The following is a 60,948-nucleotide window of genomic DNA, read 5'->3' as shown; positions in this document are numbered from 1 at the left end:
GTAAATAAGTGTTAAGGTCAGTTCTTTTATATAGTTATTGGATCTGGCAGCCTCCCTGGTGTTGTTGTATCTTGAACAAGAAACTCATATGACCAGTCCATAATTCCTGAACTCATATCAACAGGTTCCTTTTTTCTTACCAATTTCCTTATTCCACCAATTCTTGTTATTTGAATGATTCAGATTATACAGTATGATGATGCCCAGTTTAGCAGGAAACTAGGTGGAAGTATTGGCTATTTAGAACAATGTATTTTGAATTTCCCCAAAAACAGGATGGCTCCCTTACAAAATAAATTGAATTTAAAAGTATTATGTTGAACACAATCAAACAATGTGTCCCTTGCAAAAGAGGTCTCTTTGAAGAGTCTCTTTGTTAAACAAAATTCCACTAAATCCAGAGTGAGTGTGATGTTGTAGTTCTTCTAAAAACAGCTAAATAATAGGAACTCCAAACAATGCACTACATGTTGGGCTGAGATGATGAACACTACTCTCATATCTATTCTTCGAAGTTGACAGTCGCACGCTAGCCTAGCTTAGCATAAACACTAGAAACAAAGGGAAACTGCTAGCCTTGCTCTGTACGAAGGGAATACAATGTACCTACCAGTACCTTTATCTCTTGATCTGTCAAAAGGGATCACAGTGTTACTAACAATGTATGTAACACTCACCAGTGTGGTGGCAGGCCGTGTCTCAGGAAAAACCTATTGTAATCTTTTGATTCAAAAGCTAATACTCCGAAGTGACTGCCACTGTTGTTTTAAACTCGGTAGTACAAATCTTCAAATCTGTCAAAGATCACAAATCTATTGCTTTGACTGTGGTTTAGTACAGAGAAGAAAAAATGCATACACACACTGTAGAGCATCTTAGTATCGTTGCAGTACCAGGAACCGGGTCACATGTTTACGCACACATAACCAGACTTCCCTGAAGAGAGGAACCGCGATAAAAGCAACACGTACAGACCACAAAGATCGCTGAGGGCTCCTGCTGCAGCCACAGCGACACCTTGCAAAGGTAGAAAGTGTCACCCAACGTCATCGCCGTCTCACAAACATGAGGTCAGAAGCGTATACACACTTTTTGAACCTTTGAAAAGGTTTGTTTTTGATCTTTTTCTTCATTGTATTTCAGGGTTTACAGCTTCTGAATCCATTAAACAATCAGCGGAGGCCTACAAACAGTCATTGTGTGTGTCTGTGTGTTTTATTACTCATGTTGGCAGTTCTTTTCTAATATTTCCTGTGGTTTTCTTGTGCAAACACTGGAGAAAAGCTCCTCTGCTGTTACTACCACAGTGTGATTCTGTGAAGAAAGGCGAGCAAGAGAGCAGTGGAAAAACTAAAGCAAAGACTGCGGATCACTGTTGTTAAGTAGAATAATTTATTGCAGTTCTTTATTTATTCCTCTGTTTCAGTTAATTAACAATAATTACAGGGTTTTTTGAAAAGCAAAAAGCATTTACAGAGCATATAAACATATTACATACACACACACACTACAATCAGAGACTCAATAATGGAAGCTTGTCATGAGGTGTGTGGATAGAGGCTGCCAATGGTAACAGGAGACATGCGGCCATGTTTGAAGGCAACACGGCGGCATGAACCATCAGAAGCTGCTTTACAAATTGTGCCAAGCCTCTTCAGCACGCCAGTGATCATCACTATCATCCTTCTGCTATGTACAGCAGCAAGATGGAAATAGAAGGACAACAAAAAGAAAGTATTGCTCTTAATTTCTCCTTTATAATCTTGTCGATGACTGTACAGAGTTAAAAAATAAGAAATGTCGAGCATTAAGACTTTAGCTGCAAGATAACAGCAGAGAAAGTAAAGGGAAATGACACTAACTAAAAGGATTTAAAACTATATTAGAGGAGTTTTATATTCTAGAGAATCTGTGACACTGCTTTTGTTCCTACGATTATTAAATCAAGTGACGAATGAAAGATAAAACACACTGACGCCCGTCAAAATGAAGATTTAACACCGCTGTCTGGAGAGATAAGTCGTCCGTTACATTCATCTCTCGCCTCCTTGGTTAGCTCTTTACATTATTGCAGTAGTAAAGCTTTATGCAGCTGATTAAAGGAAGTGGGGGACACTGACCTCAGAGCAGCTTCTGAAGAAATAAATGCTTATGCTTTTGTGTTGTTGGGTTACTTGATATTTGAGCAGATTTTAAACAAAACTGTGCGAAATTAAGGAAATTCTACTTATATTTTAGAGTTAACCTCTACTTGGATGGGGATTTTCTTATTTGGTTTTTTCCTTTTGTGTGTTTTTCCTGTGTTTATGAACTTAGAAAGGTGTTTCCAACCAGACAATGGAGTTTTTGAGGGAGTTCATCTACTTAAACACACTCATGGAGAGTGAAAGTGAACTCAGGTCAGTGTCTGAGGGGCCGCCAGCAGATACATTCAACCCAGTGTTGTGGTAGAGTGCAGAACTGAAGAAAGGGATGTTACTCCAAACGGTGTCTCTTTTAATTATATCAAAAATACTCATTATTTCAGATGAGTATACCATAAGTTCACCGGTGTTGCGACAGACGGAAATGCCATTTATAGACATGAATGAACGCCTGACTGTGAATCATTTACTACTCCTCAGTAAATTGCTATCCATATTTTATAATGGCTTTACCACTTATTCAGCTCCATTCAGCTGCTTCAAATCAATTATTCTCTCAGTCAGGGTTCTGATTGGTGGAAACCACAATACAGGCTATGACCTTTACAAATTAGACACGGGAAGAGGGTTGGTGATGTAGAAATTGAAAATAAAAGCAAATCCAATGAGGTCAAGGTTGGTTGATTACTGTTGCATATTGGAAAAACAAAAAGCGTTTTACACGGCACTCAAGCAACCCGTGATAAACTGTCAGCCCGAGAGATCCACAAGACGGAAACAGAGTGTGTGCTGGCTGTGATGACATTCAAAAAGCTGCTTTCACACACCTCATCCGGCATCCCGAGATGAACATATCCACGCTTAATAGAGGGGAGGACACTTCACATTTCGAGCTAACATCAAATGAAAAGTTTACAGTATGAAACTCGCTCCCCCCTCTTTAACCACCCTGCAGGAGTAAATGTGGAAGCTAATGGGTAACTTTAAACCTAAAAGTAAAAAACACACACACACACAACCTAGGTAGCTAAATCATTGGAGCCCATACACACACACACCAGGTGGCAGTTCTACGTGGCAGTAACTGCTAACAGGTGTGACAAACAGCAGTTCAAAGGCAAGTGCAGCTGACTGTTGTGTGTACAGCATGTGTGTGTGTTAGCATAGAAGTGACCACCACCACAAATCCTTAGTGGTGAACGTAAGACACAACACTACAGCGGGTTTGTGAAACCTCACAGCGCAGCGTGTGTGTATGTGTGTGTGTCTTTGAGATGACAAACAATCGCTATGAGTACAAAACGTTGCTGGTTGCGCGCCTTTACACACGCTCGCTGAAAACACAACCGCACACACTCGAGTGCTCGGAAACCCAAATGTGCTTTAAGCCTTCCTCCAATAGTTCTCTGGGAGTAAAAAGAGTCTTCCTTCATGTGCAAATGCTGAAGTGCTTTCAAAATCCTCTGACGAATATCTACAGGTCGCAACAGGAAAATATACTGCAGTAGAGCTGGAGTATGTCCTCTGTGTGTGGGAGATATGTTTAAGTGCATGAACATGTGTGTGTCTGTGTGGTTTAATCCAGCTCAGGAGAGTCTGGTGTGTCACTGTGTGTGTCTGTGTCTTCTGATACACACTCTGCAGCTGAGAGTTGGTCTGAATTCACCTCTACAGGAGCGTCTTCATCTCCTCCCTCCGCCTCTTCTGGAGCCTCGTCAGTGGTGTCCTCTTTTACCGCCTCGTCCTCCGGCGACCTGTCTTGCAGCTCCTCCTTTTTCCTCTCTGCCTCTATCCCTTCGTCATTCTCCTCCTCCTCTGCGATGATGGCGTCTGGTCTCTGGAGGGAGTGTTTGGCAGGGGTGTGGCTTGTGCAGGGGTGCAGGTGAGGTGAGTCGGAGGGGGGCAGCAGCGTGAGCGACTCCACGCTGAGTGTCTCTGCGCTGTTGTCGGTGAGGAGGGATATGGTGGGCTGCGACGCCGGGGTGAGGCTCGGGGCCAGAGCTGGGGCAGAGGAGACGAGCGTTACATCTCCACCCTCACCGTCTCCCACTGAGGAGGAGGGGGGGGTGTGCTCCAGAAATGCAGCATCGTCTGAAAGGAGAGTGGAGGGCAGCGTTAGCCGGGAAACCTCAAGGAAGAGAATCATTAACTGTGGCTTTGGTGTAAAATATGTTGCTTTTCTTAACTCTTCTCAACTTTTATTTCATTCTAAATAGGAGCAACTCTCATGAAAGCCAATGTTCCCCTGAAGAAATGAAATACTCAGAGCCTGATTTTAGTGTTTCATTTTGCACAGTGGTAAAGTTCAACTGCGATGAAACAAAGACAATTTCAAGCTAATGAATCTTAGATGATCTCCAAATTAAAATAAATAATTGAAATTCATGAAACCCTTTGCCCATAACATCACACTCGAAATGTCACCATCAATTCTAGTGTTGAAGCTTAGCACCTTTGGGGTTTGCACAGGGACATGGACACACACAGGAAGCTTTATGGAGTTACTACAGGGATCTATGCAGGGAAGAGGTGGCACATGCGTTTGGACAGACGCAGACTGATGAGTGCACAGCGTGTTCACCGAGCACCTCCTTTTTGTTTCCTTTTTAAGAGTTAGGATGAGCAGATGACTTCTAACAAGCCTCTGATGGTTTACAGTGTTATTCATCAGAGCAGAAAGCTCATAGGCGGAACAAAGAGGTACTGGGAGGACACAGTGCACAATAATAGGATATTAGCAGCAGCAGCAGCAGCATTAGTTACTACTGGTTGGACCACAAAATAAGCTTCTACTGTCTAAACTACTGTGTTAGCATACTTACTTTGTTAAAGTGTAATGGTTGCAGTATAAAAGATACAACAAAAGATAGTTCACAATAATCAAAGTCAGGTCTTTACAATTAGAATAAACCACTGTACTTCCGGTTAAGGATTACTGTAACTCTCGATCAATTCATTTGCAGGTTTCAAAGATGTATTGAATGATATCATGCACACTGACTTACAACAAGCAACACGATTTGAAAACACACAGGTCTTGTGGTTAAGTCTCAGTTATAAAGTAAAGCTTTTGGTCTCATTTTACAGTACAGACTTTGAGGGATGAGACTAAAATGAACTACTTCTTTTAATAGTATTATGTAACAAAATGAAAATAATGATGGAACAGTAAGAAACCCTTTTAATTTATCAAGTGAATCAGAGACAGTTTTACATCTCATTGCCCCTGGTGTGCCGTTCACTTGCTCTGGTATCAGTTCACTTGATCGGAGTTGAGTTCAGCTGAAGGCTGCACACAGAGCTTTGTGTATGTACAGCTCCACAGCTCCATAAAGAGTCTGGAAATAGGTCTCCTGTTGTGAACTCTTATTGATTCACATTACTTACAGGACCTGTGTTTCCTCTTCTCTGTTGCTGCTTAAAAACTGGAATTTCCCCACGGAGATTGATAAAGGTACATCTTATCTTATAGAGGGCCTGCTGGGAGGATATCTTTTTGTATGCCACCCTAAGAGGTGACATTGCCCTGGCTCCTTTGAAATAAAAGCCATTCCATTTTGGATTGAAAACCAGATCAGTGAAAAGCGCTTGTGAGCGACTGAGAACAGGCATTAATGTGTCCTAGCTTGGCCAGGGCTCTCTTGTAAAGTGATTCTTTTACAATAGGAAAACAAAGAAGGAAGTAAATACAAACGGCGACAGAAAAGGGAGACATTTGGCTCTATGTGTGTGTGTGTGTGTGTGTGTGGATGTGCTGTGTGAGCTACCTGTGGGGCTCTGAGCCGATACAGTGCTCGCAGTAACAGAGTCACATCGTCCTGTGCTCCCACTCCCACTGGAGGGAGGCGAGGGGGAGGAGAGGGGTGAGGGGCTGTGCGACACACAGTGAGCCACTGCGAAACCTGAACATGGACGGACACACACACACACACACACACACACACACACACACACACACACACACACACACACACACACACACACACACACACACACACACACACACACACACACACACACACACACACACACACACACACACACACACACACACACACACACACACACACACACACACACACACACACACACACACACACACACACACACGTTACTATAGCTTGGAAATTATATCACCTGGCAACCTAAAGATACAAGTGGAGTGTGAGTAATTGTGTGCCACACAGTTCACACACACACACACACACACTTGTGTGAGGTGCGTTTCTGTGTGTTCTTAAATGTGTTTAGATCTGATAGGGATATAAACTTAAAGTGTATATACTTAGGCGTAGAAAATGTTGACTGTTATTGATCTCTAAAGGGGTGATAAACACATTTCTATACTCCAACAGAAGCTATTGTTGCGTAGCTTTAGGAACAGCATCTCCTAAATGGGAGCTGAGCCGAACAAAGAGCCCTTCTCAGAGCCTGCAGCCGGTAACACAAACCCTGTGTAAAGGCTTCAGCAGGAACAGAAAGGGCAACAGAAGTGAACCTGAAATTAAACTAAAGCAAATGGTATTAAACAAAAAATGAATTCAATGAACTTAAAAGAAATGAAAGCAAGCAGAGTTTTCAGATGTTTTCTCAGCAGTGGTTTTTCTTTGCAAAGCCTCGAACAAGATCGACGTGCTGTTAAACTTCCACACTAAAGATCCCATCTCAAACCCAAGGCCACATACGCTTTTTTCATTTTGGTTAAAGGTCATGACACCATTCTGAGAAAAGTGTACTCCAAGAAAAAAGATGTTAATTCATTTTCAAGAATCCAGTGTGTGTCGACCCGGCGCCTGAGTTTACTGCCGTTGTTTAATGACCCATCAGATCTAGATACCTGCTGCTTCTCATCATTCAAGCATCTACTACGTCTAGATATGAAGATGAGTCGGAAAAGGCAGTGTGTGTAGGCAGTGGAATCTGTTTATCTGTGGGTCACCTGGTACTTTATCTACAGAGGCGAAGACGGCTCGGTTTGCTGTTGGGTCGTTGGGCGACCGTCTCGACTGCTCGTAGAATCGGAAAGGCAGACCGCTGGCTGAAGCGTTGGAGGTCTGACCGAAACCCAACACCTCTGACGCACTGGGCTGCACCGGCAGGTCCAACAGAACTGCAGAACAGAGAGGCAGAGAGAGTCAGAGGGATACAAACACAGCGTCTTTATAGTGGGTATCTGGCTTTAAGGCACAAAAAGAGAATAAACTCAAACTACGGGAGAGAATGTCTTTCTCTGGGGAAAAATGTGTTTGGACTATAAATAACTAAGAGTTGTTTTTGTATGCGTTACTGTTTAGTCAATGAGAAAATATGACTCCCTCTGATGACTGCTTCAGCTATTTTACTTTGCAGCACCGGCCAGGCGTGTTTGTAATTTAAAGGAACCACACTATCAGGAGAGGAAGTAACAGTGACTGATGGGTAAATCCATCAGTAATAACAGTACAAAGGAACTGGAGGAACAGGAAGTTCTTTGAAAAACTGTTAATGGATCAATTGGAATTGATATCCAAGAGAAGAAAGACAGTGTCTGATTCAGGGAAATGACTGATCTCACTTCAGTTCAGGAGTAGTTTCACTTAAATCAGTTGTGGAGGAAGTTTGCGCAATAGTTAAATACAAGCTTGAAGCTCATAAGCTGTGGTTATACATTAGTGCAGACTTTATTAGATTGACCATAGCTTTTATTTTCAGTTTCGTGTACTTCTGGTTTTAGGAGTTTTCATTCATTGCTTTCTGGTTAAAATCTCCCGTGATTTCCCCTGTACTGTAGCCCAAAAAAACCCAGCTTCCACTTCATTGTTCTGTGGAAAAAGGAAAGGGACATTTGAACCAATAAGGAGATGCTTCCTGTTCAGTCACCTGCGATCCTCTGCATCTTCATGCGTCGGGCCTGGATGCGGCCCTTGGCCAGCCGCTGCTTGGCGATGATGCAGCGGATGTGGTCGGCGAAGATGAAGTTGGCCTGCAGGATGGGCAGGGGCTTGGCGTGGGGGTTGGCGCTGGGCTTATGGATGACGATGTTTAGCGCTCTGCTGTCGTCCTCCACGCCAGACACCTGCATGTCCTGTTGAGAGAGAGAAAGAGGAGGGAGGAGAGAGGGGGGCACAAAGAGTGGGGGGAGCGTTACAGCGATTTAACAGCAAGAGAGGGAATAAGGTCAGAACTATTTCAATAAAAAAGGGAATGACAATAATGAGAAAACAGTGGAACAAAAAAAAGGGATAAAAAAAAGACTATATTAGAAGAGATTCAAGTGGACGGAAAGTGACTTAAAAGACAGAAAAAGGAATTTAAACAGATAAAGTCGAAAAGGGAAGCAGACATGTTATCGCGTAGATTCAAAATACAGAGGAAAGACATTGTCTCATGAGCTGTTTTACAACATCAGTACACTCATGTATTCCCACTGCAGAATTTCTTTAGAAAAAATGTAACGCAATATCACTTCATCTTATCTGAGCCCACACTGACCAAGCATCTCTGAATATGCTAACATACGAAAGAACCCTCTCCGATTACAAAGGTTTATTTCTACTTTCGCTAAGTGCTAAGGAAACAACATCTGGTGATTGACTGTGTGCACAACTTAGTGGCATGGACAAAGAAAAACAGGATGGGAAATAAAAAATAAGAAGCATGTGTGTGAGGTAGAGGGATAACAAACATGAAATGTATTTTAAGAAGGAGGAAACAGAAACAAGTCAACAGTTTTAAGAAAGCCACATCCAACCATTTGTAATGATTTGGTCTTACTTGCAGAAGGCCGGCGAACTTCACCACACCCCATCCGAGGCGTTTGGTTTCCGGTTCCACCAAACTCATCTGGTACACATCGACAGCGAGGAACCTCTGCGCCTGGCCTCCGTCTTTACTGACCACCATGCAGGCAATAAGGTCACTGTTATCTGAAAAAAAACAACATGCAGGTAAACAACTGCAAGGTTCCTCACGTTGAGGTTCGTTTGCTGTTCCAAACACCTGTTGGGATTAATGTTCTGCATTCAAAACTTAAGAAATGTGCTGACAGATGTGGCCAGATGAAAAGAACACAGGTTTACAGTTATTATCATAAGAGACCCAGGCCTATCCCACAGTGTTACTAATTGGCAACAGAGGGACATTGCCTCTCTTTCCTGAGCCCCTCTGTAGAGGATCATTACGGCTCATTGTCTGGGTGTCTTTTTTTGGGGGTCAGGTGTCTATCCAAAGGACACGGCGACATACTGACGGCAGTTGGTGTCCAGGTGGGATAAAGATATCAATATGTCTGAAGAGGCTTTAGTCCCGACAGACAGTCTGCTGTAAAACACTGTATATACAGTAATATTTAAGAAAAGTCAAAGGATGGATTGAAATGTAGGCATGGAGTGACGATCACTCACAAAGTGTTTTAATGCAAAACTTGCCGAGTTAAACAATAAAAAAAATACCAGACACAAACACAGTTAATCATTGTTACCGTCAAAAAAACCACACGCCACATAAAATGAGGAAACTATTTGTTACAGCTACTTTTGTTGTAATGTGACACATGAAATTCAGACAACAAAGATAAATCTGCTTTGGAAAAACAAAAATACATGGCAGCTTTGAAAGCGGAACTACAGCCCTGCCGTCAAGTTGACTTATTTCAAAAATGTCCATCACTCTTGTCATTATCCTATTAGACATTTTTGGAATGTCATAGTTAGCATGTTAATCATTGAGAAGTCAGCGACATTTGACCTAAATATACTCAGCTTATCCTTCAGTCCAAGTTATATTTGCGAGAATGGGATTGACGCCGCCTTCTACTCCTAAAACAATGACTGTGTTGTTATTTTAACAAACATGGTAGCAATGAATTGTTTTAAAGAATAGTTGTCTGTTTTACTGTTAAACCTGCTTTGACTAGTGTGCTTCTTCTGTCTCCACATTCCTCTACAGCACAGACAGACAGACGCTCAGTCCGTCCCCACAGAGAAACAGCTACACACTTTAAAAGGAAAGACAGGAGTTTCCTCCCACACATCAAAGGGAGGATGATGCCCACACCTACAGGTCACCACAAAACCTTCTCCGAGTCACAGGAAATGTGGCAATAATGATCGGATTTGAGACCACTGGTTTTGGTACTCGTTTTTCCCACTGTTGTCTCTGAATATAAACTGGTATCAACAGAGTGACGCACGGATCCCAGTGAACTTCTCTTGATTTTCAATAGTTTGACTCACGTCTCTTCCCCTTTATAATGTTGATGCTCTTTGAGTTCCTTCTTAGGAATCCTGACAAATCCATCTTTAATAGTGTGAATTTGAGTGGATCCTTACTTACACTTGGGATTTTCTCGTTTATTGAAGTAGCCGCTTACTGTACAGCACTGTGTTCCTCTGGAGGAACTATTTTTTTGCACCATTTTAACATCGGTTGATGATGTAATTGTGGCTTGTCATATAAAGCATACATGTTGCCTTCTGTTATTCACAACTTTCTGTCTAACCAGTTTAGAAATAGCAGCGTGGTTTACCAGGAACTTGGGTACACCCACTGAAACAGAGAGCAGGGTAAAGCACCTGCAGCTGGAGAGGTAGTCCCCGATTTACTGTGTCAGCACAATGATGCTCAAGGCAAAGAGGTGAAAGACCTTAGGGGAAGTTTGATAGCTTCAATCCCCTGACCAGCTGGGGAAAAAACCCTCCTACCACTGAACATTTACTTGACTTCTGACTTTATAAGCGAGTGGTGGGTCAACCTGGTCCAAATAGCAAAATTATTTTAGACATTTAAAATCGACAAATTGCATCTGTTTAGTGGATTAGTTTAGAAAGTACTTACCCCCCCAGACCTATTTTAGGGAATCCTATTTCAATTTAAGATTTGGTTTTGAGTATGTTTCCAACTCTTAGTCAATTCTTGATTACAGAAGTTAAGGGCTAAAGGAATTTTGATGTTTTAGTAAAAGAAGTTGGGACTGACTTTTACTCATCAAGTCTTTGCTGCTAGGTTTACATCAATAACAATTAAGCTAATGCTCTCAATTGCATACTTATTGTAACCCAAACTAAACTAGACTACCATCAGGAAAGATATGACTTAAGCTGAAGAGAGCTGCTGCCAGCTCTGCCACACACTGTCCCGTGGTGTATTCTCCCGAGTGTTCCACTTGGCAACTTTCACAAACGTTGTTAAAAAGGTAGACAATGGAGTGACTGTATTCACTGGTGTGAGAAAAAAGCCTGTGGTGGATTTTAGCTGCAAGCTTCATGTCTCGTGGCATATTAACTTGAAATACACATCCAATTTTCACTCATCTGTAACTTAGGGTCAATTCCAAACCGCCCCCTACACCATACACATTCCCCCTCCGTTTGCGCGGAGGATCCGCCACATTAAGTGCCGTTCAAAACCAACGAGTGTGGAGGGGGAATGGGTTATCAAGCCCTCCAACAGCGAGTCTGCATCGCACCCGACTTTACCTGCTGCACTCCCTGACCGGACTCATCAATGTGCATGTCCGTCAGGGACAACATGCTGTGTACAAACAGTTCCTGCAAACATTTGGACTGGTGAACTGCGTAAACAATATACACATTAAATATCATACAGATGTTACCTCGTTTTCTGGGTTTTACTCCGGAATATATACAGTACCCATGTCTCGAAAACTATCATAAAGTTGTGTATATTTACAGACTATTGCGAAAACCAAGCAATTTATCAACATCATATTTTAAAAATAAAAGAGGTTTGCAAATAAAGAAATGCCATTAAAGATTTGGGGAGATTTATTTCAGTAATTATTTTATTTTTTGACCAAGAGGTGCTGATTTGAAACCATTGTTACGAAATTACGGTATTTCCTGTTTCTGCCGGAGAGAAGGGAGTTCGTCCCAAAGCTTGCCGCTGTATCTACACCCTCCACCGGAAAGAAGGGAGCCTCATTCAGCTGCGAGGGAGACTACAGACGGAGTTCACTCCATCATGGAGTGGGAGTCGGTAGGATGTGATTTGGAATTGAGCCTTAGTGCCCGCATGCTCCTGGGTCTGATACATGTAGGCAACCAAGAGTTTGTACCAGTTTGTACTAAGGATGCAATATTTGGAAAACAATAACTCTTATCATTTCCATTATATTGACTCATATTGCATTTAAATATGGTTGGGGACATTATACTGTAGTAACATGATTTTTGGGTAGATTTTCTAAGCAGATCTTTACCAAACAAGGATTTCATTCTTCAGATATGTTCTAGTATTCACTATACTGCACTATTCAATATTGGGATTTAGCTAACTCTGTAATTGGTGCACTTCCTGAAGCACATATTTGAAGCTCCTGATGGTGGTAGAGCAACATAACACTCTCTGAAACCAGAAGGCTTTTTTTTCCACTGACACAACGTACAGGTGGTGTTATCTGATTCAACGACTGCCTGAGATGGTGTGAAATGTAATGGTCAGAAAAAGGAGTTTGTGGGTGGAAAGGTTGCTTGTTTTAGTCCCCTAACCCACGAGGAAAAAAACCCTTCCTTTCCTCACAGTTATTCTGTAAAGAGTGTTCTTAGTCAACCACCTTGATTAAATGAAAGTGACAGTGACTTAGTGAAACAACAAACAGTGGTTAGAGTTAAACACAAGCCAGAGACTGTTTATCATTTTTCTTCTCAATTAACAGAAAAGGACTGAAAGATATTTCACATCTGATATGACAGCTGCTATATCTTCCACAGACTCTTTCAACAGGCATTCGGATAAACAGTCACAGTTTCAACCACTGAATAAGACTTGAAAGTAAAACTGCAAGGAGACATTTGCTTTCAAAAATGCTGTTTCCATCCGTATGTCAAGTGATTTTTTTTAGATTCCACTAAAAATAATAGATGATTATGCTTAATTAGAAGTATTTGTTAAAGTAGAGCTACAACAAAAATATCAATCACAGAAGTGGAAAGTCTTTGATGAATAAAAACTAGGTCAGTAATAATGGCTGTTTGGTGCAGTCTGACAGCAAATGGCTACAGAGAGCATCTCCGCATCTAATCTGGAGGAGCTTTACCGTGTCATTAATCTGTTCCTTTCATCTGGCCACATCTGTCAGGTTTAAATCTTTAATCGTTCAACTAGTGGCGTTTCCAAACGGTTCTGAAACTGCAGCTCAGTCATCACGGATGGTAAGATAAGACTTAAAAAGGACTACCCAAATTAGCCACAGATGGTACAGTCATCACTGCTGCGTAAATACGCCGGTGGAATTTACAATGAACTCTTTTCTACGGGTACATTTCTAAGAAGCGATATTATTAATATTCCTACCACCATTTTTTATAATTTGACAAATAAAATAAATATATACAATTTACTTGCACAGTGTCTCCAATAACGTCACCTTTTACCAAGCGTATGTGACACTACCAGTTGTTCATCGTCACTGTCTGGCTCCGGTTCAAATACAGAGTAAAAGGAATGGCGCAAAGAAAGTGAAAAAGAGGAAAAGAGACTTTCTTTTTTTGCATCACTAAATAAACCTAATATCGACCTGTTATGACATACTGGGAATTTTGTGGTAAACCTCAAGTTCTTTCTGAGATGTTCTACTAATTAAAATAAACCTGAAATAAATATAATGAGGAAACTCGTTTCAAAGAAGAGGGGTGGCCTTCCTGTCTGCACTCAAACTGAGAGTCATGAGTAATACGGCCTTTTAATTAGTGCAGAAGTTATAAAGTTCAACAGGGCAGTAATAAAGATGCTATAAAAAGGGGATGTAAATGTTTAAAACACGTCACCTAACTCTGGGGTCACTAGCAGACGTATGGAGGGAGTCATGCTGACAGATATACTGGTGATTAAGGATTTAACGGTAGGAGATCTTTAAAAGGACAAGCTTTTAAAATGTACTGTGATCAGACACAATTAACATACCTCGAACAGGTTCTGTGTACCTAACCTGAATAAGATAAGGAGAGACATCGGGAAACAAAAGGTCCCTATGAGAGTTGGAGTTTAAACACGCGGTATACAGTACGACTCATATGTAACCATACTGCTTAGTGTTTTGGTCGTGTCGGTAAATTTGGTCCAAGCTTCAGTTCCGCAAACACATGCAGTTACATGTCAGCACAAAAGAAGATTTGCAAACTCTGTGCATCCCATAACTGTGACATCCTTCACAGCAGAGCCAACCGTTCTATAGTAGGAGAGTGTACAGGCCAACTCAGTGTGTGTGTGTGTGTGTGTGTGTGTGTGTGTGTGTGTGTGTGTGTGTGTGTGTAACTGTCTCTGTTGTTGTGGTTGTTCATCTTTTTAAGGTATTATTAAGACTGCACTCACACAGTGTTGTTCACCTACTGCTGTCTGATGAGAGTGAGTGTCAGACAGAAGGAGAGAGGGTTAGTGATATCGGTCAGGGTGTTTACTCACGCTTTGGTTGTAAGACAAGCATGGCTCTGTTATTGTCTCCCCTTGAATTCTTAGATTATACTTTGAACTGGAATTACTCAATAATGGTATGCATCCCATCCTGAAGTGACTGATGATTTATAAATAATCATGTCTGCTGTCCTGTAGCTTTCTGTTTGGGATTTGTTAAGCATGTTTGTGTGTGCGTGTGTGTGTGTGTGTGTGTGTGTGTCTTACTGAGGTCTAAGACATCGTCGGTCTTGATGAGGTCTTCCGGTCGGGTCAGAGGCAGCTGCGTCTCAGGTTCTCCCTGGAGCTGAAGCGATAAGGACCGCAGCATGAAGAAGACACGGATCGCCTGTGCAGAGAGGTGCCACAGAAACACAAACAGTTAGAGACGTTACATTAAATCCACCTGACCATCTGAAGCTGACCATTAATAACCAATACAGAGACAAAATACTCCCATTAGAATGCACAGGTGAGATTTGACATCACCTATGTTTTAATCATGACTTGAGGGAAATCTTTCGACCTACTCAGCCATTGGTTTTAAGTGCAAGTGTTATGCAACATGTGGGCTCAGCCGAGGTGAGTGTGTGGACGTACCCTGCGCGTCTTCTCCACGTCTCCACAGGGAAGTCTTTTGACAAAGTCGATGCCGGTCAGAGGGGTCCCGGTGGGTGGCAGCAGCACCGAGGCGTCCATCATTAGATACTCCACATTCAGAGGTTTACTCTGCAACACAAATATGTGCAATATTGGTGACAATCCTACATGTAGTGATATCTTTTATAAGGAGCAAACACAAGTGATATCAAATGAAGCCTTACTCACCGTCATGCTCCTGTATTCATCCTCAAACATGTCCAGAAAGATCTCCTCGCCCTGGGATGAAACAGGAAGCCAGTTAAAAATAAGGCAGAGTTTTTACAGTGTTTTGGATGGACAGTTTCACCCGTTTAAAATAAAGCAAAACCCAGCAGCTGTGAACGCTTCAGATGCATTCCTTCTAAATAAAGTAAAACTAAGCAAAGGAATATTTTGTGACAAGTTGAACAGCTCTGTGTAGTTTATTATTTGCCCTGTTCCACTATTTCAGGGGTGGCCAACCCGCGGCTCTCGAGCCGCATGCGGCTCTTTGCCCAGTCTCCTGCGGCTCCTCAGTACATATGGAATTTTAATTGTGTGGTTTTTTTTGCGCATATGTATCCAGGTTCAAATAGGGTTAACGACACACAAGTTCCAGGCCAATCGTTACACAGAGTTTTTGACACAGAAGTGCTTTAGCCAATCAGAATGCAGATCCTGCAGTACAGGAGACGGGTTCTACTGCACTCGCGATGTGACAGGGAAGGGAGAGATCTGCTTCTGAGCAGCGAAAAATAAAACTCAGATAAAACCGTAATAACTCAATACAAAGTTATCAGATCAAAACGGTAATAACACAGAAGGACTCCTGAGTTGCTGAATCGCGATAACGAAATAAGAGAGAGAGAAAGTGCATCTCTGTCAGCAGAGCTTCTGCCAGTCTTAGGGTTATGTAAAAGTCGAGATAGTTATCATGAGAGGATAATTAACTAAAATACACTTCATTTATTTTTTAAATAACTGTCATGAAGCAGTATTTGAACCAACCTTAGTCATGGGTTTGTTTTAAATACCAACATTTAAATATTGTAAGCCAGATTTGTAAAGGAGTGTTCAACGCAATGAATGCCAACTTAGTTCAAAAAACCAGCATGCATAGTAATACAGAAATAGTTTTCACATGATGAAGTGAGAGTGTGTGTGAGGCAGTAAACACAATCTTAATGGCTGAAAATAACTGGCCTCGTCTTAATACTGATTTCTGTCAATATCATGGTGTGTGACATTTACAAGAAGTCTGGCTGAGCAGAGGTATGTGTGTCTGTCTGTGTGACAGAGTGTGACTCTATTGGAGTGTGTGTCTTTGAGTGTGTGTGTCCGTGTGTCAATTATTGTACATTTTTAGATTTTCATTTTCTATACATAGAGGAATAGAGTGAGGGAGCACACCAGTGGCGTAGCTATACCTATTTTAGGTGAACTTCAGCCCACCTAAAAAAAAAAAATCCCACCCAAATGAACATTTTGAAATTGAAAAGAAAAATGTATATATTTATTTTATGTCTCACATTAGTGTTGAGAGTTGTGCCCCCCCCCCCCATTACCAAGACCACACAGTTCTATTGTGTAGCCTCTTAATTTTGCTCTCAAAGTGCACCAGAAGCATGCAATTCACTTTAAAATGTTTTTAAAAATCTGCCCGGGGAAGCATGCCCCCGGACCCCCCTAGAGGATGTAAAGTCCACCCCACTCAAACTTCAAAACTAGCTATGCCCCTGGAGCACACAGAAAGGGTGACAGCAAAAGAGAAAGGGCAAGAGAGAAGTGGGCGGACATACATCCACGATGTGTGTATGATGTGGCTCTTTGCAGTAACACAGTCAAATAATTGTCTCTTCGTCTCGGACTGGTTGGCCACCCCTTCCCTATTTTATGTTGTCGTTCTCTGTACCACTTGGTCAAAGGCTATGAGTCATCGTGTATCATGTCAGGATCATGGAATGAGCTGACTCGTGTGTCAATGCAGGTCTGTGCATGCAGAGTGTAAAGCAGCAGTGTATAGAAGTGTTTGCTCTCTCACGACACTCTGGTAATTATCCCTTTCAGAGGGGATAATGATGTAGGTGTTCTTTGCGTTCATGCTCATATTTCTGGACGTACAACATTCCTCTCCCATGGCATGCACTAGACAAGGGACTTTTGAAATAAGGGTGTTTATCGCAGGACGATTCTTCTTCACTGGACACTAGCAGCACTATGCACACATCCTACTCATGTGTGGGAGAGGAATTCCCAAAGGACGTCCCATCAACAGTATGGTGTTTTGAATCCAAACAGGAAATACTGGACAGATAAGACGAGTTGCTTTGCAGTGCATTGTTTAGCATTGGGAGGAAAAGGACAGTTTGTTTCTTTCTTTGTATGATATGTTTATCCTGATCATCCGCTCCTCTTGTTGTTTAAAGTGAACATTTAAACTACAAGCTAGAAGCAACAGACTTATTCATTACATTTAAATGCCAAAGATGTTAATCCTGTTGAAATTAAACCAAGTAACAAATAAATAAAAACAGCAGATCGGTCGTTTCATATTAAAATAATATTTGAGTCGATTCCTTCTTTTCCTTTACAGATTCATTAACAGCTACTACATTTTCTTTGTTTGACACAACTAAACGGACCCTTTCATAGTCAGTGACTGCAGGGCTAATGGAATAACATTTTGACATTAAAACGACTAACTCAATCCGCCAAGATCAACATTTACAATAGAAAGCACTTATTTTTGATTAATTCAAAAGTAAAAAACATCCAATGTTTCTTTGAATTCATGACGGATGAATGTTCATTTTATTAAATAATTATTCATTCAAATACACATTTAATGGCATCATTCCACCTGTTTCGTCTACGCTGTAAATATTAAAGGAAATATAAGTTAAATAAGGATCTTAAAATGATTTAAATCCAGCTGAGAGCAACCACTATTTCTAAGAAATCCTTTTCGAGAAGAATCAGGAAGCCTTCAGGTAGGAGTCAGCAGACTGAATGCAGAAATAACTCCCTGACACTGAAACTGAACTTTGCTCTCTGAGAATCCAAGTGTTTCAGTTGTATAAGAGGGGTGCCAGATGTAGCTATTGTGACTAATTCCAAAAGTGATAGATCCACAGAGACTCAAAGAGAAACAGAAAGGGGTGTTGCCCAGGTTAAATCTGATCCTATGGACTAAACACAGAGGTTGCTTTCAGTTTTACCCATGACACCTTCAGGGAAATGAATCCAGTTATAATAAGTGGATCTGATAACAAACATACAGACAAAAGCAACTTGTGATTCAGCTTTTGTTACGCCCCGCAGGGATAACTGGTCCTAACAGCAGATCATCCGCTCACCTGTCTCACTATAAATCTTTGGTTTTTTTCCTCATTGTTCTCTCTGCTTCAGTATAATTGGTTAGGCGGTCCCAGTCTACTTGTCTGAGTGTGTCTGGAGTCGGCAGTTACCGTTCAACATGCCTCACTTTGTGCTTTGTGTTTATATACATAGTAGCTCTGGGTGTGTGTACATACTCACCTTGTAGAATCTCCTCAGTAAATCCAGACTTTCTTCTCTACCACCCTAAAATACACAAACATTAAGTTTAAACAGTATGAAATAATTCATCATTAATGGGAAAAATGGAGACTCTGGGAACAAATTGCCACTTCGTTTTAAAATACATATTTCTAAAATCAACCATGGCCTTTAGTTTTTATTTTAACAGCTTACAACATTTTCTAGTCCTCTCAGAAAAGGTGTGGATTTTATTTTCTGTTGCCCTTCCATATTATGGAGCTGTTCTAGCCAGATATCAAATACATTTGTAAAACCACCAATTAAAGTTATTTAATTACCAATTAATTCCTTATTTATGAATTAAATGCATGTGAAGCGTTTCTAAGGAGCTTTTGTGATTTTTTAAATGTTCATTTATACACTGCAAGCTGAAGTATCCTCAAATTTCCAAAACACTTTAGACATGATGCGGCAAATTCTGATATTTTTTTGGGCGGAATAATCAGGAAATAAATCCAGAGATAATTATTCAAATAATTTTTAAAAGAGGAATACAATAATCACAATTCATCCCCACTCCGTTTAGTAGTATTTTACATTATAACATATCTTATGTCTACTGGCTGTTCCTGAGAGAGGGTGAAAAAAAGGCCAACGATATTCACATAAACTGGGAGGGATTCCCACAGAACTGTTGAATCATGACGTCATTCCTGTGCTGTGTCGTGTCATTTCCTTTAACGGCAAGGTTCACATCAAGAGCGAGGAAGAGGAGTCAGCAGCCAATGCTGCTCTTCGTTTCAGGACAATGCTCTTCAATGGGATGCTGTGTGTATTTAACAGTGAACAAACTGAACCTGGAAATGCTGCCCCTGACTCGTCAGCTGTTTCCTCATGAAGAGGCAGAGTGAGCTGGGTTGTGGCGATCACTACTTAACATCAGACATATTAGTTGAAGGTCAGTTCTTTGGTATTGTGAAGCCGGAAGCCACAAGATAACACATGACAACAAAAAAAAACTAAATAGCTTAGTCATTATTCCTGGAAAAACCCACATTACTATTTCAGCCAAAGCAGCAACTCTGGGTTAATGTAAAACTCAGTCAGAGGTGGGAAATTCATCAAACAGAAACCCCCGATTAAAAATGTCTGTAGTAAGAACATTGGTCAGATTTCAAGCTGACTTTCTACTCAGATCAGAGCAGTTTCTGATGTTTATTCAAAAATGAAGTCCACCAAAAGCACATCCACTTCCTGTCAGTCCTGTACAGACAGAAAAGAGTGTTGCACAGAAAGAGAAGGTGTTAAAGATTCCCTCAAGAGAGAAAAGAGGAAATAAAAACATTCTCAGAAGGACGAGGAAGAAAACTGATTTCTGCGCAAGCGGGGAGTGTAGTGAGAGAGAAGAGGAGGAGTCAATAAGGAGGAGGCAACCGTTAATGACACGACAAGTGAGGATGAGGAATATCTTCGAAGAACAGGAAACATCTGAGGTCATAATCATGAAGCTGCACTCATTTAAAAGCTGTGCAGATAAAGGTTACGAGGCTTTACTTAGATCCAACTTCTACCTGGAAGCTCTTGCGTGTGTGTGTGTGTGTGTGTGTGTGTGTGTGTGTGTGTGTGTGTGTGTATACTCCAGAGTGTCCTCTACCTCATTAAACACACCCCTCCCATTCTCTTTCTCACTTCTTGAAAATCATTAAATGCCTTTTGTAATCAGCAAATACTGGCAGGTATTCTTTACTGGGAACCGACCATCACTGATAGAAATCAAGAAGCAGAGTCCCAGAACAGCTGCTGATCCATTGTTTAATTAACAAAGCACCTCTCCTGTTGGCAATGTTTAATGAGTTTTGGATCAGTTTAAAAGGGGGCAAGACTATATAAACATATTACTTTTTCCTACTCCTTTTCAGACATGAATGTTAATTTATGTCGCTTATTGAACATCTCTTGTGTACGGTCACCGCATTTATCTATTATTATGATTTGAGACGCGTATTTAATTCGGACAGGACCATACGTATGAGGGTCGCATACCTCCAGGCAGGCCAGGTGAACATCCTTGATGATGCACTGGTTTCCAGACAGCACCGACTGCTTTAACAACAGGCAGCTCAGCTCCAGCGTAGCCAGACGCACTTTACCATCTACACACACACAGGAGACAAATATGAGAATGTGACCACAGGTTTCAACAGAAATAAAATATGAAATCCACTTGCCGCAACATATTTCTGTGATTGTATTTCATAACCAGACTTTCAGAGGGAGACCAGCTTTGTCAGGTTTCAAGTTTGTGTTACACAATTCCTGAGTAAGGCTTTCTGATTTAGGAATTTACTTGGGAACAATCTAAAAAGACACAAAGATAACAACTACCATAAACAAAATCAAACACAGTTGCAGTACAAGTTGTCAAGAGGAAAGTGAACCCACTCAAATGACCACATGGGGCCGCTTACATTAAAAACCTGTCAACTGTTGGCACTTCAGCTCAACATAAGATAATAAAACAATCAAAGGCTGGTCAGTGTGTGTGTGTGTGTGTGTGTGTGTTACCTGGCTGTGCTGCCTGGCTCATCACTCTGATCAGTCTCTCTACCAGCACCTGGCTGTAGCAGCTCTTTTCCTGTTCAGGGACCGGCAGCTGCAGACGCTCCAGAAGATCTCGGTTTATACCTGCAGACGGATGGGCACGCAGGTCAGGTCAGGAGAAAAAGAGGCATTGCATTTGGTGGCATAAACTTTGCTACTGGGATGTTTGTTTTACAGACTTGTCTTCAGTCATGTGTTCTACTTCTGCAGCTTTGATAAACACATGATTTTAAATCTGCTAGTGTTCCCAATAAAACTGTGACGGTGACTCCATGGATCATGCTCACTTCATGCTCACCTTTCTTTCAGAGATCTGTTAAGATGAGGACTGTTTTAGAGAGCTGGTGTAGGTTCACAGTTCTGTGTTGCATTAAACAAGGTTTTTAATATAAGTTGATGTAAATGTGTTGGTAATGGATCTGATAGAAACACCGGTCACTAGAATGAGCCACTATAACCAACACAACGAATGAGTGGAATGTAAAGGGAGTCGCACCTTTGCTGTGAGAGACAGCATAGAGCAGGCAGAGGACGAACAGGGCGTGGTAGTCGTCAGTGGTGCAGTCCAGAGCGCTGTACACCATGTCTAAGAATGGTCTGCAGCAGGAAGATAAGCGTCAGTAAACCCTCAAACTGTCAGTTTTTTTTTTTGTTCTTCTTTCCACATCTATATGAAGCTCACAGTTGTGTGTGTATGTGTGTGTGGAGATATGTGACTACCTGCTCCTCTGTGTGTGTGTGCGGGTGGCTGCGGCCGTCTTCTCCTCATCAGTGATGTTCTGCTCCGTCAGCTCCGACACCTTGCACTTCTCCATCACCACCATCTCGATCTCTGTGAGAACACACACAAACACACACTTTGTAGTCGCTTGCATAAATGTGCACCATTGTAAAGTAGTTGTAAATTCATGCGTATCACACACACACACACACACACACACACACACACACACACACACATCACACCTCCTCAACAACACACACATCAAAGCTATGACGACAGAAATGGGCTGTTGAGTGTGAATGTGGAGCCTGGACTGTTTCCTTCTCACCCTTCAAAAAATATGAAATATGGCAACAAAAAGAGCCAATCATGCCTCAGTATGTGCTCATTAGTGATTAAGGAGCAAAATAATAATTTAGATGGATACACATGTAATATTTAAGAGCATAAACATGTTAGAATATTACAATAAATGATACAGCATGTCATCTAAGTTACAATTTGTCCTCCAAAAATGTTCCTGATGTGATCTCTTTTCTTATTAATCAGATATTTAGGGTGGGTGTAGATCTTCCTCTGCTAAATGGTAAACGTCTCATTTTGAAACTCTCCATCTCTCTGCAGCCCACGGTGTTGTTTGTGTGTCAAAACACTGTGCACCTGCAGAAGGGATGAAGGTGGCTGAAGGACTCGAGGTGTCTGTGCAGTCAAAGCTAAGAAGGAATCATTTCGGATGCTTGGAACTGTCACCTGTTTAAAGCACACACACACACACACATACACGGTGAAGGAGTGAAAGACAGGCGGAGAGGTGAGGAGCACAGGATGGATGGTGTGTCACCGTGGAAATGGTTGATGGAGATTGTGTTGGACACGTGGTAGCCCTGGTGACTGGGGGGGGGGAATAAAGGGTGCCAAAGAGCTGAGGAGTGAAGGCCTCATCTCAAAACTAACCAAAGAGAATGTTTAGGATATACTGCTTTTCTTCAGTTTTTGTTTTGAGTCAGCCTATTCCAATTGTAACACTTGTTGATCCTTCGTGTTTTTACACTTCCTTTTTTTAGGAATCAGGCATTTCATTTACTGGAAATCTGTCCTGATGCTTGACAACAGGAAGCACCGTGTCATATCAATTTTTTGCAAACAGTTAGTCATGAGCACATCGACTGAAGCACTCAACATGAAAAGCACATTTAGAGCAACAGTTTTAGTTCTTTTAAAGAGTTAATTTCTCTCTCTTTCTTTTTGTTTGGAGACGAGGGCTGCTGCTGTGGTGGCTTTTTGGGTAACCCGGGGTGCATTATGGGAGACTGTGTCTCATTGATGGGAGTAAAGACACACTGACAAACACACTCCTGTACTGCTGTGTCAAACGCGACACACACTCACCTTCCGCTGTCTCCCCACTCGCTCTGCTTCCCTTAGAGCTCCTATCACCTCCTCCTCCTACTCCCTCTGTACCTTTGCCCTTCTCCCTGCCTCCCTCTCTCTCTCCTCCTCTGCCGTCATCGTCCCAGCCCTCCTCCGCACCGCCTCCCCCGCCGCTGCCTCCTCCTCCTCCTCCCCCTCCCCCGGCCCTTTCATCATCCTCCTCCTCGCCCAGGTTCTTGTAATTTGGCCTCTTCTGAGTTCTCTTTCGGCCGCGGTGTCGTGACAGCTCCAAGGATCGCTCCAGAGACTCCGAGGGCTTCGTGAAGCGACGCACAGCTCCTGCACTGGCCTGGGGGGGGGGGAGAGGACAGAGAGGTACGTGTGTCAGTAGGTAGGAATACATAACAAGCTTGGACGTGACTATCAAAAGAGTTATTTTATAGATATATTTCGAGCCAGCTTAGCATGTATAGAAGGATGACAGTGTTGAACGGGTGAGGTAACGGGGAAGACACAAGCCGGATTCTAACCTACTTCCACCGGGACAGGGACTGAGCCACTTCATTGAGCTACTCTATATTGCCAACATTTGCAATATTTTCTTGGAATCCTGTGTGATCAATAAATCATAAATATATTGTTCTGATAACTGACTGAAAGGTGGTGGCTGTGGCTCCGAAGGAGGTCCGATCAAACGGTCTAAGGTTTGATCCCTAACCCCTGCAGTCAACATGTCAAAGTGACCTCGGGCAAGATAATGAACTCAGTGTTGCTCCTGTTAGAATTGCCAGTGTTGGGGGTAACGAGTTACAAAGTAACTGATTACAGAAACGACATTACTTTTTTGGGCACCGAAGTAAAGTAAGGCATTACACTAAAGATATCGGTAAATACACTACTTTACTAGACTATAGGAACGCAACTTCCTGCGTTACCCAAACCGTGTTTGCCTATGTGTAAACTTCTGATCTGTTTAAGTGGTGCGTGCATGCGGGCTGTCTGTGTGTGTGCTGCTTGCCTTGGCGTGTTGCCATAGCGATCGTTTCGAGTGACGGAGAAAAGCACCGCCTGCTGACCAATCAGAGTTTAAGGGTATGAAGTTATATTCTAAATGAAAAGCTGTTTAAACTGCCAAAAGCAGGAAAGAAGCTTTTTTCAACTGTTGGAGCGCAGAAGCAGGCAACACGGAAAGACATTAACAGGCTGGTTGCAGGGATCATTGAAGAAGACATGCTTCCCCCGTCGACTATTGAATCGCCCAGGTTTAAAAAAATACTAGATAAAGTAAAGTAATAAGTAGTGAAGTTACTTTTCAAATGCAGTAACTAGTAAAGTAATCTCGTTACAATTTACAGAAGTAACTAGTAATAAGTAGCTAATGACTTTTTTTGAGTAACTGCCAGAGGTGCTTTGTTAATTAAACAATGAATCAGCAGCTGTTCTGGGACTCTGCTTCTTGGTTTCTATCAGTGATGGTCGGTTCCCAGTAAAGAATACTTGCCAGTATTTGCTGATTACAAAAGGCATTTAATGATTTTCAAGAAGTGAGAAAGAGAATGGGAGGGGTGTGTTTAATCAGGTAGATGACACTCTGGAGTACACACACACACACACACACACACACACACACCAGTAAATCTTTCATCTTGTTGATCAAAGTGTGTTACCACACAAAAGCCTCTTCCTCTGATAAACTTTCAGAGAAAATGACCACTTGACACACGCACACCCAAGTAGGTGCACACACACAGTTGATGAGAGCTTTGAGGAAACATCAGTGAGGATATACTGGAACTAGAAGTCACCACTTCTCAGATATAGCTCTCAAACTTGCACCCATCGCAGATAGGCGCACAGGAAGCAGCTGGTAGATGATAAGATGCCGAGCAGAGATCTGCACGCTGACTGACAGTAACACTGTGTAAACTGAGCGACAATACCAACCCACTCTGAGGATTTAAAATAGCTACAGTAGAATGACCATATTTCGGAGTTATAACCCAAGCTCATCATGCTGAGCCATCAGACAGACCCTCTCAAAGCTCTCTTTCTTTAATGAATGAGCAGCAACGATACATCAGGGCCGCCTTTACGGAGGTTTATTAAAGCTGACCGCACGGTGCGACTGATCGGACTGGGGGTTGTATTCAGTGATGACCTCAGACAAATTCCACTGAATAGCATCCTTCACAAGTTCTGTATTTTAGTTTTATTCCTGATTTATTATGTAGTCCAAAATCTGTGTTACTGTATATGTGGATGCAATTTACTTGGGATGCACCTATTCAATTCCTTTCAGCCCAATGTCTTTCTCACAGCCTGAAGGCAGTCCCTTAAGATTCAGTAACTTCACTACTGACCAACTTCATTTACACACAGAGCACTTCCAGACTTACTGGAGTGAGGAAAGTTTATATCAGGCTCAGTTCAAACCGTTGAGCATGGTGTGCGGAGCTCAGGCGAGGGAGTGAGGTCAGAGTGGTAATGCAGTGGATAGCATGTCTCAAAACATGGCAACGAGCGCATAATACTCAACTCAAGTCAGGGAAGTTTGCCCATTGGAGAGACTGGCTGTGCTAACGGGAGAGACAACATACGAGCCAATCATTAGTGCCCATTTAACTACCTATTCACGGTAACCTGAAAGGTACACTTAGAAACCATGGGCTGTTGAGGCGTCAGCAGGCAACACACACAAAAAAAACTTGATTAACCATTTAGAGGCCTACTGAAGTGCAGCACTACACACCACGCAGTCTAACAGTACATATACAACTGAATAACATATATCATTGCAACCCATGTCATTGTGGTCGAATTAACGGAGTAATTAATAATTTAAAATTGCGCGCCAGGAAATCCCTGAAAACGTTATTGTTTGAGACCCTTTGGGGCGGAGCGCCGTCGTGATGTCACAAGTGTAACCACAACTTTGCTGTCCGTTGTTGCTAAACAACGGACTGCTTCTAGGCTAAAATGACGAAAATCGCGAGTGGGAAGCCATGCATTGCGGCCTTCTGCAGCTAATATAAATATAATCCACATGTGTCTAATCTATACACATTATCATAAGTGCTTTGAAGACCATGCATCCCAGTGATGCAGTCCTTATGTACTATGAACTGTGAAATAGTAGGGCCAGGGCAGCTTTTTAATGGATCTCTTGTGTGCAGTGTGGCAGTGGCCACCTGTAATGTTACGTACATGTATCTAGTATTGACTTTTGTATTGGTCATTGACATTATTATTACCATTTATTAATTAATTGTCTCCTTTCAGTTTCACAATGCCAATGGCACGATTGTCTACTGGTTGTGCATTATCATGGGTCCCAAAGGGTATAACAACTTAGCAATACATATTTGATTGGTTTAAACAACGCTTCTACACACAATGCTGTTTGGTCGCTGTATGTCGCCCCGGGCAGGCTGTAATGCTTAGGACTCTGGCGCTATACGACGCCCAGGGCTGGGAGGCAGTTTAGAATCTTGGCGACAGATGTCGCCCAAGGCGAAAGACGGGTTAAAGAAAACAATAACAATAACAGGCCAGGGTCAAAAGGAATACTAATTACCATTCTGTATTTTGTAGGCGATCTATATCATGGTCTATCCCTCCACCGGCTCCGTCATCCTCTCCACTGTCACTCCCAGCGTCTGACACGGCTGGCTCAAACATATATGGTTGGACTCCCAGTGGCCCAGAAATCACTCTCACTAGTACTGCTAGCCATGGTGGCAACACTGGTACAGTTACACTCGTGACGTCACACGAAAGTCGTCTGCTACTGCCGGTGCAGGCAGACTGTTTTGAGAAGGTCCTCGCCGGCTGATAAAAATCGTTTTTTCTTGAAAAATTTTTCTGCTTGTACATGCTCCCAAAAAATGCAAGAATTTCACCAAACGATCAAGTAATATACATAGAACTGAACTGCTATCCCCATTTAAGAACAACGTTTCAGTAGGCCTTTAGGGGCATGTATGCGTGTGCGTGTGTGCGTGTGTGCATATGGGACTAAACACCAAGGTCATATGACGTCTGTGGTTTCAGTGGTAGAAAAAAAGATTCAACTTTGTTAAGAGGAAAATAAAAAAGGTATCTTTATGAAACTAGGTTGGCCCTGTTTTGCTTTCCTTGTCAGGCGAACACAAACCACCAAACACACACATTCACAGGTGAACTCAAAAGGCAGACACAACTGCACTAAGTGTGTAAGGCCAGCAGATGAACCCCCATCTCTTATGTGCCAAGACCAGCTGCAGTTTCTCAGCATACACACTTACTGGAAGGATGTGTGTGCCAAATGAATCACAGGGTTCAGTCTGCTACTCTAGATAAAGACATTCATTGCTAGATGGTCGTGATTGCTTGAGTTTTATTTGTATTCCCCCCTTGCCAGTGCCAGTTCCTCTTTGACTTTTCCCCCCATGTTATCATAAGAACAAAGGTTATTTTGTAAGGAATAAACACTTCAGAACTCCCTGATGTCAGCTCAGAGTGTAGGGAGCAGTTCACCAAAGTATTCGTTGTTGGGATTGTGAAAGATTTGATAAATACAGTCAGATTTAATCAAACCTATTTTAAGCAAGATTAAAGCTTAGTCCCTTAGCTTCCCATTTCAACAGAATCGTTAAGGCCTTAAAAGATAAAAAGATAGTACGACTGGCCTGCCGCCTCCCAAGGTCAAAAGACTGTGTCCTATGAATCTGTTAATATGTTCACTGGGCAGGCTAACGCTTGAAACTTGGGATGTTTGTGTGTGTGTGTGTGTGTGTGTGTGTGTGTTAGGGGCAGAAAGCTTCCTATATAACCAACACGAATCCTCTGTATCATGGGGAGGCCCCCACGCGTTTGACTGCTGAGAGCAACGTGGTATTTTCACAGTATTATGCTTGTTACGTAACAATATAATATTTAACCTCATCCATTTCTGTGTCCGTGTCTTAATGTGTTTCTATTGATTAATATTGTGAGTGTTAAAGCCTCGGATCCAGGACAGAATAATCAGAATAAGCATTTGAATTCTTTCTGTAGCCAGCCAAGCAAAAGAAGATGTGTGTATCACTTACATCTGAGCAATTAGGATTTTCTGTAGCTGCTGATAATCAGATAAAAAACACAGACAGAGCATTTGGACGTTTGTTGCACCTGTTAGCCGTCTATGTTCTGATAAACCGCTCATCCTCTAGACACACACAAACAAACACACACACACACACACACACACACACACACCTTAACGTTCTTATAAACTGAACCAGCTGCGTGAGACAGAGATACAGTAAAGACACCGAGATATGCAAATATTGACATCATGTTTGTAACTGGTGCACTTGCAAGAAAACACGTGTAGGAGAGAGAAGAGATCGAAAAAAAAAATACTTCCAGGAAAGAGATTTGGGTTAGTGAGGCAGCGCTGTCTCCGCTCCATCATGTGACCTCATTTCCTGCCACATCACAGACAAACAGGAAGTACCCTTCGACCACCTGTGCAGTCAGAACTCAGGCCGGATTGGTGTGTGTGTCATGTACAATACATCTAACAATAACATAACAGAAGCTCTATCTGATGTGGCAGAAACAACTCATGAGCAAACAAAAGAGACGTCAGTGTAACTTATCATCATCAGAAACAATCTTTCCCAAAAGAACGAACTGTTCTGAATGCAGGTTTCCTGTTAGCTTTAAAAATGCTGTATTTCAACACAGGTATGACCACTCTATCAATAAACAAAGACAAAGTCCCTGGAGCAAGACATAAATGGAATTCAAGCCATCCCAGCTCCTGTTGCAGGTTGATCAGCGGCCGAACAGTAGAGAGCTCATGGAACACAGGAACCAGCCCAAAACGTAAACAACATGATGCCGAATCTGTTCTGTTCCTTTACTTTATGTTACATTTGGATCATTTCAATGTCATTCTACAGTATGAATACAGTTCACTTCTCCTCTAATCATTATTGTTTACAAGTGCAACACGTGGCACCTTTAAAGTCTGTGAAATTCAGACGCGAAGAAGAAGAGCGGCTGAATGAAAGCAGCTGGAAGGTCTGGCATTCTCATGTTGTGGTACACCAACGTTGTTAAGACATCACGCCTCAACTCACATTCACTGAAAAGGTAGGCCGCTTCTTACAACAGCCACAGGTCTCACACCACGCACGCACACACGCGCACACACAACGCGCACACACACACACAGAATAACCACAAGGATTCTCAGAAACGCTCACTAGTTCAGCACACCCACCTGCTTTTAAAAACAGGTGGTCAGAAAATTCAGAAATGGAAGAGGGGGCAGGGGGTGGGGGAAAGAAACTGAATCAAAGGAGGAACTAGTGTGAGCAAGAAAGAATTGGTTAAAAAAAAAAAGGTGTGGGGAATCAGGTGGGGGAGAAACGGGGAACAAGGGGGAGAGACAGACATAAAAAGACTAACGGAGAAAAAGGAAACGAGATGAGAGAGTGATGTAAACACAAAGAAACTGAAACAAAGACAGGACGTTTCAATCCAAGGCTTAGACGAGAAAAAACAGTGAGTGAAAGAAGAGAATGATAAAAAAACTAAGAACATTTTGAATATTAAAATATGGCAGCCTTGGTGTGGATGAGAAAACCATGAACCCGCAATCACATGACCACTTATTGAACTCTGGCATCACAATGCACAGTCTGATGTGTGTGTTTGTGTAAGCATTGTTCTGTGACAGGTTTCTGGTTTGCATGTTGGTCTGTACTGTGTGTGCGCGTGTGTGTGTGCGTGTGTGTGTGTAGCATGATTGACTGTGTACAAAATGAGTGTGTAGGTGTGTGTGCACTACCGTGTTCTTGTGTGTGCTGTGAATATCGGTCTGTGGGGTGAACACGGACAGGTCTCCGTTCAGAATCACTTCGGCCAGAGCGTTGACCATCGGCTGGTAGTGGATGATCAGAAACACCTGGAAGACACAAAGACATTCTCAATTAAGAAAGCGTTTTCTCAAAAGTGTTTACTGAAAAGGCTTTTTAACTCAACCATAAAATGGATTGAGAAGGTAAAAACCAATTCACCCCCTAAGGTAAATTATTTCATTGAGCAGGTTTAGCTTACAGTGAAAAAAACAATACAACACTAAGATCACTAAGAGCATCACTTACTGTACATTCCTCCTTTAACAGGAATTTATCCATATGATAAGTAGGCAGAATGGCTGACAGATAAAACACCCAACCAGAAATATTCCAGCGCTCTAGTGATGGCTGGTGGACAGCATCTGATGTGCGTGTTGCTTACTTGAGACAGCAGGTAGAGGGACACCTGAGGGTTGATCTTTCGCTCTTCAGACTAATGAGAGAGAAAGGTTAAAGGTCAGTCAATGTTACACAAAAGCAGATCCAAAGCTAGTAGTTATAAAATAAAAAATAAGAAAGGAAAATTCATGAGAGAAATCAGACAAAGCATAACTCTGGAAAGACATTAATGTATTATTTGTAAAATGGACTGTACCAGTGGATTTGTAAGGAGTCCGGTGCCAAACATGTTCTGTTCAACCTCAGCGTACCCTAATGTATTTCGACGTGCAGGTGAAGGTGACATACCGTTTCGGGGATAACCAAAGAGTAGACGTAGAGGGGCAGGAACAGGCGGTTGAGGAGGTGGTCGGTCAGCACGTCATTAAGGAATTCACAGTTGATGATGAGGATGTCGTTCAGGTAGTGCAGGTGGTCCAGGTGCTCCGCCACCAGGTCACTTAACTTCCCTCTGTTCCTATGTCTGAGAAACAGCAAAGACACACACATAAATGATAAAGGAAAAAGGTCAATCTGCTGCACTCGTTTGTGAAATGATCAAGAATCCAAAATACCTTCAGGCACGGCTGGAAGTTATGACCTCGGTACTTTATTAAGCTCTATTGTAACAAGGATATTCCCAGATTCCAAAAACCTTTCTTATGACTGAGAGCTGCTTGGTGTAAATTAAAGTATATGACAATACAATGTAAAGTTTCCCAGGCCTTTGAGTAGAAATGTCTGTACTGAGCTCCAGGATAAAGAGATGCCTGACCTCTAGTGACCTCAGTGAGGATTACACGATGAGACAAAGATGAACAGCACTCACTCTTCATCCGTCTGCACACACTTGTCCAGTTCGATGACATGGCTGCCGATGAACCAGACCAAGTTACTGAAATATGGCACAGCCGTCTTATCCCGGATGTAGTGCAGCATGTGCTGGTTGTCCACTGCGGAGATCAGGGTCAGGATCAAGAATCTGGGTTAGGGGTGTTACTGAGGCCCGACAGTCATCCAATAAACCACAAAAACATTACAATTAAAGAAAATAACCAAACACAGGAAGTCAAACAAGCACACAAACTAGGCTATTTGTTATGGAAAATAAAGGGTATTCTACTGGAATGGGATGAAGAAGAAAAGCCAGTTCAGTTTCAGATGACAGATTTTCTCTCTGTTCATTCTGATCCTGTGTTCCAAGCCTGCACTCATCCATTTGACTCATTCACGGAGAGAGTTATTTTATGTTTAGACAAGAGCAGGATATAAGCAGGATTTGGGCAGTTTGTATTTGAAGTAATGCAACAGGACACATTTCATTCATGTGCAAAGGTTACACACCAAAGTCTTGCATGTAAAAGTCTGCTTTATATGAGGTCTGATAAATCAAAGGCTGGATTTGTATTTATTTAAAGGGGTCAGAGTTAACCAGTAGATAAAAATACAGAGTTCAACTATTTGACATGTTGAATAGCATTTGCAAATATTACAAAGCATCTGCCGCGGTCTATTGCAGCTCACTTAGATTTGGGGAATACCAGATATTTTTGATAAAGACTTGAAGATGCCGTCCTGGTGTATTAACCTTTCTCGTGTAGCAGTCAACATGCAAATAAAAGCTTGTTAATAACTTCACAATGCCAGTCCACATGGGTCAAACTGAGACACGGGTAAATCAAATGCACAAATTACATAACAGCAGAAAAACAAATCCCAAGCTGCCACCGTCTAAAGTTAGTGGCAGTCCAGCTCAGGCCGTTAGTGGGGCACTCAGAATGTAAGCACTGAAGACCAAATAACCAGAAAAATCTGAAAAACCCATCCCCAAAATAACCACCAAGAGAAGGTGTTCTGCTGAAACTAAGTCTATGGAACAACTAACCAAAGTAGCATAAATTAAAAAGCATGCAGGGTGTTCTGCATACGTGTCGGTGGATGATATACGGTTCATTCATTTATAAGAATAAAGAATTGCAATGTTGTTTATACCGGCACATTCACAACACAGACATTATTGGGAACAGATTGCACTGGGTATCAAAAAAACACCGACATGAAATGAGTTTCAATAAGTCATTTTAACCAGATTGTGTATTATATTTCAAAATTGAGGGAAACTATACTAATACAAATAAAGGTACTGGCTGGCTTACATTCAAGTTAACGCGACAATCAGATAATAAAATAAAAACAACAAATCACGTTTCTAGGAAACCAGGTACTAAGAAAAAAGACTGAATGAATGGAACCAACTTACATGAAACTGGAGTTAGGCAGATGGGGCGCGCAGAGGGAGAGAGACAAGGAGAGGAAGAGGAGGAGTGGTTGAAGAGGAGGAGGAGGGAGAGGGGGAAACAGACACAGGGTTAATGTGTTTACGGGGTGGCTGTGAAGGGGTGGAGGTTTGGAAAGACCCCTCCGGTATCCCAACCAATACGCTGCAAACAATGGCACATCTGGCAAAGGAGTTGCTCTGGAATCTAAACATTTGGAACTTTCAGGACTTCACATTGTTTCACAGGAGTACACATCTGTTCACGTTAGCTCGGTTAGGATTGATGCAGCAAAATATCCTTTCCAGGTAGTCGTTTGTTGCAGTACACACGCAACAAGTGCCTAAAGAATCAGTAAGAAGCATCACACTTTGATATATTCAACATTATGATGCTAAACATAGCCGTTTTTATTGCATCGTCCCAAACCAATGCAAGTATTTCAGTTATGGGTTGATTAAGAAAGGGTTATGAGGTGTTCAGACACAGCTTACAGACTGCACGTCTCAGCCTGGGCATCAGGGTACAGATCTCTGTAATCCCTTAAAACATTTTCAGAAACTGGAAAAGAAGCCAGAGTCACAGTTGCTGCAATGAGTTGATGATCACTCCTTTGACAGATTTCTAATTAAGCAGAGAGCATCGCCAAACCAACAATGAAACATTCCCCACACCGTTAGATTACTTCATACATTAATTACAGTTCTGTTGTGACGGCACAAGGTGCAGAGAGATACATGCAAGGCTGGTGAATGGGTACGGACAGCGGAGGGAAGAGGAGCCTGCTCATATGTTGCAGTGACTGTATGCTGAGGTAATGCTATGTATAGTGAAGAGAAGCATGGGAAAAGCCAAACTAGCTGAATGCAGCGGACAGCGAGCCGCTCAGAGAGACAGCGGGAAGAGGAAGAGGAGGCTGATGCAGCACGGTGCAGAGTAACTCAGCCTTGGGAACAATCCTGATGTTAACACACTTTACTGCTGTGCTGCTCCTGATCTCAGAGGACATTCAGTTTAAAACAAACATGCTGCTTATATTAGGAGTTCAACAGTGACTTAACATGCTGGGTAGGTGGACTTACAGAAGAGTTTGTTCCTGTGCTATTAGCAAAAAATGCAAAATACAAAGGGCTAATGTACAATAAGGAATCAACCCCTTAATTCTTCCTCAAGGTGACCAAGAATCCTTATCCTTATCTAACGAATAAAAACCCACACAGCTGCTGGCTGCAACGTTTCAAGGGCTACTGCTAGATCTGGCTGAATAGATGCTATGTAATTCTGCAATTCCAGCTGAGCAGTAGAGGTCAACAGCTTTTCTTGTCAACATCAAAGCAATACTGAGATTTTCCAGTCAGTGTAGAACATTAGGTGAAGCAATACTGACACCTGCCGAGAGATCTTTGACCGGTATCAAGTTTCTGTGAATAATAAACAGATTTCTATCTACGGCCTTGGTTAAAGCAACTTTTGAAAACCTTCAGATATAAAGGATTGTAAAAAAGGTATTCTTAGGAGTATACACTTTAAGAGTGTCAGTGTTACTTGGTAGTCATGCTCATGCACCAGAAGCAGCAGCAAGAAGAGAGCAGCAGTTCAAAGAGACGTGGAAGACAGTCCCAGCATCTTGTGAGCATGTGTGTGTGTTTTTGTTGCACATGTGACTGTGTGTGTATGTGTATGTGTATGTGTATGTGTGTATGTGTGTGTGTGTGGCTAGCATGTTAGCGTGTGCTCTCGCGGCACTCACCTTTATAGACGTTGAGTGTGATGGTCCGGACTGCGATACGGACCATGCTTTCAGGGTGGTTGAAAAACTTAATGGCCTCGGTGTACAGGGCAAAGTCATTAGTGTGCTGTGTGTGGGAGACAGAGAGGGGGCGCCGGTGAGAAAGGCACTGTACGTACTGCTGAGCTCAGGCCACAAATGACCACAGAGACAGCGAGCGAGAGCGAGAGAGAGAGAAGCAGCAGGTGGATAAGAATAAAGGTCTTCATGAGAGTAACATTCAGTTATCACAGAGTGTATCATTGGATTTACCTTAACTAACGACTAACCCACAAGTTATGTAGTGTACCTACTCAAATCCAAAATAATTTATGATAAATGTCTTTTAAAATCTGTCCTAAGATCTTGAAACACACAGACACTGATTAAGATCAACATTAGAATCCAACCTTCCTGCAGATGGGAAGCGTGTGCCAAGATATTTCTGTATGACAGGCTGCTCTGAAACCTAGAGTCCTCTCTCTCTCTGTGCCTGATCTTCTCCCCAGCCATTCCTCAGTCACTGTGACCTCCAGCCAATCACAGTTGAGGGCCAACGACAAACAGAGGCCACAGAAAATGAAGAAACTCGCCCCTGACACCAAAACAAACCTGCTGTTAAGAAATGTAACTGTGTAGATCTGACAGGAACTGAAGAGGTCTAAAAAGAATTAGCTATCCAATAGCGCCATCTGGAGGAGATTTAACTGTAAATCAAGTATAGTTAACTAGAATAAATGAAATGAGAGGTTAATAAACAGCACAATCGTACTTGCTTTCAGACTAAATGTCAGTTAAGTAACCTAAAACTCTAAATCCAGAGGTAACACAAAATACATATTTTCCTTTGCATTACAACAATGCAGGTTTTGCTTTGTGTTTGTTAACTGATGAATAAGATACAGTAAAGTAAACATTTAAACTAAAATTCCTATGTTTAAGGTAATTTAACCGTGATCATGAATACTGTCAGAGCTACACATTGGGTCTGGTTTTAGCCTCAGGGGCAGCGCTACCATCAACAGTACACAAATAACTTTCCCCCGCACACACAGGCCACTGGAATGACCACAGACACTGCTCAGATATGATTCAAGAGGTCAGCTTACTCTGGTGTCACCACACATACAGACACACACAGCAACAGGCCTGAATGATTATGCTCTCATGCCCTCAGATGGAGGTAACAGGGATGACTTGGGGACAAGATCTACTAAATCAGCCCATCTACACAGGAGGCTGATGTTTGACAGGGGAAGCGAGCGGCTGAAGATTGATGGATAGGCATAGCCTGATAAGTACAACAGAGGTCGACTTGCACAACATACACCAGTCAGTAAATTTGCTGAATTTAAGAAACAACCTGTCATTTTTCTGTCTCCATTTGCCTAGCTGCTGTCAGTCATTTGTTCCCTGTCTCGCCCTCAATTCTCAGTGTCTTAATCTTTATTCTCTCTTCCTTTTTGTTATAAAACACAGGATGAAGGTGTGGACATGGCTTAAGATTCCTCTATGACTGTGCTTTCATTCAGATCCCGCCCATCTGTCTAAGGACTCACCTCATTGTAGAAGAAGTGCACGGTGTGGTTGTTGAGTTTCAGTGACAGGGTCTTGAGGAAGGAGATGTAGTAGGCCATGATCTCCTCGTCCGAGAAGTCAAACTTGTGGACGATGATGGAGTTCACATGGTTGTTGGATAACAGGTAATCTGAGGAGAGGAGACACTTGATCAGGCTTGCTCATAGCCTTGAGGAACATCGCCTTATGTTGAAATACTGATGTGACAAATCTTTTTACCATCCATTTATCAATTATCCATAAAGGCATTTGGTTGTTGTACAAGAGCATACTGAACAGAACTGCTTACTTTATATAATATAACAGCCCACTGTATAAATGACAGCATATGTGCTTAGTATTTGGTTGCCTAGCAACAACAAAAAATGCAGCAGTCTGCTCTGCATTGTACACTTCAACAAAGATAGGCAGTACAAGTGTACAGGGCATGTTAACTATATGTGAACATATACACGCTGTTCATTTTAGGGCATTCCACAAACAACAATCTTGTTAAACCTACTCTGAGCTTCTTTCAATGCAATACACTCAGATGTAATACAGACTGAAAGAAATTGCACCATAAGTGCAATATAAAACACACAAATTAAAGCAGCAGTCTCAAAAAGTATGACATTTAAAGAAATGTATTGCGTGTAACAGGGCTGTTTACCTGCGATGGATTACATCAAACATGCTTTCATTTGTTCAACAAGTGTTGAGTCAAAGACTTACAGAGGGAAGTCTCATGGCTGATGTTCTCAAACAGTATGTTGAGGGTCTGGAGGAGTTGAACACACACGTAGCGCCCCGACTTCTGACGCAGGATGTTCAGGAAGAAGGCGAACATGTTCTTCTCCAGGAAGAAGCTGAACACACACATGATATGATGACTTGATCTTAAAATGTAATTATCATACATTAACATTGTTTCTGTTTTGCTGCGTCCAGATGTTTTATAAACGGCAATATATCACCTTGCTCACATTATCGTAATACATTCAATCGTAATCCGTTTCATTATTTCTATCTTGTCACCAGATTACAGAACGTTCCACTTTCATGTTTATGCTATACGCGTTTACTGCTCATTTCGCCTGGAATAAATCTTGGTGTTTATAACTTTAAAAAAGTATTTATTGTACCGCAGGGAGAATACTACATTTAAGAAGAGCTCTTCAGTACCTTGCTCCATACATGTTGTGTTAAGTAAATCATTATCCTGAGGTTGTAATAAGACTGGCTTCGCCATTCAAAGTAAGAAAAAAAATCCTAATGGTTTCAAAATACCGAAAAGCTAGCCTAGATAATTATAAGTGACTTTTACTGCCCATGTTTATTATCGAGGCTTCTGATCACACAGAGTACTTTCAATGTCCTCTGTGGCTTTTGTGCTCTTCAAATCCATTTCCTGTTACGTAAAATAACGCCAGAGGTGGCAAAGCGGATAAAGAAGTGATTACATGAAACTGCAGAGCTGCTTCTGATATAAAAGAAACAGGATGGTTTCATGAGCGTAAGTCCTCTTAAACGACAGGAATTATTGAGTGTGTTTGGAGAGCTAAACTGCAGTTGGCTTACAAAATGAGTTCCCTCAAGTCATTATGTAACCTAACAATACATCTAAAAGTTTACGAAGCACAAACACACTGCACAGCAGCATGTTGTAAGCATAGAAAGAAGATGGTGCAAGATTTGACATTAGGAAATCGATGTTTACTTACTCAAATACAGAGCTGTCATTCTGGTCCCCCCAGATGAGGATCTCTGTGATGGAGCGGATGGTCTCCACGAGAAGGTTTCGGTTGTGGTCCGTCACTGTGGTGTTTTTGGTCAGGACATGGTACATATACCTGATGGAGGGACATAAATGAAGGGAACATATGTAGAAAAAAGTGGTTGAAGCACAGCTCAGTAATAACTTGTAAAGATATCTCAAAACGTAACAGCAGAAAGATAGACAGCAGTGATGCAGACATATCTCGAAACAGCTCCACAGACAAGAATAATGAAACAACCCATGTTCCAATCAATATGCATTTGTAGCTTAAGCTCAAGTGTTTGTAATATGTATGTAATAACCACCAAATGTAAGTTTGTAATGTACACCCACAGGTGTTTACACTTATTTTACGTAATTGCTGCTTCTGTGGGTGAATTGCAGACTGAGCCAAAATGTCTCCCTCATTAACGGTTCATTTGTTTCACCTGTAGTGATGGGGCACCTTCTATTTCAGTCAGTCTTATTGGTTTAAACTCACCTCAACCTGAGCAGAGGTAAATCTAATCAGCCCGAACAAGTGAAACACCTGTGCAGACGGTCAAAAACTCCATACTACAGTTTGTAATGACAGGTAATGCACGACACTGACTTTATTTTCCAAAACTAGCTTAGTAGTATCGATAGTGTCAATTCGGTTTTAGGGTGGATGTTTAACCTTAAAGCTAACGTTAGCTCACATGTTTATCTACCTAGCCAAACAGAAAGGAAACGACACAGCAAATGTATGTTAGAATATACAACTGGACAGATATACATGTTATGTTAACTGTTGACAACATAGCTAATGATCTTCTCAACCGCTTATAAATCATAGAAGCTAACGTTAGCCTATCTAATGCTAGCTACTCACTTCAAATGGTCCAAGGAATGGATGTTTTTCGTTTTCCCCTGTCCTCCAACCCAGCTCCGTGACCTGCCAAACATGGTTGGGGTTTTAAGGGATACGATGTTCTGACGGGAGCGTTATTTTTTGCTAACGTTAGTGTCCACATCTATCCATTACACCCACTTTCCCCGTACAGATAGCTACTTAGCAAACAGAAGGTGATAGGCGGCGATAGCAGCGCTGAGGGGTCATTACGTAACAGGTTGGTGGACGGTTATTCTGGGGGTTGCTGTTCTCTTCCTACCAGCGACATTTGATACAGCATACAATGGCGAGAGAAGGAAAACTACAACATTCTTTTCCTGTACCAGCCGTGACGAATAAAGTACGCGACAATCTGATCGACACGGTGATAACCAATCACAGCAGACCCTGAAAAGCAGCGAGCCAATCACCTGCAGAGGTCTCAGTTGTCGCTTTGTGTTCACGACTGTTTTGATGCAGTCGGCTAAAGTGTTAGAAGGGACGTTTACCTGTAAACACGTCGACAGAAGCGGGTATTTTGGAATGTTTTGTAATTTCAGGTAATGATTTGTATAAAAGAAAACTCCGAATAACTTTCTTTGTGGGAATAATTGTGCTTGTTTTCACTAGCACTGCACGCTACTGTTTTTAGCCCTATCCAGCTGGCATGGCGTGTATTCCAAACCCCAAAAAACAATGTCAAGCATATGTCGAGTTAGCTAACGCCGATAATCATTAGCTGTTAGCCTTGAATCTACCTGTGTATTTGTCGTTTGCTTTTGGACCTTGGACATACAATTAAAACTGCCCTGAATCACTTTTTTTCAGGTCGGGACAAGCCGTAATGGACACCCCGGCCGCAACACCCCGGAGAGATTTCTAACGGTGGATCACATCCTGGCCTCGCAAGAACCCGAACCGTGGCTCTATTTATTTTCTATGACACATCCAATTTATGCCCAGCTAGATTCGGTAGAATCGCTGTTGGAGGAACTCCCATATATGTTTTATCTGGGCCTGTTCTTTGTGAACGTCCTGATCCTCTATTATGCCTTTCTGATGGAGTACATCGTCCTGAATGTGGGGATAGTATTTCTGCCTGAGGATATGGACCAGGCGCTGGTGGACCTAGGGGTGCTGTCCGACCCGGCCTCCGTCCCCTATGACACAGACACAGAGCTGGATGTGTTTGAGGGGTATCTTGAGTGACACAGCTGTCCTGCAGGAAGACAAACGCATTTAAGTATTGATGGTGACGATGCAGAGATCCAGGGCAGATTGGACCAGCGTGAACACTCCCTGGTCAGAATCAAGGAGAGAAAATGCCTCAAAGCGGATGTTGCTGCCTTTTCGTCACAAAGACATATCAATGAAAAAGTAAGTGGAACACACAAGACTATGTTGTTTTGTCTTTCTGTTGTAATGGTCAGAGATAGATTAGGATGTATTCTTACAACAAAATGTGTCCTTTTTTAGTTATGTTATAAGATAAGCTATTCAAAACATTTTGGTGATGATCTGTAAAGGTTTTTTGTCACATCTCTAGGTTGTCTTGGCTCAAGGAAAGGTAACCCAAGGAAGATCAGCACCACCGGCCACATGATCAGCGAAGGTCCCGTGTCGTGCAGTCAGTCTGTTACCACTCTAATTGACTCGGGTTGGACACCATGGAGTTGGCACTGGCATCTGTGTCCTTCACATTGGACACATAGAAAGGAAAAAGGAAGCACAATGTGCTCTCAGCAGAAAGACAGCTGTGGATATATACCGCAAATGTGGAGCATGACTCTGCATTGCAGCCAGGTCACATACAGTAGCAGGATGTGAACCGCTGAGAACAATTACCCAAAATGAGCAAGATCTGATTGCTGACTGCTGAAGAAAGTGAATATAAATATTGCCGTCACAGTGTGATGTCCTGCACAGTGTGACCTCTCAGAAGAACTGGCAAACAGCAGGAAGCAATGTTCACTCTACGTCTGTTGCATACTTAATATTTTCACAGTACAACTTCTTTCTTTCTATGTTTTTTTTAAGTTTCAGAACACACAAAGCATTGCTGCTTTTGCTGGCTCACGCATCCTTGAAGCATTATTTAAATATATATTTCGGGGTCATCCATGCTGTTTGTGTGCTTCAGGCATGTACACACTCTCAGGGTGCACAGGCCCTCTGGGTGCTCTGGACACAGGCTGTAAAAGTAAAGAAAGGATATAGGAGAGCCTTCATTTTTATTATCTCGCTTATACATCTGAAACACCCTACTAGCCACACTCTTCACTGTAATGCAGGAAGTATTAAATCATCTAGGAAGAGTTACTTATTTAACACTTCTGATAATCTATACACAGGTTCATACATGTTTAATTTTGTATTAGAAACTGAGGTCACCCATGGCCAGATGTGTCAAACTGTTATCAGCATGGGCCGTATCAAAGACAGAACCCTGACGTGAAACTCAGAAGTGCTTCAGTTATTCTTTTATTTGTTGCATCCATGTTTTGTTGTTACAAAATGACACAGAAATGACTCCACGCATGACATTTGTGTGGTTTGAATTGGTTCGTTCTCAAAAGGATCTTTTATTACACTTGTTTTATGTTCAGTAATTATGAAATCAGTAAAGAGACATGTATATTCTTGGCAGCAATAATGAACAGGATTCAAGCAATGAGGCAATTCGCTACTAGATATGTGTAAGCCTTGAAGGCGCTGTACACTGAACATTGATTTTTGAGGCAATAAAGAGGAATCAGTATTTTCTCTGCACACGACTGCTGTCTGCCAGAATTAGAAAATGTTGCTAGCAGGCGATGTACTCAGAAATGAGGTTGTTTTCCACAGAATAAGGGAAGTGAGATATCCACCAAATAACTAAAGATCTAGAGACAAATAACTAAATATTTGCACTTCCATGTTTCTTACTCTAGACAAAGCTTTAGTCAAGAATCGAAATGCCTTACTGTCTCAATTGAAAACATTCTACGAGACCACGTTTCACTAAATTGCATACATTGGTATTTCTGTTATATTTCTGGATAATAATTGATCAGAAACAGCATTTAGTTTACGCTATACTAAAGCTCAGGATACTAATATTTAGGAAAATATAGGAATTGTAAAATCAAACCACATCATGCTGGAGGTAGAGGGTTTTAACAGGCTGAGCAGTCCGTTACGTAAATCAAATATTAAAGGCTCCCTATATTTTAACAATCAATTGCAAGTGAAGCTGTCATATTGGGAGGCTCTACGTTTGTATGTGCTCTGTGAGGAAGTCTTTAGTGGTAGTTGCAGGTATACGACACTGCCGTTTCCCAGGCATGATAACACACTGTGGTTCTGAGCAACTCTGCTAACGTCTTAGTTTAGTACAAACCCCATGAGCGACAACCAGCCTTCACCATCCACGTCTACTTCTGTAAAGACATGCACATGCTATAATAAGCTTTGGATCGTAACAAGAGTTTTATTTTCCAACGTGCGTTTAATAAACTATGAGCGAATGCCAACTTCTCTGACTCTTCCTTTAACTGTAATATCAGGTGTGTGTTTATCGATTATTTTTCAGAAGATAGAAACGTGTTTCTGTTTAAATGGACATGTTGATCTCAGACTGTTTACGTTGTGCCACGTGCTCCTATGGTGTCATTTTACATTTTGTCCACAAGAGAGCATTAGTGCATCGGTGGAGAAAAGGAGCATGGTGGACCTGTAAACCTGTTCAACAAAGTACAGACACATTAATTTGCTCATTTATACATTAACCAAACATTAAGGCTTTATGTTTATATTCTAACATGTTAAATTAAGCGGCTGACCTTCTGCAATAGTGATATAATTGGGAAAAACTCAACTTTATATCCACAAATATTTGGTTTTCACAAGAAACATTCCTGGAGGTGACCACTGATGTCCCGGCCCCTTAAAAGAGTTTGACTCATATTTGTGACAAAAAGTCAGGTTATCTGAGGCTCTTGCTGCATCACAACAACCTATACAGAATCACTGTTAAACATGTTTTACAGCCAGCAACAACAGGTGGCTACGGTGTATCACATCAGCACACGTCCGTAAGTAATGAATTAACATTGCAAATACAGTCATAAGATCCACTACGCAGAGTTTCAGACACTACAACACTGTAAAGGTTAGCTTGCATTTGAAAAAGAGAACAGAAACCTTTTGGGAAGGAAGCGAAAACTGGTTATTAATAAATCATTTAAAAAGTGAAACAAAAAACCAATGCACGAGGTAACAACATGAAACATTTTATTTATAAAAATGTGATTGCATATATACAGATATCATATAGTGCAAAAATGAGTCTTGACAGTCTAGCCAAACAACACACCTATACAGTAAACAAATACAGCAGACTGTGTTAGGGTTGAATTTACTTCCTTGTAGTGCTGAGGGGAATCTTTAAAACCATCTGACAGGAAGCCCCTTTGAATAAAGCAGCAAAGAATTATTTTTTGGTTTGTGATAGTGAGCACACACATGCTGTACAAAATGTAGTGTGTAGTGTAAACATGTAGCATGTGGTAGAGGTTTCATATCGTTCTACTGCCACTGGATCCGACTGTCCTGCTGCTGAAGTCTCTCAAACACTCCGTATGGAATACACTGGTTCCACATCCTGGGGTGGAAAAAGATATCAGGATGCTATGACATGCAGGAGAAGGAAACATATAAAAAGTACTTTGGTTTTTGGGTGGTGGAGCGAGGGTGTTCTTACCTCAAAGTCTTTATGTTTCTACAGTTCCTCAGACTGGCTCCCAGGCTCTGTGCTCCAACACTTGTTAGTTTGTTGTACTTGACACTGTCAAACAGATACAAAAACAGTTAACACGTTAAATATTGCTACAGGTGTTCGTCTGTAACTTCAGATAGTGATGAATGCTTATAAAACACATCTTTCTATCAACATATCAGGGAATACAGAACAAAACTCAGCTGATCATTTATTTCACAATAGTCACAATACTTTTCACTCCTTCCTGTTTTGGTGTGTGTGTGTGTGTGTGTGTGTGTGTGTGTGTGTGTGTGCTGTGTGTGTGTGTGTGTGTGTGTGTGTGTGTGTGTGTGTGTGTGTGTGTGTGTGTGTGTGTGTGTGTGTGTGTGTGTGTGTGTGTGTGTGTGTGTGTGTGTGTGTGTGTGTGTGTGTGTAAGACCTGGTGGTATTCAATTGAAGGGCGTTCAATGTTTGATAAAAATTATATTTAGTTCATTAAATGCGTCCTTTTTTTCATCAATGAATCAAATAAAATAGGGGTATTTCTGTGTATGATTAGATGAAGTATAAGGAGAGAACGACACGTTACTGTATTAATGTCTAATGAATGTGACACATGTTTCAATTAATGTCTTTTGGTGGTTTAATGGAATTTATAATCAGTACAAAATATCTACAAGTGGAATTTCTCATTCATTTAATAAAGTAAGACATGATACCCTATGTTTTATGCAGATAAAGACACAAGAGGAGGCAAAGCAGAAACACACACACAAACAACCATGTGTCTTCTGTAAATTTGAAATATATGGTCTTACTCAAGGTCAGTGAGCGAAGCCATGTGTGGGATGACAGCAGCCAAAGTCTCTGCCCCTTCATCAGAGATCACATTACTGTAGAGACTGGAAACAAAGAAAAGGGGAAGTGAAATCAAGTGGGTTTATAGCATGTATCACTATGGGTGTTGTTGGTAAGGTACATTTGAGTTATATACCTTAGACAGTGCAGTTTGGGGAGATCCATCAGCACAGTTGCCAGTTTCCTCACCCCCTGGTCTCCTATGCAATTCTCTGACAAACTAGAATGAGAGGATAAACAATTAGTACAACACACACACACACACACACACACACACACACACACACACACACACACACACACACACACACACACACACACACACACACACACACACACACACACACACACACACACACACACACACACACACACACACACACTGTAAATCATTATTAAGTCTAGGAGGATAAGGAGCATGGTAAACTCACTTGAGAATCTCCAGGGATCCAAGTGAGACTAATTTATTAGTTAATTCCTCTGCTCCATTGTCCCCGATCTTACTGTTCTCTAGACTGAAAGAAAAGAGAAGTTACTGTTAGGCACTGGAAACAATAATTAAACAAATATTGAAGCAATGACAGAGAACTAGAAGTCAAATATGTATATTTACTCTAAGTGCTGAAGGTCATGTAGACCTGGAAGGAGCTCCCATAGCTTGGGAAGAACCAGGGGACCTTTCTCTGGACCAAGCCTGGAGGAAATCATCATTATCATCCTCATTTTCATTGTAATCGTTGACACTAATTACATTTTCAAATGTTGCTTATTAATACATACTCCAGTTCTAGCTTGTGTAGCTCTTTGACTGCTGGTACCCCCCTCTGCCAAGATTGAATCGGATTGGCTGGAACTGAAAGAAAACGCAACACACACTTCAACCACCTGATACTGATAACAGTGTGTGTTTGTGTTTGTGTGTGTGTGTGTGTGTGTGTGTGTGTGTGTGTGTGTGTGTGTGTGTGTGTGTGTGTGTGTGTGTGTGTGTATCTGCGTGTGTGTGCGTTACCTGACTGACAGCCTCTTATGCACATGTATGTTCACCAGCTTTGCCAGGTGCTCTATATGACACACTTGTGTGGCCTTCAGATGGGGGATCTTGAATTTGGACACCGTCACTTGTAGGAGCACTACCTCACCGCTTTGCTCTAGCTGCTCCCATAGGGTGATGACATCAGCAATGCACGCCCTAGAAGATCATCAGATGACATGATACATTGCTCATGAGTTATTTAAATACTTGGAGGTAACACCTTTCTTGCTTGAGCTAGTAAACCTAATAGCCAGACATTAAAACAACCACCGCAGCACTTTCAATGCTTAAAATCAGTTTTACTACAGATTTAAATATTGGTATAGCTAGATTGGTTAGCTAGCCGGCTCTGTTGTGATGGTTCAACCGCTTAGAGATGTCGTGCCCCTTAGCCTATCACATACCATGTGTTGGAGCGCTAGTGTTAGGGGCTTGGCCTGGGAACTGGAAGGTCACCAGTTCAAGTCCCCGAAAGACCAAGTGCCACCGTGGTGTCCCTGAGCAAGACACTGGTTACCTACACTGCTCCCCGGGCGCCTTACATAATGGCAGCCCACTGCTCCTAACACTAGGATGGGTCAAATACAGAGACCGCATTTCGTTGTCCTAGTACTTGTACTCTGTGCAATGACAATAAAGTTGAATCTTATCTTATCTTATCTTATAATGTCACTATGTTATGGAAGTAAACAAAGGAGTCCAATGGAGGAGTTTCAGGCAGGGGGGGAGTGTCTGGGAGAGAAATTCCCTCTGGTGGGTACGTTGGATTTTAGCCATTGCAGACCACTTACATGCACAAAAACCTATAACACACTACAGGCAAAATAAAACCCCAAAAAGCATAATAGGACCACTTTAACAAACTCAATAGATACTAAGCAGCTTTTTGAGTTATGAATTGAAACCAGTACCTGTATGTGTTGATGTTGTTGAGGCCCACCAGAGCTCTGAGTCCCGCAATCTGTATCCCTGAATCCTCCAGATTCAAACAAAACCTTCTACCTTCAGCTCCACCCTGGTCGAGAACGTTCTGCACAGCAAACACGTCCGATGGCTTAAAAGGAACTCCGTTAAATGTCAAGACTTCTGGAAGATTCTCTGCCAGATGAGCAACCAATCGTTGACTATCACTGTCTCTGCTACCATCACCATGTGATGAGCTCGCCTCATAAACATAGCGACAAGCCTCCAGGACCTGGTTGGGGCTCAGGTCATCATGGGAAAGACCTTCAAGGTGTTTTGTCACTAAAGCCTGCTTAGCGGCCACCATGTCTCTGAAGGTTGTCTCTGTGTATGAGTGAAACCTCTGAAGCTCTCTCCTGCTGTAGAACAACAGCCCGACGGCAAACCGCTGAGTCAGTTCAAACTCCTCCCTTTGGGGCCGCCGACGACTCTTCTGGCCAGATTGGAAAGGGAGGTTCTGGAGGAAGGCACGGTCTGTTATGGTCCTGCGAAAACAGAATTTGAGAAAGAGTCAAAAGAAATCCAAAGAGGGTAGAGCACTGAAAGTGAAAGAGAAAAGACGCTGAGAGTAGAAAGGGAAGTGAATAGTTCTAATGGAAGCGTTTACCTTGACAGAGACAAATGGAGCCCTGCAAGGTAACTCTGAAGGAAAGGGTTGGCCCACATCACGATCTGGTCATCACTGGCATCTGCATTTAAAGTTTCCGTGTTTGCCTTGCTTCCCCTCTTTTCTCCAGTCTCTCTTGTTCCAATTTCCCCTCTCTCCTCACTCTCACAACTTGGGGCAACCTGCCTCGTCCTGAGATGATAAGAGAGTAAGAGCCCTGTTCTTTGGCAGAACGCCTTGAGTTTGGCAGACATGGTCCGTCCTTTGGGGACAATGGAAATGTTTGCTTTGATCCCCTCCCAGGCCAGTGAACTTAACTGGGCCAGCAGCTCCCTCTCCTGTGTTTGAATAGCTTCCTGGCCATGACTCTTCATTTCCTCTCCGTCTTTGTCATCTTTTTTTCCCTGTTTTTTTGAACACCTTGCTCTTTGTGTGCGAGTGTTTTTATTACGCCTCTTCATTGGAGAACTACTTGAGCTTTTTGTCTTAGTTTCTTGAACTGATTTCTCTGATATTTCTGATTGAGTTTCAGCCTCTGAGTGTGTGTTCTTTCTGTCTTCTTCCACTTTCAGAGAAAGCACTTGATGGCAAAGCTCGGTTAACGTTCTCGGTAGGACCTTCAAACTTTTGCATTGTTCTAAAACCAAGCAGACCAAGCGACAAAGTCCAGGGTTCCAGCAGAGGAAATGTAAATAGCTGCAGGTTTTTAAGTAATCCAAAGCAGATGTTCTGAGGTCAGGATCAGTGAAGTAGTGGGACAGATATATCTGTATGTTAGTGGGGGTGAAGCCACACACCTCCAGAAGGCTGTCTGTTCGGCGGAGAATCTGGCTGGCTGTGCCTCTTGTTCGGGTAGAAAGCAGAAGAGTGCATCCTGGAAGGAGGACTCTCTGAAGGATGGAAGCGTATAACTGTCTTACTGTGTAGGTCTGTGCTTTACTGTCCTTCTGTAATGACGTTACTAAATCTTTTTCTTGAGTCTGGAGAAGAATTTCATAGTCCCGCACCTCGCAAAAACCATCAAAAATGACAAGCACGCGCTTCGGGGCTGCACAGATTTGAGCGTACACTGCGCTTGGGTCCTTGCAGGAAGGGGCAATGGAGGAGAGGTTTAGTAGGAGGGTCTGAAGGCTAAATGTAGCGTCCGTTAAAGAGAGTGCCTTGCTGTCTAACAAGAAAACAAAGTCAAACTGTGGGATGCAGTCTGTGGACCAGTCAAGACACAGTCTTCTGATCAGGGTGGTTTTTCCCATGCCAGCATTGCCCAGAAGCAATATATAGCGTTTTGGTTGGTCTCCATTTGATCTTTCAAAGATCTAAATGGAAAAAGACAAAGACATAGGTACCAGTGAGAAGCAGCCATATATTAAAACATCTAAATACTCATACTTCAAGATATTGGTTTGGCTGTGTTCGAAAATGACTCAATGTTTTTCTATTGAATTAAAGGGAAACTACCTGACTCCTCCCCAACAAGCTTTTTTGTCGGTCTGTGTCTCCCATGCTGACCAGCTCTTTGTCGAGGGCTTTGTTTGTGTTTTTTCCAGAATGTAGAATCTCCCTCTGGCTTACTTGCACATCCACATAATGAGAGGTTAGGGTGAGGCCATCCTCCATAACCAGGCAAGCTTGACTCATGTATTCTTTGACTTCCTGAATGTAGTCCTTTACAACCTCTGAAACAGTAACACCATTTTTAAGAACCTGCTGCTTCACATAACTTTAATTATACTTTTAATAACCGTAACATCAAAGCAGAATAAAGGAATAAAAGCATGCAGTAACTTACGTGGAATATCAAGGACTGGAAAAGGGGATTCCTTACACGTAGACGGCTCTAAAAGTCAACATTTCAAGATATTTTTAACATGAAAATAACTGTACAAGGGGTTTTATACATAAGGAGAAAGACAGATAGTTGTTCTCACCATTGCTGGGGGAGATGGGTGAGGCACAGGGATGAGTTATGGCTTTGCTTGCAGTTTCTGACAGAGATCCTCGTGGGGATGAACTCATTTGGACTGGCGCTACTTCACCATTCGCTACAAGCACAACAGAACAACACTTAAGACAAAGCTTTAAATGTGTGATCTTAAACTACACAACACTACCAGAGTTAGATTTGTAGACACACATACATTTACTTCTCAGATTCAATGTTTTTTTACTCACTTGGGGAGAGGGGTGGTACTTGGGGTTTGAATTGCGGTGATGCGGCAGGAACTATATAAGAAATTTGGGTTAGAATATGTACTGTTGACATGGTTTATGTGCAATAAATAGAAATACATGAGGGGAAAAGACAAGTCTACATGTTTAACACGTTCCATTTGCAAAGGGATTTACATTGTGCAAATCAAACAATAAATAGTAAGAGTAGTTTCATAAACAACAACACAATAACTAAAGAGACAACAAGACATTTTTAAACGAATACAAAACACAGATAGTGACACATAGGGAGGGGTTAAGAATGAGGAATTGATTAACCTGGTTTATGGCCCAATCAAGATGTGATGCTTGGTTCTCGTAAAGAGTCTATGATCACATTTGTTTATTAAAGCCTTAGTTGACGATTTCATATAGCTAAAGATCCCAATGGTCTGAAAATGTAGAATGTCTTCAAAAAAGTCAAAGCCCTGTAGGATCTGTTCAACCCAGGTTTGATGGATGCTTTGGTTGAAAGTTAAAGAAGCCCTATTGTGCTTTTTGCGGTTTACCCTTTACTGTAGCGTGTTATATCAGTTTTGATGCATGTAAATAGCCGGCAAAGGCTAAAAGGTTTCTCTCACCCACACTCTGCTCCTGTCTCAGTAGAGGAGCAAAGTGCAAATATAAACCTGAACTTTTACACAATAGGGCCCTTTTGAAGTTTAAACTGGCAGACACATTTTGACACACATCCTTGAATCGGCACACCTTTGTGGGAAAGAGAATATTTGGTATCGGTCTGTGGGTGCAAACAGATCTATCTAGGCTACACTTTTTAGAATGAAGATAATCCAGTTTGATGTGCACAGAGTCTTCATTACCTATTTACAATTAACTTTGTATGTTTGCATGAGAATGCTTTACTCACCAAATATGTATGTAGGCGTAGCAGCAGTATTGGGAATTGGAAATGTAATTACTGACGGAGAGAGTCGCAGTGTCTGAACAACTTGACATGATGGAGCCTCTGGGATGGTGATAAACTGAATGGAGGGATGGAGATGGAGGATTGTTGGTGGAGTGGTGGAGAGGCCAGCTGTATCTGCTGAACTTGACTCTGATCCTGTGGCTGCAATACATAAAGCCAACATCCTTATCATTTATGCCAACAGGTGTTGTTAACCTTGAGTGTATCAAAAACAAAGGTTGGGCAAGGTAATTAAACCTGATAGGTTAGATTCCAAGAGAATGGAAAGAGACTGAGATCCAAAGATTCTGCATCAAGTTTAAGACTTACATTTTAGCGCACTTGTAAGATTTCCAAAAATGAAAGGTCAGTGCGCAACAGTTGAAGCAAAGTAACCATCTACAACTCATCTCGATAAACAAGAGTTTTCATCAAATCTGATTTCTAGAAGCGCACCAAACTAATCTGGAGGAAGTCTTGGTGAGGTGAGAGTTGTTCTTATTTTCTTCTACAGTGAACTCTTATCTGGCGACTTCAAAATTAAACTTCCCGTTTCTTGATCTGCATTCCTATGCTTTGAAGGAACTGAATCAAGCATAGCAAATCAACAACCCTATTTTTTACCCATGAGACTAATGTTGTTACTCTCTGTTCACACAGAATATTGCCATGCAGAGGGTAGCTGATGTTGATTGATTGAATAATATATTTGCAAGAATACTTTTGCCATCCTCTCAAACGACTGCAGATGTTTCCCCTTGAGATCTACTCATTTCTATAACTGCACCTTTAAATGCCAAACACAAAACATGTTCAGTTTCTATCTGGGCTTTGCATCAGACCACAGCAGAACATAGAAATGTACCTTGGGTGATAACTGGCTCAGGCTGTGCCACTTTGGGTTTTGGTCGAGCTGTAAGAGATGAAGAATGAACATTACAACATGATTCTTTTTGTAGCTAGCTTCGCAGAAAAGCAGCCACAAAAGAAGCTCCGAACCACCACAAGGAAAACACCACTGTGTTAGCAAGTTTTGGCACACTTACAAATCACGGTAGCATATTAGCATGTTTTCTCACCATATAAATGCACACTCTGTAAACATTTAATATAACAACAATGCAATGCATGTTTTCCTACTACTCCAGGTAGTCATTAGTTTCCAATCATATCTGTACACAATTATTTCATTATTACGGTACATTACTGAAAATCTGCACTCCCCAAACACGTGTTACTTTAACAAACAGCGACTTTGATGTTAAACGTGATGTTTCAAACTGAACACATTGACATGAATGAAACCAATGAGTGCCTGAAATAGTTGATAAAAAACATACACTTCTAAAACACTGCAGCATGTTTTGCAGAATGACATAATATTAATCACAAATTGGAGCAGTGGCTGACATGACGCATGTTACACAACTTGAAGCCACATTATAAATAGTCCGTACAAAAACCACACAGACAGTATGATTCGGTCACCTGCTGCTCTTCGCCTCTTTGGTCTGGATGGTGTATCCTCATCGGGGCACTGTTGTATCCCAGAAGCTGGAGAGGAGAAATATAACATGTAATCGTACCAGACTGTTGTGGCTGCATATTCAAATGATGTATTAGTGGTGATCAGGACAGATTTTACACACATGAGCAGACGTTGAGCTACGATAAGCTTCTAGTGAACGGCGGGTTATGTACCTCTGGGTCTTTTACTTCTCCTGTTGGTCTTGTCTGTGGGTTTGTCCTCCTCTCCTTGCTGCTGGCTGTCGAGGATGGGCAGCTCCATTGGCATGGGAAGATCAGCTGAAGGTCAGGGAAGAGGAATTAAAAGAGCCAGTTAAGCAGCTAAAGGGCAAATAAACTAGAAATGGTTGTTTTTGAAGATGTTGTCTCCAAAATTCGTAAAGAACAGCAAAGGGAAGTGGTAGATAGTAAAACTCAAGGCAAGTATGACTTGAAACATAACCACTGGGAGTCATTTCTCAACTCTCATGGGTTTTTGGGTATTGGCTTTACTTTTACTTGATTTCTGTAGTTTTTTTTTTAACAACAAATGAAGAAGAAGAGTGTTGAATTAATAACCTCTCTATGCCACCAACTGAACTTTACAAAAAGTAACAGCAAAAATGACCATGGAGTATTGTGATTAAACACGATGTTTCATGAAATAGATATCGTATTGTAATATCTAATAAAGCTGCTTATCTTTTTTCAAGTACATCTTTTATGTTTCTCCTTTATTTCATTGTTTGCCTGTCAGCAGTTGTAATGAATGAAACAGAGAGCTCCTTACTGCAGGTGATGAGTTCATCTTCACAATTCAACAGTGGATCGTCAAACAGCCGATCGGGGTCGAGCTCTGTTGAGCAGAAGTCAGACAGTAAATCCTCTTTGCATTAATATGTGATCATGTGTGTTTTTGTTTAAGAAATGTGATCAATTCAGTGTCTACACTTTAAAGGAATATGTATAGATGCAGAAATTTGGCTCAACTTACCCACAAATATCCTCAAGAGGTCCTCAGTCAAGATTTCAGATAAATCATCTAGAGCACAAATAATGAGCATTATCAAGCAAACAGCGTCTTTCGTGTCTACTGTATTCATATTTTAGGGGCGGATTTCCTAGCGGACTCAAACAATACTCACCTGGTAGATCGAAAGGACATAAAAATGGATCCTGTTCCACTTCCTGCATTGTGGCACCTGCTAACACACACATAAAAAAATTAACAAAATTAGAAAATCATCCTGCTAACATGCTACGTTCAATTTGCCCGACTGTTGGATTGAATTGAAGGCAACCACTTGATCTGTAGACCTTGATTAGCATCAGATGAGATGAGATTGGGCATGTCTTGGCAAGTGTCATTGCATTCCTAAGTGGTGATGGTTTTGATGGTAAAGCTTTAACAGATGCATATTTGTTATGAAAGGCTCAAACTGTATACTTTTGGGTATTTCTGATCTGGTCCATATCAGGTAAAAAGTATCAGTGAAGTTTAACAAGTACTACACGGGGAGCATCTACATTTCCTTTTTCATTGGGATTAGAGGTGATTCTAATGTCTTTCTGCCTGTCATTTCCGCACACACAAAAGGCTGAACATTTAAATCAAATTTGCATTAACATGTGTCTGAGCCATTCTGCTTTTTGAGCCACCTGCCGAAAACAATGGCAGAAGAGGAAGTCTGAAATGATTATTTATCTATTTTAAACTTTGTTTATTGGGTTTTTCAATCGCAGTCTTTTTAACAAAGCATGTATCACAAGTGGGTAAAACTAATATTCAGTTAATACACACATAGATATGATAACAATGTAAATACAGCTTATGATTTTTTTTATGGACCATCTCATTTTGGCTGCAGGAACATACACACATATGCACATCTACATGCAGGCACAAACACACGCACAAACACACAACTCTGAGGGACAGCCAGAACAAAGACGCATTGACATCCTTCTTTTCATGCAATCAGATCTGAAACTTGGACTGTTTTCTGTTTGCCAAACTATGGGCTGCACCAGAGCTGTACAACGTACAGGTGAACATAATATACCAGCTGCCTATGTTATTTTTACAAACCTCATGAAAGAAGCATCAGTTTTGAGCAACTTTTCTACTAAAACACAGCACCATGTTGCGTGCACAGTCACATTCACACAGACACACACGAGGTGCAACTACAAGAAACCTGAATGAGGGTCCCATGTTAAACAATAATCCGGTAGGCAGTGCCCCATTTTGTTTGGTGTTTCCACCGCAGTGGTCGTGAGAAAGCAAATTACTTGCTTTTTCTGTCACTGGAAATAATCAGATATAACTTTTTTCACTTGTATAACTTCTTTTTTTCACGCCCAGGCAAAACATTATGATGCATTATTATGCTGGTTAAGAGTTCGGACCTTACAGTCGTTTAACGACACCACTGTTAAATGATTCCTAGAAGCCTATTAAACTAATAATACTATTGCGGTATAATAACGATTATTAAAATGCAGAAAACATCGATAGAAAAAGCTATTTTATTTTAAATAAAGTTTTATTGATGCTGATTACCTCATGGTGCAAGTGAAATATAACTTTTATCATTACATATTTCGCAAAACTCACTTGAAAGGCTTACATAAAGTACATTGTAAACATAATCAAACTGTATATATGAGAGGAAAACCTCCCGACATTTTTTCCTTCATGTCCGGAAAAACACTTGCCCTCATCAGAACCGGGATAACATTTACCTGCCGGGCTTCCGCCTGCCGGATGATGCTTAGGTGTGCCTCAGGTTTTGCTGTGCATTAACCTTCAGAAGATATGTGTACATCCAACGCTGCACATGTCCTCAGATAACGCATGCAACCCCTCTGTACGTCAAACCTGCTAAGTCTAAAATAAACCCAGCTTTCACTTTCACATTGGCGCGCATCCACAGACGCCACGCTATAGAGATTTGGTAAACATAGATAACCACCAGGAGCATTTTATTTCTCAGACAAGCTGCTGTTTCCCTATTAAAAGCCCATCGTTCATACTTTTAGTTGAACATAGAGGTTGTGCGGTAGGCTACTAATACATGTGAAGAAGCACAGTTAAACCTAAATAACTGAACATGACCAAAAAAACCAAAACACCACTGTCAAAGACAAAGGCTAGATACAAATCAAACAGGGCGGATTCAATCTGTCATAAAGTGACAGAACAAGACTTCTGCAGCTGCATACACCGGTCTTTTCCTTGTATGCTCTGCCTTATTTTAGTTTTTATACTCCATTACAAATGCGTTCATAGACTTCTTCAGGACTGTATTGCAGATACAGCATGTGGCCAAATAATGTCTCTAGTAGACCCTGATTCCACTGTGCCATAAGTGAAGTAGAAATTGACCCAGGTTTTATATTTTGAGTCAATTAAGTGTTAAGCTTGAGGGAAAACAATGAATGTGTGACCATGTGTCCATATTTAGTAATTTGTCAAAAAGTTGTATAACACAAGTTCTAACTTTACACTTTGTTAACAAGTAGACTTCCGCAGCCGGTGCATACTGTAAACCTATCATGCTCTCAAGTCCTTGTAGGTCCTTGTATGTATTTTAATAATCACATTATAATACATCAGATATCTGAATGTATACTTAACATGTCAGTCAACACAAATGTCAGTAAGTGACCAGCAATTATCAACACTTATTATATTTGATCTTTTGAGTAATGATAACATATTTTAATTACTTTTCATGTGATTTTTACAAAGCATTATGAAAATATACAAGTGCTTATAACTAGAGCTATAAACAGATAACGCATTCTATATGTTTATAATGCATTACATGAGAAAATGTGTTCAACATATTCTCATTACTATTCATTTTGATTCATTGTGAACACACAACAAAACACCTTACTGTCTGTTATTACTTTGGACAAAGAAACGTTTGACTATCAATTGGAAAGAACCTGCTGCACCCGTTTTTGGCATCCTGGGAACAACTCTAAATAAAACTGAAAGTTATTCACAGCCAACTAATACACTCGCCAAAAACAGCTATAGACCATACTGTCTGCCAACTCATTTATTTAGTGAGAAGCAAATGGAAAGCACCCAGAAATCTTCCAGAACAGACAGAGTATAGATCAGGAAATTAAGATGTGAAAACGATATGATTCACTGCTACTTACCGCAGTGCAAATCCACACCCTCCTCATCCTCTTTATTCCAATGCAAACTCCTTGAGCCATCAGTCATGCAAGTGTTCGTACCACAAGAAGTCTTTAAAACATTTTCTGCATCGTTGGAAATGCCTAATGTCATGCTCTGATCTGTGTTGGAGTAAAACGACTGGTCTTGTGTGTCAGTGTAAGTGTCTGTTGGTGTACAGGGAGACAATAAATGTGTTATGTCTTCTGTAAATCCTATGTCCGTGCCCCATTGTATGTCTTCCATTAAACAGAGCAAATCAGTTGTTGACCCGTCAGCTGCCCTGCAGACATCCAGATCAGGTGAGACTTTTCTTCCTGTTTCAGAGGTAAAGAACTGGTTCAAGTCAGTTGACGCCAATCCATCGTCTGTAGGAAAATAGGGACTTTCTGCCGTGCCAGCGGATCCTTCTGTATCCAGCATGAATCTTGAGTCTGCATCTGTAAAGTTAAAGCTGTCACCGTACAAATCTAAAGTCCTGCAAGCGAGTGCAAGCTCCGTTTCCTCTTCCATATTGAACACATGGCACTGTGCTTCTCTTTCTGTTGTTGTGTTTTCTCTCTCTGCACAGCCAGCAGTAATAACAGTCAGCAGGGGCAGAAAGATGCTCTGTCCTCTGTCCCAGTGCTGCCATAGAGGGACAGCGATCCGCCTCGCTGCCTCCTCTACCTGCTCTAACCACTCCTTGTCATCCTCCAAATTCCCCTCATCTATTGTCATTTCACTATCACCTAATAGCTTCTGCACTATTTTTGCACCTCTCTGCAGTTCTGTCATTTCACCGTCTAATGTTACACCGCATTTATAGTCACTTATTATCGATGTAGAAGAGAGCCTGTGGTTGAGGCAGTGGTTGTCCATCACTGGCCCCCCACCCAATTCCTGAATAAACTTTGGATTATACCCTTGATGTTCAGAAAGTGGATCCATTTTTGGCGTGGGTCCTGTGCAGTCATGTTCAGCCCCTGACGGTTCAAACTCTAATCTTGTCTGGTCACATTCCCTCACTTGGCTGAGTTGACCTTGGTTGAGGTTGCAGTCGGAGGTCGATCCCTGAGAACTAATCAGATCAGACCTTAGTTTACATGCTGCAGGCGCCATCCTGTCAGAAAGTTGGTACAGGCCTAAGCTCCTTATGTAGGCCTCGGAGATGATCTGCTCCTCGACCAAACGTTGGAGCAGAGCATGAATCTGAGCAGGAGAGGACTGAGTCAGGGCTTCTTGTACTCTGTCCAATACCTCTACAAACTGGGCCATGGCGACACCGTCTTCTCCCCGGACATTGATGGCTAAAAGAGAGACCTTGAGTAGATGATTGACTTGTTTTACAAAATGATACAATGATTTTTATCCAGGAGGCATGACCATTGAAGAGGGAGGTGTTTGTGCGGTTGAAGGGGAGGTGCATTCGAGGAATTGTTTCACTTTCTCTGTGGGAATACATGTGAGAGGGACTTTAAATTATTAGGAAGTGATGCTAGTTTATCCCTTCGTAAGAGATTTTCTTCAGATTCAGCTTTTTTACATTTATCAGTCTTTCTTACGAATTCACCAGTTTCTTCAGCATTGCCAATTGTGCTTTCAAACTATCTGTAACATAAAAAATAGGCCTAGATTGCCCATACATGATTTTAACACAATATACATAAATACAGTAAAGCCATTTATTTTTTTGAATAACAGTGTGCAATCGTTATTGAAGCTTTCACTTAATGTTTCATAATCCTGATCAAGGTTGAATTCACACAGGCTCATAACTCAGGTTTGGTGTGTTATTGTTTGACTGATTAAGGGACTTTTGCTGCAGGTTACAAAATTGCAGAACTCGTTTGTTTATTTCCTTTATTTCATGTTCAGCCTGTGGTGATAACATGCCTTTCGTCGTTCAGTTTTGATCAAGGCTAAAGGCCAAACAAAAAGGGCTGGTGACCATCAGTATGAGGAAAGACGATTTATAAAAGCGGAAGACACTGCTGCTTTGATATTTAGCCAGTTAACCATTGATTCACTGTTTTATACAGTCATTGACTGCTAATACGTTGTTAGGGGCTGCAAGGGATCTAGAGTAGGTATTTGTTTCCACTAAGGAAGGGGTGTCAACACTTTTTTCACTGAGGGTCACATAGAGAAAACTATACGAAGAGCTGGGCCCCTCACTACAGGGTTAGGGTTGATAACATGTAGGTCAATTACCCTGATACTTGTATATGCTTACATCACAGCTTTCCATAGGGTTTCATTTATTTTGTTATATTAAAGTGTTCGCAGCTCAATCCTGAAAACAGAAGCCTCAGATTGCTTATAATAAGGGGAAATATGTAGGGTATATTTAAAGATTGTTATGTAAATGCATTTTTAGTTTTTTAAAAATCAACAAAGATTTGATAGAAAATGTTTTAAACTTGAACTGAATTTATTTGTAGGCTTATTAACACATGAATACTGCAGTTTAATATACGTTTAAATATACTGTATATCAAATAAGTACAATATAACAAAAACACAACTTTCAGGTGTGGGTCATATTCCATTATACTATTTGAATTTGCTCAGGGCCAATTCAAAATGAACAACGGGCCGCAGGTGGCCCCGGGCTGTAGTTTGGACACCCCTGCACTAGGTATTAGTTTATTGGTCTGTATTCATTCAAACATTTAAGCTAATAGTATTTTAAAACAGGACTCAAGACTAATGTCGTTTCAGGGGCAATATATAAAAGGGCTTCCCTGAGAAGCCTGCGGAATGGAAGTCATGTTATCTATACTTACTGTATACAGTATATCTATCACTTAGAAAATAACATACTGTATTTAACGGAGCACTGTCTGCAACAGAGCGCGTCAGGAGGAGGAACGCTACAGTTACTGTAGCCTAGCTGTTGGCAAGCATTGGGCAGCAGCAGTTGCGTAGCTAGGCCTATTTTAGGTGGGCTTCATCCCACCTAAAATGTTTTAAAGCCCACCCAAATAAAACATTTGAAATTTAAAAATAAAAAATAATGAAAAGGGCATTCACGTCTCATGCCCCTTTTTGAAGAATAACGTTTTTAAAATGACAATATTTCACTGTCATTGGTTGTGGTATTTTTTACACTTTGATTGATATATTTTTCATATTAGTGTTGAGAGTTGTTGTGCCCCCTCCACTTACCAAGACCACACAGATCTAGCATCTTAATTTTGCTCTCAAAGTGCACCAGATGCATGCAATTCACTTTCAAATTAAAAAAAAATCTGCCTGGGGGAGCATGGTAATACAATAACACACAATAAAAAGAGGCTCCAAAAATGTTTTACTGCTGGCATTAGCATGCACACAGCTCCACCTCACCTCCGGGCTACGCCCCTGGGCAGCAGAATCCAGAAACTAATTACTAACAGAGCTAATGGCGCTCACAGCTAATAGCGCTAATCAAGCAGCATTACGTGATAGCTTCTGTTCATAGGAACTTGGATCTTTAAACAGTGAACTGCAGTTTCATGCGACAACAACACAAGTTTAAAGTACAAGTTGAGCAATGATTGGTCGCTTAAGTACTTTGGTCTAGTTTGGTATTGCAGACACTTCTCATTAACCAATCTTTTGTCAGATGTGGCTTCTGAAGAGCACTGCAGAGGTACTTGTACCATGATAACAAAAACTACATATTGAATACAAAGTGCTTTACGCAAACTAAATATAAAACTACAAAAAAACATGAACCCGTATATAATCTGGATTATTCTAAATGACATCCTGTATCTTTTACTGTACAACACAATCATAAAGTCAAAGTGAACTTTCTCTCTGGGGTTTTAGCTGCTGTTTTGTTTGCAGGATGCAGATGTAGTTCACATGTGGTTTTTTTTTCACATGCGGAGGGAACAACGACCACGTTTCACGAAGTACACACAACTTATACACCCAACTGATTTGTGATTAAACCATAAGAGTTTTAAAATATTGATTTCTGTGATAGAAAAATCCTCACTAGTGAATTTCTGTTTAATCATTTATTTTATAAATCAGTTAAAGCAAATACATTACCTTAAACAATGCGTGTCCTAGACAGTTGCAAAACTATTTATTATCTAAAATACATTTGATTTTTTACTGTAATTCAGGACTGACTAATCCCCCATTTACTGGTCATTAACGAAAATGAATCATTTCAAACTGTACATTTTGCCTGCAACTTTTATATATGAATGTACAAATTGTACAGATCATGCACGATTTGGTCTGTGGCTCGGACTCGTTGGTGAGAGAGTTACGTTTCAATCCTCATATACACATATCTTAAACAATCCATGTAGATCTCCGGGATTCATACATCCACACTTTTTATTCACTAGCTATGCATGGAACAATGAAATCACACACTATGCTGATGACACTGTGCTTTGTATTTAGAAGACTTTGTTCTCGATAACAGTGAGGGCCGGTAGATGCACAAAATATCCTTTAAGGAATTGGTTAAATGTTTATGCTACAGCTTGATTTACTACATGACCAACGTTTTCACTTCGCCAAATAGCACCTCTTTTACTAGAGCACACTGTAAACTCACTGTATATTCAGTACCATAGGATGAATGCTACTTTTAAAAGGCAATTCAAAGTCTGGTGATCATTTGAAATGTTGTTTTTGTCGGCAACTTCTTGGTAAGGACGTTAAATAACAATACATTGATTGATAAAGGATTGCCTGTGTACACAAAGCATCATATAGCTTCCTCTCTGCTGCGCTGAAAGAGAACTCGCTTTGTCTGAGTACAAACACCATCTCAAACAAAGGTGTTTTGATCCTTAAATGGTCCCTATTAAATGCCGATATGTACTCCCGTTTCAGAAAGCTTTACAAAAAACTTCAGTGTCCATTTGTTATACATACACCTGTGCATCTTCAGTTTGAATCAATGGGCTTATCGCTCTGTGTCACATGATGCTGTGTTATACTGACGGTATTGACTGACAGAATAACCCATTGTGGATTTTGGTCTTTTTAATGTTTAACATTTGAACCCAAGTGCTTATTTAGACATCAGCACCCATTATAATAACACTTCTTTATATAAAA

The 60,948-nt window shown here is 41.4% G+C and overlaps 4 protein-coding genes across 8 annotated transcripts in view; 1 reads left to right on the top strand and 3 right to left on the bottom strand.

The window, feature by feature from the left end:
- Positions 1 to 1,369: 1,369 nt before the first annotated feature.
- clec16a (C-type lectin domain containing 16A) lies at positions 1,370 to 39,059 on the bottom strand. Of its 4 annotated transcripts, none has more exons than XM_063903362.1 (23): positions 38,870 to 39,059; positions 37,961 to 38,089; positions 36,972 to 37,105; positions 36,239 to 36,387; positions 34,662 to 34,767; positions 31,465 to 31,588; positions 30,945 to 31,119; positions 30,640 to 30,690; positions 30,188 to 30,304; positions 23,386 to 23,716; positions 21,993 to 22,104; positions 21,769 to 21,869; positions 21,237 to 21,356; positions 20,715 to 20,824; positions 18,690 to 18,734; positions 15,360 to 15,410; positions 15,132 to 15,260; positions 14,760 to 14,880; positions 8,898 to 9,049; positions 8,004 to 8,208; positions 7,084 to 7,254; positions 5,912 to 6,046; positions 1,370 to 4,235 (listed from the first exon to the last, which is right to left on the bottom strand). In XM_063903362.1, the coding sequence occupies exons 1-23, from the start codon at positions 38,941 to 38,943 to the stop codon at positions 3,721 to 3,723; spliced, it is 3,357 nt and encodes a 1,118-aa protein (XP_063759432.1). In that variant the 5' UTR covers positions 38,944 to 39,059; the 3' UTR covers positions 1,370 to 3,720. The 4 variants fall into 4 exon arrangements, with proteins under 4 accessions (XP_063759432.1, XP_063759434.1, XP_063759435.1 ...); XM_063903364.1 differs by having other exon boundaries at positions 23,458 to 23,716; XM_063903365.1 differs by lacking the exon at positions 5,912 to 6,046.
- dexi (Dexi homolog (mouse)) lies at positions 38,462 to 42,381 on the top strand. Of its 2 annotated transcripts, none has more exons than XM_063903368.1 (3): positions 38,462 to 38,590; positions 39,698 to 40,246; positions 40,416 to 42,381. In XM_063903368.1, exon 2 carries the CDS (start codon positions 39,809 to 39,811, stop codon positions 40,076 to 40,078), a length of 270 nt encoding a protein of 89 aa, XP_063759438.1. In that variant the 5' UTR covers positions 38,462 to 38,590; positions 39,698 to 39,808; the 3' UTR covers positions 40,079 to 40,246; positions 40,416 to 42,381. The 2 variants fall into 2 exon arrangements, with proteins under 2 accessions (XP_063759438.1, XP_063759437.1); XM_063903367.1 differs by lacking the exon at positions 38,462 to 38,590 and adding an exon at positions 39,311 to 39,429.
- Positions 42,382 to 43,124: 743 nt separating this feature from the next.
- On the bottom strand, positions 43,125 to 57,198 carry ciita (class II, major histocompatibility complex, transactivator). Its single transcript, XM_063904606.1, is given in 23 exon segments — positions 43,125 to 43,511; positions 43,611 to 43,694; positions 44,426 to 44,509; positions 44,602 to 44,685; positions 44,897 to 44,980; positions 45,079 to 45,159; positions 45,246 to 45,286; positions 45,288 to 45,318; positions 45,475 to 45,654; positions 46,410 to 46,946; positions 47,069 to 48,384; positions 48,527 to 48,744; positions 48,858 to 48,905; positions 48,997 to 49,110; positions 49,241 to 49,291; positions 50,148 to 50,348; positions 51,052 to 51,099; positions 51,675 to 51,740; positions 51,888 to 51,992; positions 52,483 to 52,548; positions 52,687 to 52,734; positions 52,838 to 52,894; positions 55,872 to 57,198. Coding segments are annotated over 23 exon segments (4,896 nt in total). The 5' UTR covers positions 57,148 to 57,198; the 3' UTR covers positions 43,125 to 43,435.
- A 2,669-nt stretch (positions 57,199 to 59,867) lies between these two features.
- The window catches only part of nubp1 (nucleotide binding protein 1 (MinD homolog, E. coli)), an 11,076-nt gene continuing 9,995 nt past the window's right edge, over positions 59,868 to 60,948 (bottom strand). Inside the window, exon 10 of the mRNA XM_063904637.1 lies at positions 59,868 to 60,948. This exon is cut by the window's right edge and continues 303 nt beyond it. The gene's annotated coding sequence lies outside the window, so the exon portion shown is untranslated.

This window comes from Eleginops maclovinus, chromosome 16 (genome assembly GCF_036324505.1).
Source record: "Eleginops maclovinus isolate JMC-PN-2008 ecotype Puerto Natales chromosome 16, JC_Emac_rtc_rv5, whole genome shotgun sequence".
Taxonomy (NCBI): Eukaryota; Metazoa; Chordata; class Actinopteri; order Perciformes; family Eleginopidae; genus Eleginops; species Eleginops maclovinus.
This window is presented reverse-complemented; position numbering and strand designations above follow the sequence as displayed.

Coding starts and splice junctions, on each gene's coding strand:
- clec16a (XM_063903362.1), bottom strand. CDS start 38,943: ATGTTTGGCAGGTCACGGAGCTGGGTTGGAGGACAGGGGAAAACGAAA. Junction 21,357..21,768: donor TGCTGTCTCTCACAGCAAAG/GTGCGACTCCCT, acceptor ATCCGTCTGCAG/GTATAAACCGAGATCTTCTG. Junction 15,411..18,689: donor TACTGAGGAGATTCTACAAG/GTGAGTATGTAC, acceptor GTTTCATCCCAG/GGCGAGGAGATCTTTCTGGA.
- dexi (XM_063903368.1), top strand. CDS start 39,809: ATGACACATCCAATTTATGCCCAGCTAGATTCGGTAGAATCGCTGTTG.